Here is a 70410-nt window from a genome sequence, read left to right as displayed (position 1 = left end):
TATTCCCACTTCAGAGAAAACACCTCGCACGTGCACTTCTTTCCATCTTAAGTAGAACTCAGTGCTCCCAGCTGAAATCTACATGGAAATTCTTTTCGGGGGACTGAGCCGCCAGACAGAGGCCTCCGATGCCCGCGGCTGTTTGACGTGTCAGGCGGCGGGACAGGGCGGCCACCTCAGTAATGAACTGCGTCTGCATCCAGAAGAAACCCCCCCGAAGCGTTACCACCTAATCCTCAGCTTCCGCGCCTCCTCTTCCTGCCTGCCCCGCCCCCACCGCGACTTCCTGGCGCCTCCCACCTTCCCACGCACGCCCTCGTCACGGCCACGTGGAAGAGGCCTCGAGGAAACTGTCTCCCTCCAGGTCAGCGTGACCGTGGGCGTCGGAGGGGGCCCCAGCGCGGTCTCTTTCTGCTGCTCTCTCATTGTGCACAATCGGCTCCCGGGGCGGCGGCCCTCCCTCCGCCTCGGTTTTCTCACCTGTGAAACGGACGTGAGGACAGGACGTCAGAGTGGGTACAGCAGCGCGTCCCGGGTGGCAGTACCACGGACAGAGGCCGAGGTGCGGAACGGATGCTTGTCGGGTAATTTCTGGGTTCAGCCTCCTCCACCCTACCCTGGGCTGACGGCTGGGCCACCCAGGGTAGGGTCAGGCTCAGGAGCAGGACTGCCTGGGTTCAAATCCCAGCCCCGCCACTCACCACCAGCTGGTTGGCTTAGGGAAGTCACTTCACATCTTTGTGCCTCGGTTTCCCCATCTGTACAAGGGGCCGTTCGAGGCTGTGCACCCTCGAGGCAGCTCACGCCGTGACTCCCAGCACAGGAAAGGTCAAGCGGGCAGAGAGGCGAGTGTCCAAGTGAGCCCTGGGAGCCGCGGGCATGTGTGGGCAGGTGGGCAGACAGGTGAACGCGGCCTCCCGGGGTCACCGATGCTCAGGAGGGGCGGGGGCCCTGGGCAGCGGCCAGTGGCCAGGACATGCCAGCGCCCGAGCTCCTCCCAGGCTTTGGGTGCCCGGGCGTGCAGTTCCTTTCAGGGCCAGTGGGCAGAGTGAAAGGCCAGTGGGTCCTGTCGGGGCGATTAGGGAGCACGAAACTGAAGGCTTGGCAGCTGGGGATGTGGCCTGGGGACGCTTCTCTGGGCAAACACAGAAGGAAGGTCCTGCCAGCCCCCCTCTCCCCTGCCCGGAGCCAGATTATGTAACGTGTTGATGCCGTGAGTGGCATTCGCCCAGCTCTCTGAGAACTCTGCTCACACTCCCGGAAACGAGTCTCAGGAGCGCGGCCCAGCTGGCCCGCCAGCCCTCGACCCCCGCCCCGCCCAGCACGCACACGCACGCGCACAGGCAGGGGCGCACAGGCATTCCTGCACACACGCACACGCACGCGCACAGGCATGGGCGCACAGGCATGCCCACCCGCACGCACACGCACGCGCACAGGCATGGGCGCACAGGCATGCCTGCACACACGCACACGCACGCGCACAGGCGGGGGCGCACAGGCATGCCCACCCGCACGCACACGCATGCGCACAGGCAGGGGCGCACAGGCATGCCCGCACGCACGCACACCACGCAGGCGTCCCCAAACTACGGCCCGCGGGCCTCATGTAGCCCCTGAGGCCATTTATCCGGCCCCCCGCCGCACTCCCGGAAGGGGCACCTTTTTCATTGGTGGTCAGTGAGAGGAGCACTGTATGTGGCGGCCCTCCAACGGTCTGAAGGACAGTGAACTGGCCCCCTGTGTAAAAAGTTTGGGGACCCCTGGAAGGGACAGGAACTTGGCTTTGGAGTCAGGCACTCAAGACATCTTGACTGAGCACCTGCTTCGTGCCAGGCACTCTTCTAGGTGCTGGGAATACCGCCCCGAGCAGCACGGGCAGACATGACTGTCCCCGGGGGACCTGGCAGCCCGGTGGGCTGGGTGTTGTGGACAGTGAGCAGGACACAGAGAAGGCGCGGGAGGGGGTGGTGTGTGCCCAGGAGGGAGGACACGGAGTAGAGGCAGCCAGGGAGACAAGGGGAGAGGGAGGGAGCTGGAGGCAGTGGTGGTGAGCGCAGAAGCCCAGGGCAGGGGCCGTGATGTGTGGGCTGGAACGGTGGGAGCGAGGCGGGGAGAGGGGGAGAGCCAGGGAGGGGACCCTGTGGCACACTAAGGGCCTGCGTGCTGTATTAGGACTTGTTACGCTCAGTGAGAGGGAGACTTCGCGGACCCGCGCTGTGAGCACATACCGTGGGGCCCGTCTGCACTCGGGGCTGGTGGCCTCGGTGGCCTCGTGCTCTCCAGGCCGGCGCAGGCGTGGTGAGGACAGTGCCGTCCCTTCTCACAGCGCTGCTTCTCCGAAGTGGTCCCCCACCCCCCACCCCCGCCCCGGGGCAGCTGGCCCCTGCTTTTCTGAGCTCCACTCCAGGGAGTTCTCAGAGGGAAGGTGCAGGAGGAGACCCTGGGCAGGAGGGGACAGACTTCCTGCTGTCAGTGCCCAGACAAGACAGGGTCACAGGGCCGGGGATGGGTCAGGAGGGGCCCAGCTGTGCCTGGTGGTCAGAGGTCTGAGCCAGAAGCTGACTGTCCGGGCTGGAAAGACCCTTCAGGGCCAGTCACACCTGTGCCCCTCCAACTTTTAACTGGAGTATTTCTATACCAACAGAAAAATTAAAGGAGTCTTGTGATAACCTCCACCCCTCCCCCCCCCCCCACACAGACACACACATACCCTGCCCCTATGTACTCTCTCTCTCCCAGCCTCTCTCTGGGCAGGGGTGGGAGTTGGGGGAGGGAAGAGAGAGAGAGAGAGAGAGAGAGAGAGAATAGAGATGTTTAGCTATCAGTCCACTTCACCTCTAAATACATACATCAGCTCATACCCTTGTATCACCCCCAAACGAGGGTATTATTCGATTCAACAAAATCCCCAAACACTGAAATAGCCACAGTGTGTGACAGTGTTCTGATCCAATCAGCATATAGCCCGGAACTGGGTCCCCCGGATGTATGATGATGCCCCTTCAGCACTGTCTGATGTTAACCCCCCCATCCTGGACCCACCAAGGATTAGATAGTTCATCCGGTTGGCACATTCCCTTCGTGTCTGATCTGGAGCCCGGAGTGCCCACTGCACCACCCACCCACACAGCCTTTTTTTTTTTTTCCTTTTACAACATTGACATTCTTTTTGGAGACAGCTCAGTTGTCTTGTTGAACGTCCCTCCATCGTTTCCTGGTGGTTGAGTCTGGGAGGGACGTTCTAGGCAATCACACTACCGAGGCGAGGTCGCGCCCGCCGCGGCTGGTGCGTTATGTAAGGAGGGCCTGGTGCCAGCCAGAGTCCTGTCATTACCGGTGCTAAATGTGGGTCATTTCATCAGACCGGTTCCAGCAGCTCTGCCCATTGTGAAGTTAATCTGTGCCCCTGTGAATGACCGTTCATCTGTGGAGTGAACTGTGTATTTGAGACTGTCCCGTGTGAATTCCTGAGCCAATTACCACTCCGCGATTTTAGCGGGTACAGATACCTGTTCCGAATGATTTCACTGGTGGCCGCAAAATGGGGTATTTCCTAATTCCATTATCCTCTCCCCCATCCTTCTGTAAAGAGAAGTTGTCCCCTCCCTCTGTGGCTTCTTTTATTATTATTATTACTATTCAAGATGTGTAAAAATCCATTGTTATTTTTGATGTTCAAATTGTTCCAAGTTTGGCCTATGGGAGTCCCTTCACACGGGCGCTTATGTCCCCCACATTTTGTGTGTGTGTGTGTGTGTGTGACAGAGACAGAGAGAGAGACAGAGAGAGGGACAGATAGAAACAGACAGGCAGGAAGGGAGATAGATGAGGAACATCAATTCTTTGTTGCAGCTCCTTAGCTGTTCATTGATGGCTTTCTCACTTGTGCCTTGACTGGGGCGGGGGGGGGGGCTACAGCAGAGCAAGTGACCCCTTGCTCAAGCCAGCGACCTTGGGCTCAACAGCGACCTTGGGCTTCAAGCCAGTGACCTTTGGGCTCAAGCCAGTGACCATAGGGTCATGTCTATGATCCCACACTCAAGCCAGCGACCCCGCACTCAAGCTAGTGAGGCTGTGCTAAAAGCCAGCGACCTCAAGGTTTTGAACCGGGGTCCTCCACGTCCCATTCCAACCCTCTGCCCGCTGCGCCACCACCTGGTCAGGCCGTCCTCCCCATTTTCAACTTAACAATTGAATTGAAGCACAGAATGAGTCGCACATTTATTTCAGTGTACACTTTAATGATTTGTGACGTCTGCCTACACCCCCGGGACCATCCCTGTATTCAACATGGAGCACCATCCATCACAGGTCCCCTGCTGCGTGTTCTCTCCCGGGTCTCGTGAGCCTCCCGTCCAGCCCCTCCCCATCTCCGGGCCCCCTCCAATCCGAGGGCAGATTCATTTGCATTTCCTCGAGCTTTCTGCAAAATAATAGAGGTGGGCTTTCGTTATGCCTTTCCCTCAGTCCCCTTCCTCTCACTCAGCAGAATTATTTTAGGGATTCGTCCGTGTTCTTGTCCTTTGGGTTGCTGAGTCGCACGTCACTTGCAGGCTGTCTCACAACCTGTTTACCCCCCCGGCTTGATGTGTGGATGGACCCCTGGGTTATTTCCAGTTTAGGGCTCTTACAAGCTTCTGTGAACACTCGTGGACGTCTCTGTAGCCGGATGTCTATTTCCTTTTCTCTCTTGAGTTAGATGCCTAGGAGTGGCGTAGCTACCCTGAGGCCCCAAAGATTTTCTCCTATGTTTTCTTTTTCTTTTTTTCTTTTTTTCGGTATTTTTCTGAAGCTGGAAACGGGGAGAGACCGTCAGACAGACTCCCGCATGCGCCCGACCGGGATCCACCGGCACGCCCACCAGGGGCAACGCTCTTCCCACCAGGGGGCGATGCACTGCCCCTCCAGGGTGTCGCTCTGTCGTGACCAGAGCCACTCCAGCACCTGGGGCAGAGGCCAAGGAGCCATCCCCAGCGCCCGGGCCATCTTTGCTCCAATGGAGCCTTGGCTGCGGGAGGGGAAGAGAGAGACAGAGAGGAAGGAGAGGGGGAGGGGTGGAGAAGCAGATGGGCGCCTCTCCTGTGTGCCCTGGCTGGGAATCGAACCCGGGACTTCTGCACGCCAGGCCGACACTCTACCACTGAGCCAACTGGCCAGGGCCATGTTTTATTCTACAGATTTTATGGTTTTAAGTTGGACACTTAGGCTGACGGTCCATGTTGTAATTTTTGTATCCAGTGTGAGGCAAACATGAGAAGTTTTTTATATTCTTTCGTGTGTTTATCTGGTTGTCCCAGCACCATTTTTCTTTTTCAGTCTGGCCTTCATTCACCGCCCTGTCTTCATACCTTCGTAAAACATCAGTTGTCCAAAGACGTGTGCTCTATCTTCGGAGCCCATGCTCATCTATGGACCCACGTGTCTGTCATTGTGCCTTCCTGTTCTTATGGCTGCAGCTGCATAAAAAATTATTGAAATCAGACACTGTTACTGGGATGCGGAAGGACCCAGGTTTGAGACCCCGAGGTTGCCAGCTTGAGCGCGGGCTCATCTGGTTTGAGCAAAAAGCTCACCAGCTTGGACCCAAGGTCACTGGATAGAGCAAGGGGTTACTCAGTCTGCTGAAGGCCCACGGTCAAGGCACATATGAGAAAGCAATCAGTGAACAACTAAGGTGTCCCAACGAAAAATTGATGATTGATGCTTCTCATCTCTCTCCTTCCTGTCTGCCTGTCCTTATCTATCCCTCTATCTGACTCTCTCTCTGTCCCTGTAAAAAATAAAAAAATTAAAAATAAATTTAAAAAAATCGACTTGTCCATTTCTACAAAAATAAATAAAATAAAAGCCAGCTGTTTTTTTTTTTTGTTTTTTTTTTTAATTAGGTTTGCATTGATTCTATCGGTCAATTTGGGGAGAAGACCATCTGAACAATATTGAGTGTTCTGACCCATGGACAGAGGACCATCAATTCTCATTATTTCCGGTAGTTATGTTCTATGCAGTCTTCATGAGCACCGAATTAACAAACACTGAACCTCTGCTCCGAGGGGGATATAGGGCGAGACTCCCGTACGCCTCCTAGTCACCTTTTCATCCGCTGATCAAGACATAACTTTGTCCCAGGTGTGTTTCGGTTTAAAGCCACCCCGTAGGGTGTCCACTGTTGATTGCCTGGCGTTGAACTCACGGCCAACTCCTGCCTAAACGAAGTCGATCTAGCACCACCGATGTTCTAAGTACAGCACAGCCCTCTTGCACAAAGGGACCCTAGACAGGGCTTTAGCAGTGTGCTTGGGGGCCACTGAAAAGCCACCAACAAAGGGACAAATGCGAGAGATGTGGCAGCACTGAGTGGACGGCGGGAAGGGCGCTCGCTGAGAGGACGAGAGCTGGGACAGGAAGGCAGAGGGTCACCTTGTGTGACCACAGCTGGCCACACATCCGGCTGCTCGATTTTCTTGGCTGCTGCCCTGCGTGCATGCCCGTGAGGGACCGCAACGGCACCGTCGTTATCCATTTGGGGGGGTCACAGACACATTTTTAGCTTGGATGTCAATTGGCCAGTGCGGAATCCACAAATCGTGAGGATCGACCTGTATCTCTTCATTGACTGGGGTGTTTCTCCACTTCTCCTCAGCAACATTTTCTAGTCTTCACTGTACAAGTTTTCCAGAATGTTTGCGAGACCAAGTTGTTGATACTTTTTTGCATGATATTGTCAACGGCATTCTTTCTTCTGTTTCCGTTCCCGATTATCCGTTGCCAGCAGATAGAACAACAGCTGTGTATTGCTGTTGTCTCCGGCAACACGGCTAACCTCAACTCATTCTAGTAGCTTTTCTTCGTAGAAGCTGTTGGGTTTCCTTTGTCGATGATCACGTCCTCTGCCAACGAAGACAGCTTTACTGCTTTTCAATCCCATGCTGCTCATTTCTTCAATTTTACTTTTGTCGGTCTGCGCTGGTTAGAAAGTCCGGTGCGACGCAGAATGACAAGAATGGCCACCTGTCTCGCTCCTGACGTTAAAGGGAAGCAGTGTCTGTCTTTTTACCATTAAGCATGAAGTTAGCTGTAGTTTTATTTTTTTTTCTTCTTCCATAAATGCCCAAGGAAGGACACCTGTGGAAGGCGATCTGAACCCCCTGGAAAAGGGGTAGTTCTGGACAGCAGGGAAGTTTTGTGGTTCAGCCAGGCTGGAGCTGGTCTAGACTCTCTGGACGAGCAGCAGGCGGCCTTCTACAGTGTGTGTGTGTAGGGGCGGCAGGACCTCAGCACACAGCGTCCTGGGCAGTGGGGGACACCGGGCACTGGCAGGGCAGGTGGCCTTCAGACTAGCGGGTCACGTGTGCGCCGGGAGGGGGGCGGGACTCCTGGCTACGTGAGATTCTCTAGGACACGGGCTGCGAAGGGGCTTTAGTTTCAGGAGGGCTGTAGAAATGCCGTCCCTGCAGACGGATGGTGTCCTGTGTCCGTGCGGGCTAGGGTAGGGATCCACCACAAACCCCGCGCCCCAGGCAGGTGACTGCCGGAAGCCTTGACCTCCCGCCGCGCCCCTCCAGAGTCCTCTGCTGAGAGCTTCACGTCGTGTTCACTGAAAAGGAGAAATGCTTGAAGGGATCCTCTTGCTTGTCACAGAGAATGCACAGAAGCAGCCCTGGGGGCAGGTGGGTAGAACCGACCATTTGAACCGCGCTCTCCAGAGCGGGCTGGAGAGGGAGTGTGCGGGTCTCGAGAACCAGGCAGGGATGGGAAGGGAGTCCGAGGGTCAGTCCTGGGAAACAGGTTGAAGGCAGGCTTGGCTCGGGATGTGGGCGGCTGGCCTGGCCCCACAGGCATCCACGGCTAATCGTCCTGTGTTTCCCCGATGACCGCTCGTCTGATGACCCAGGAAAACAGAGGACTGTTTCTCGGCGCTGGAGTTGGGCGGCCTTCTGTCCCAGGTCCCGTCCGCCAGCCTGGCCCAGCTGCCCGTCTAGAATTGAGGGACACTGGTGTCCGCAGGCCGCAGCTCATCGGCAGAGCTGGGACCAGACCCCAGGCCTCTCAGCCCCGTAGCTCCGTTGTGCCCGAGCCGAAGTTCTCAGACACGTCCTCTGCGTGGTCCACCCCTGACGCTGCACCTCTGCCTCATCTCCTTGGGACGGTCAGCTTGTGACCCAGGACTTGGCACACAGCAGGGGCTCGGGAGATATCCCTACGATGAGGGAATCGTGCCTAGATGTATCTCATCTTTGACTCTCCAGTGCCCAGCATAGTAGGTGCTCAGTGAACGCTCAAGACAGGCAGGAAGAAGGCAAAGTCAGTATCAGGGAGTCCCCCTTGGGTCCGTTGACAAGATCAGGGCTATTTTATTTTTTTTCAGTGTTCAAAGCACTTTATTTGTATAAATTCATTCAATCAGACTAATCCTATGTGAGAGCATTTATCATCTTCTCCATCTTAGGGAGGGAGACGACAAAACCCAGAGAGGTTATGCGGATTTTCCAGGGTCACACAGCAAGGGGCAGAACTGGGATTGTAACCCGAGCACGGTATCTCAGACGCCCCTCCATCGCCACAAAATACCTCCTCACCCATCTCGTCTGTATCCCCCGCCATAGAGGGCTGTGACGCAGAGACGGCACTCAGTACCTAGTCATCAAACAAATGACATGCCAGCCGGCAGGAACACAACCCAACAGTCCTCCCAGTTCACAGGTGGCCATTGTCCCGGCTCCGAATAAGGTGCCCTCGGTCCGGTCCCTTCTAATTTGCTTTTCCCTCCCTCCCTCCCTCCCTCCCTCCCTCCCTCCCTCCCTCCCTCCCTTCCTTCCTTTCTTTCTTTCCCAGGCCTGCAGGGCTATTCTTAGTAATGATAACACCTACCCTCTCTTAGAGTACGCCAGAAGCCCACTTGTGGGGCAGAGTGGCTACTTGCCTTACCCAACACCATGTCTCCTCTCGACCTTGGTTAACCCTGCCCGCCCTGTTTCCCAGGCTCCTTGGCATCCAGTTTGGCCGCGTGCTGAGTTCCAGCGAGGAGACGTGAGTGGAAGTGTGGTGCGGATTCAGGGAAGATGCCGGAGGAGGAGGAGGGGGAGGAGGAGGAGAAGGGGGTGGGGAGGAGGAGGAGGAGGAAGAGGAGGAGGAGGAGGGGGAGGAGGGGGAGGAGGAGGAGGAGGGGGGGAGAAGGGGGTGGGGAGGAGGAGGAGGAAGAGGAGGAGGAGGAGGGGGAGGAGGGGGAGGAGGAAGAGGAGGGGGACGAGGAGGGGGAGGAGGAGGAGGAGGAGGAAGAGGAGGAGGAGGGGGGGAGGAGGGGGAGGAAGAGGAGGAGGGGGAGGAGGAGGGGGGGGAGGAGGGGGAGGAGGAAGAGGAGGAGGGTGAGGAGGAGGGGGAGGAGGAGGAGGAGGAGGAGGAGGGGGGAGGGGGAGGAGGAAGAGGAGGAGGAGGAGGAAGAGGAGGAGGGGGAGGGGGAGGGGGAGGAAGAGGAGGAGGGGGAGGGGGAGGGGGAGGGGGGAGGGGGAGGAGGAGGAGGAGGGGGAGGGGGAGGGGGAGGAAGAGGAGGAGGGGGAGGGGGAGGGGGAGGGGGGAGGGGGAGGAGGAGGAGGGAGAGGAGGAGGGGGAGGAAGGGGGAGGAAGGGGGAGGGGGAGGAGGGGGATGCAAGCTCTCTCTCTTCCTCCCCTTCTCTGTTGTTGCCGTCGGGAGGGGAACACGCCTGCGCTCAGGCCACCTGCCCGGACCTTGGAGACGCGAGCTACCTGCTCAAGATGTTGGAGCCGAAGGACGGAAGGAGACGGGACCCCCGATGGCCTCAAGTGACCAGCAGGATAGCCCGGGACTGTCCCCTCTCACTTTCAGGTGAGAGAGAAACCCACTTCTCTTCTGTTTCAGCTGCTGTTCTTCAGAAGTCTCTCGTTTGGGCAGCCAAGGAAGACCTCACTGTCACAGACGCAGGTGCAGTTATGGTCCCCATTTTACGTGTGACAAGGCTGATTCGAACCCAGGCGGCCTCACAGTTGGGCCTGTGGGCAGACCCACTAAACTCCAGGTGCTTCCCAGCAGGCCGCAAGCCACTCCCTGCGCACGGTAAATGCTAGCCAGAGGGCTCGGCCAACGTGGGATCCAGGAATGCCAGGGTTCCGGCAGTGACCTTGGGCAGCTGGCAGGGCAGATGCTCTCTGTGTCCTCACCGCAGCCGAGCTGTCTGGGCCAGGGCCCTCCGGCGTTTTGGTGGGGGGAACCCAGACCGTGGTTATTAAATTCCTCCAGTTCCGATGTGCCCTCAAGGAACTGGTAGACCAAGCGCAAACAATTAGTGGCGGTTTTTGCAGGGGGGGAGGTGATTCCAGCCCCATGTGAAGCAGGACGGGGCAGCTGATGTCCTCTGACGGGGAAGCCGGACCTGCAGGCTGCAGACACGGTCTCCTGTAGCGTCTCTGAAGCACTGGCCACAGAACACCAGTCTCAGGAGACACGGACAGGGAGGGGCTCAATGCAGAAGTACTGGGGATCCAAGAAGCTTGAGAAACGACTCATTCCGGGACATAGCACTTCTTGTGCATGGGGACACTCCTGGACGGAGTGAAATATATACAGCATTCCTTATTCACATTTTGAGTCTTTTTTTTTTTGAGGAGTATCTCAAAGGATGTTTTTCCCCTATCCATAGATACCATGTATGGACAATGTACACATGCCAGCCACTGTGCAATGGTTTATACGTGCACCATCTCGTTAATTCTCAGGGAAACCCACAGAGCGGGCACCGGTATCGTTGCCATGTTACAGGTCGGAAAGCCGAGGCTCGGCGAGCAGCCCGCCAAGGTCACAGGACCGGACGTGGTAAGGCTGCAACCCAAGCCCTTCTGTCCGATTCCAGAATACACCGTACTATTTGCCCCGGGGAGGAAAGAATTGGCCGCCTCTCACAGTGGGCAGAAGGCCACCCTGGGTCTGGATTCCAGTTTCTTTTTGTGTGTGTATGTGACAGAGACAGAGAGAGGGACATGTAGGGACAGACTGGCAGGAAAGGAGAGAGATAAGAAACAAGGGGGCTACAGCAGACCGAGTAACCCCTTGCTCGGAGCCAGCGACCTTGGGTCCAAGCTAGTGAGCCTTGCTCAAACCAGATGAGCCCGCGCTCAAGCCGGTGACCTCGGGGTTTCGAACCTGGGTCCTCCGCATCCCAGTCCGATGCTCTATCCACTGCACCACTGCCTGGTCAGGCTGGATTCCTGTTTCTTTCTTTTTTTAAAAAAAGATTGAGGGGACTAGTTTTATTTTTATTTATTCATTTTAGAGAAGAGAGAAAGAGAGAGAGAAGGGGGAGGAGCAGGAAGCATCAACTCCCATATGTGCCTTGACTGGGCAAGCCCAGGGTTTTGAACCAGCGACCTCATCGTTCCAGGTCGACGCTTGATCCACTGCGCCACCACAGGTCAGGACGAATTCCTGTTTCTTGACTTCTGTTCCAACTGTGTGTTTTGTCTTTTTTTTCATCCTTCCCTGCTCCTGGATTCATGAACCTGTGGTCAGCTGGTGGGTGATGTCCACCCCCAACTCGGCCCTTCCCTTCCCCATGTCCAGCGCTGTGGCCGAGAGCCCCGGGCGGAGGGGAAGCAGGATTCTGGGCCTGGTTCTGGCCTTGTCAGCGACACCCGACAGGGACCTCTCGTTCACCTGGACGGACCCGACACACGACGCAGGGACAAGTCGCTGGACTGGACCCATCCGTGACGGGCCATGCTGTCCACCCAGCCCAGCTCACAGAAGCCAGCCTGGGCTGCTCTGGGTGTGCGCGGTTTTGTCTTTGTTTCTTTTTTAAACCTTCCAGGAAAAGTCACGTTTTGTGACACTTTGGTAGAAACTACACGGAATTCGAACTTCCGTGTCCACAGCTCAAGTTTTACGGGCACAGCGTCACACTCCCTCGTTTCCACACTGTCCGCGGCTGTCTGCGTTGTCACGGCAACGTGGAGGCGCCGGGGGGCGGGTCCTCGGTCCACTGAGCCCGGGAGTATTTACTTTTCGGAACCTCGCGAACGTCTGCGGATCCCTGTTCCGGGTGAGAGAAACCAGAGCCCAGCAGTATCTTCAGCCACATCTGGTGATTCCTTCTCCTGCCTCGCACGGGGTCGATGGGAACAAGAAGGACTGTGGCCAAACCTCAGGAACGGGGGGAGAAGCTGCAGCCCGAGCCAGGAGGGTGGGTTCCTGTCTCAGGGCGGCCCCCGCCCTAGGCTCCTGAGCAAGTTACTTCCACTGCGGCCTCGCTCCCAACTGATGGAACGTCCTTCTGTCCGTCTGCTTAGGATGCACGTACTGAACGCCTACTGTGAGCCACGTCAGACACTGTGCAAAGACAGAGAGATCATTTCGGTACGGACAGTTCGCGGTGGACGGTGGTGGCTGGACTTCGGATTTCTCCGACTGTCCCGTGGTGCAGAAGCAATACCCACGTGACCACGGTCTCCCCACTTTTCAGTACGGTGTTCAGTCAACGGCATGTGACAGTCAACCCTTTATTATATATAAAACAGGCTCTGTGTCAGATGACTTTGCCGAGTGAAGGCTAATAATGTAAGTGTCCTGAGAGCATGCTCAAAGCAGGCTACTCGGCCCGGCAGTGATATTTGGAAGGCATGGTGTATCAAATGTATTCTCAGCGTAAGATATTTTAAACTCGCGGCGAGTAACCGGTGTTGGGATGTAACCCCACGTAAGTCAAGGAGCGTTTACATACACACACTTATATATGTACTATGTAGGTGCATGTACATAAAGCGATCTGATAGTGATGTGCTTTAAAGGAAAAGTGAGGCAAGTTATGTTTGCCAGTGATAGATCTGATAAGGGGGTTCATATCCAAAATTTATAAAACACTACTCAACACTGAGAAAATAAAAAAACAATCCAATTCATAAAAGGCCAGAGGGCCTGAAGAGACACTCTCCAAAGAGGACATACTGATGGCCAATAGACATGAAAAGACGCTCAATGTCACTAATTGTCAGAGAAACACAAGTTAAAGCCGCCATGAGCTATCACCGCACACCTGTCAGAAGGGCTATCACCAACGACTCGACAAGCAAGGAGTGTTGGCGAGGACCTGGCGGAAAAGCCAGCCCCCGTCCGCTGTCGGCGGGCACGTGTGGTGCGGCCAGTGTGGACAGCAGTGGTCTCGGTGCCCCGGGCCCTCCCTTGGGTCCTCAGGGTGGGCTATGATGAGGTGAAGACCCCCACCGCCCCGGGAGGCAGGGAGATGCTGCCCCCTGCACGTGGAAAGGCGAGCGGAGGACCCGGGTGTGTGGCCCGCTGCAGCCTGGAGGGCCCTCACCGCAGGCCGAGGGGCCGCAGCCCAGCCAGGCAGGCAGCGGGCTGGACCGCGTGCGGTTCTCGGGCTCACTGCTTGGCGGCCCCCTCGGTCCGCAGGCCCTGGGGGTCCCTCTCGGGCCCAGCACAGCCGGGCGGGCAGCGGGCTGGACCGCGTGCGGTTCTCGGGCTCACTGCTTGGCTGCCCCCTCGGTCCGCAGGCCCTGGGGGTCCCTCTCGGGCCCAGCAGGCCACGAGGATGCACCTGTCTTTTCCGAGTTCGTCCCCCTCTGAGCCTGGAGCTCCTGCCGGCAGTGTGTCCGGTTCACGAGCATTAGGCGTGGCTGGGCGTGTGGATTCACCCACCCACGAAGCCAGAGGCTGGGGGCCAGTGGGCGGGTGGGAGCAGGTCAGGAGGCGGTCAGTGAGGGAGGGCCTGGCTGTCTACCTTCTCCTTGCAGTGGAATGGACGCTGGGCTGCTGCAGGCACGCCAGGTCCTCCCCCTGGGGCCTGGGGCCCACGCCTCACGCCTGTCTCATGTGTGGAGAGTCGGCGCTCAGTGGACCGTATTACACGAAAGCACTCCTGGTTTATCGCCCACGCCCCAAACCAACACAGAGCTCCTCGGAGCCCCTTCATTGCAGAACCCTGTCCTACTGAACCCCACCCTTCTGAACCCCATGGTGCCTGGGACAGGGAGGGCAATGCCCACCTTGTATTTTTTGCATGGAAATCTTCAATCCTTCCAACCATCCAACCAAGTGGAAATATTTACTGCTTTGCAGATGAGAAAAATGAAGTCGGAAAGGGGGTGTATGTGCCTCCAGGTCCCTGAGCCGGTGAGCAGCGGCGCCCGCCTGTCTCTCTGAGCTCCGCCGGGCACCCACCACTGGTGGGATCAGGGGCTGAAGCAAGCAGCCAGGGCACCCATTTGTTACTCTCCCATCACCTGCTATCAGTAGCACGATGGCGCGTGAACATCCATAACGGCCACCGCCACCAGAACGGCTATAAACAAGGGCGAGGCTGGGGAGGAAGCTAACCCTCCCGTGTTCCTCCTGGGAATATAAAATGGTGCAGGCTCTTTGGAAAACAACTGGGAAGTCCCTCAAAAAGTTATAGTTACCATAGGACCCAGCAAACTCTGCTGCTAGATGTATCAAGTGCCACCACCAGATGTATCAAGTGCCTGAAACAGATACAAACGAACCTTAAATATAAAGGGCACTTGAAACAATGTGAGTCATAGGTCTCTGCAAAAGCTTGTCTAGGAACGTTTATAGCAGCATTATTCATAAGAGCCCCAATGGGGGAGGGGACCCAGATGTCCATCAACTGATGAGCGGTAAGGTGCTACTCCGCGGGTGGGAACTGATTTAACACTGTGAAGGGGAGGAAGTCGGACGCACAAGGCCACACACTATCCGACTCCCTTCAAATGAAATGCCCAGAATAGGCGAATCCAGAGACAGGAAGGGGGCCTAGGGGTTGCCAGGGGCTGGGCATGCATGTTCGGGAGGGGACGAGATGTGACCGTGACCGCTGGTGGGTGCGAGTTTCTTTCTGAAGTGATAAAAATGGAATTAGAGGGTGGTGGGTGGTCAAGCGGCCACCCTTTTCCAGGCTCCAGGCTGCTGCCCGGCTGCGCACAGAGTGAGCGCCCTTCGCAGGGAGCGTCAGCCCCAGCGGCCGCTGGGCACCCGAGCCTGGGCCTGGCGTCGGCCGGGCCGGGTCACTCCCAGATGAGGCAGGACGCCGGCTTATCTTCTCCTCTGACACACATTCCCCGTCCTGACTCTGCTCGCCTGCAGTTTTGATTCCGGGGTTCACCAGGTTCCTGGCCCAGTGGTGGCCCCCCGGCTCCCCCAAACATCAACCCCGACGGGATGGACGAGCCTTCCCGAGGCCGCGGGGGTCAGGAGTGGGGCTCGCCCGGGGAACCCCAAACCTGTCTGGGGAAAAGAGAACTAGAGGTTGTTTGCTGAGCCGACCACATGCAGGGCCACCCCTAGGCTCTGAGGGGAGCTGTCATCTCCTGGTGCACGAGGGAGGGGTGTGCAGAGTGGCCACGTCCCTGTTCTCCCCAGAGCACCGACCACGCGCCCAGGGGTCTGGGTTTCTCTGGGCTCGTTTTCTCGTGGGCAGAGGGGCTCACGCGGGCTGGCCGTGTCAGAGGGGCCTGGCTTTGAGTCAGTCAGTCCTCCTTCCTCCGCAGACGTGGCTTTGGTGGGCCGTGTCTGCTTCACCCCCAGACCCACCACCGTGGCCTCGCTTGACCGGTGCCGCCTCAGCCCACAGAGCTGCTCCGCCCTGGCCCTGCTCCCCCCACCCTCGCCGCGTGACCTGAAGACCCTGGTTACCGCCACATTCACGACTCCTGGGGCCGAGCTTGCAGAAGCCGAGCGCTGGGGCCCCAAAGGGCGTCTGAGAGGTCAGCAGCCTCAGAGGTACCGGACACCTGCGGGGGCTGGGGCTCCCACTGCCCCACGCACAGGCTCCGCCCACTGAGCACCTGCTCCCAGGTGTGGGGTGGGAAGACCAGTGGGAGGGCACTGCTCACGTGCTGGGACCAGGACAGGGAGCTGTCACACGGGCTGGCTCCTCCTCCCTCCCAGACACAAAACCACAAACACGCAATTTTCAAATCACATATGGCTTCTCTGACCCCGTAAAATAACTTTATTCACACAAACGTCCCTTAATTTACAAAGCCGCGGTCATTCATACACATTAGGGGATCCACAGTGTTCAAGGAACTTAAATATAATGTATCATACCAACCCAAGTAAACCAAGTACAAAAAATACTCATATAAAGTTGTTCACACGTAGGTCCTAGATTACCAGCTTCTGTGCAAAAAAGAAAATAAAGGAAAATAGATTTATTAATTAGTATCTGAAACAAACTGTCTGGGATACAACCTCCTGCACAGGGAAAGGGCCCTCGCGGCTGTCACTCCCTGTGCCCCGGGCACACAGGGGCCTCTGATGAAGCCTGCCTCTGGGGCGTCCGGTATGCCCTGCAGCATGAGGGGCTCCTGGCAGCAGCCCTGGATGCTCACATTAGCCAACCCCACGGGACCCCTTCTGATTCTGCTCTTGAGGGCACCTCTCCGCGCTCAGGCGGGCAGGGCAGAGGTGGGTCTGTGGCCGAGCCGTGTGGGGAGGGCGGCCCGGCAGGGTCTCTGGGCCTGGAGAACTGAGCAGCTTGAACCTGGCCGTATTCGGCGCTATTCCTAGGAGCCTCCAGCAGCTGTCCGTCTGGGGCACCAGACAGCCCTAGGAAGGGAGGTGGAGCCACGTGGGCATCACCCAGGAGCCCCACTTCGAGTCAGAGCCACCTGTGCCCCTGATGTGTGTGGGGGGGCGCCAGCAGGACTGGGGTTGGGAGGCACACTTGGGAGGGCGGGGCTAGAAGCCCAGGTGACATGGAGCACGGCGAGGGCAGTTAGGGTCCCCTTCTCAGGGGATGAAAGCCCGACTCCGGCCTCCCCGAGCTTCAGAAGATACACCAAAGCCGAAACCCAGACATCCACCCACCCTCCTCTCAGGTAGGTGGCCAGCGGCAGTCCCACACGGCAACCCTCTTCCTTTATCTGAGAAAAAGACTCAAGCGAAAAAAATAAATCTTATTGCTCCAAACACTGGTTCTCTAGGAAGCAACTGATATGTTGAGGAGCTGAGAATCTTGGAGGAAGGTAGTGAGAGGGGGGAATGTCCAGGGGCCAGAAGGCTGGGGGGAGGTGGCGAGTGGTCTGAGCACCGCAGGACCAGGAGCAGAGGGGTGCAGGGAGCGTCCCTCGCTCTGGGGCCACCGCTGGCGGCGCCGTCCAGGAGGCCGGGCCCTGTCCCGAGTCAATCTCCACCTAGTGCTGGGCAGGTCTCTCCTCTGGCTGTAAACAAGGTATTTCTCAAGTAAACATAACACACTCCCTCGGAAAGGCGGCCGCGAGGGGCACACCACCTCCGGGCGGGAGGCAGGGGTCCCACCCTCCTGTCCCAATGCCTCTGGGAAGAGAGGAGGCCGAGGCCTGCGACCTCAGCCCGTGCGCAGGAGGGGTCTGATGGAGCGCGTCTCGTCTCGTCTCGCAGGAACAGACCTGCGGCACCTCCTGGCTAGAGGTAAGAAAGAGGCAGGGACTCGCTGGGCAGCGAGAGGCCGAGTGCACCTGTCTGGAGCAGTTTCCCGTCCTCGGCTGAAGGAGCTAGGGCACCTGGGGGGGATGGGGGAGGCCTGGCTGCAGCCCTCTGGAAGCAATGCGGGGGCCTGGGAGGGTAACGCTCCCCGCGCGGCCCTCTGTGAACGGGAGTGAGTCTAAGAGACAGATGGACAGGAAGGAGGAGGAAGCAACGTGCGCCCGGGAGCCAGGCTCTGGCCGGGAAGGCAGTGGGATAAGGCACTATGTATGATCTGTCTTGCTGATTCCGCTCGCGCAGGGAAAGCAGGCTCAGACCCGGAGGCTGAGGCCAGGCCCTCCCTCCAGCAGGCCCTCCCTCCCACAGAGGGGAGAAGAGAACAGAACGACTGCTATTTCAGGGTCGGGAAACATCTAGAACTTAGAGAAACTGAACAAACCGGTGGTGCTGTGGTGATGAACATCGGAGCTGCTGCGGCTGGGCCCGGGGGCGGGAAGAGGCGGGGACCCGGACCGCGGTGGGAACATGAGACCAAGGGCCTAGAAAGACGACAGGGGCTCCTCGGGCCCCACCCAGGCTGGTCCGGGACGCGCAGAGCCCGCGCTCACACAGGGGGCTGCCTGGGTGCTTCAGGTCCACAGGATGGAGCGGGTGGCGGTGGGAGGAGGCGGAGCAACAGGCACTTGGGACTAACGATGACATTCGGGGCGAGGGAAGGGGGTCCCACCACCATGCCAGGGTGGGCTGGGAGTCCCACCAGGTAATGGGGCGTGGAAGCTGGCTACTCCCACGGTGCCCACCGAAAGGTCACATCCTGTGACCTAGAGGGGACCCTCTAGTGCCAGGAAAAATAACAAAGGGGGAGCGCTGCAGCTCCAGGGCCCCAGGCAGACGGCCAAGGGCCTGGGGAGGGCAGGAGCAAGAAGCAAAAGGGGATGACCACGGGCCGGAGCCCCACGCTGGACTTCCACGCATGAGCGCAGTGGGAGCCGGGTGCTGAGCTCGGGACTGGTTCCCCCCTTTGCTTGTGTACAGAGACACGGCCCCAGGGCAGGGCAGCGTGTGTGCCGCCAGGGGATGCCAGGACCCCAGCCGCAGCGGCAGCTGCAGGGACAGCCAGCGGTTCACCGGAGACGGAAGGAGACAAAAGACAGGTGATCAAAAAGGAGTTCAGCCAAGGAGGGGAAGGAAGGGCCTGGTCACCACCTGCAGTCCCGCTGGCCTTGCTCACCACAGCCCACCACCCGCCCAGGCGGAAGCACCCCGGCATCCGAGGGGCGTGAGAAAAGGCAGGAGGTGGTCAGTGACGCTGCTGTGTTTGGGCTGGCGCCGCACGAGCCTCTCCGGATGTGCGGAGCCTCGGGACCGGGGCTGCTGCTGAGAGAGCGCACAATGCCCTCCTTGGTCACCCATGGACGTAACCGCCTTCCCTATGGCCCCTACGCTGGTTTAGAGAAAACCAAAACCAAACCCAAACCCCTCTCCGCCCAGCTGTCACAGCGAGAACGGCCTCTGAAGTACCGAGGCAGCTCACGTGGGGAGCTCTCAGGGGTGAGCCCACACCCCGGGCACCGGGGGTCCGCCTGGCCACCTCCCACCTCTCGGCAGCTCACGTGGGGAGCTCTCGGGGGTGAGCCCACACCCCGGGCACCAGGGGTCCGCCTGGCCACCTCCCTCCTCTCAGCAGCTCACGTGGGGAGCTCTCGGGGGTGAGCCCACACACCGGGCACCGGGGGTCCGCCTGGCCACCTCCCTCCTCTCAGCAGCTCACGTGGGGAGCTCTCGGGGGTGAGCCCACACCCCGGGCACCGGGGGTCCGCCTGGCCACCTCCCACCTCTCGGCAGCTCACGTGGGGAGCTCTCGGGGGTGAGCCCACACCCCGGGCACCGGGGGTCCGCCCGGCCACCTCCCTCCTCTCAGCAGCTCACGTGGGGAGCTCTCGGGGGTGAGCCCACACCCCGGGCACCGGGGGTCCGCCTGGCCACCTCCCTCCTCTCGGCAGCTCACGTGGGGAGCTCTCGGGGGTGAGCCCACACACCGGGCACTGGGGGTCTGCCCAGCCACCTCCCTCCTCTCGGCAGCCCCGTCCTTCCCCATCAGACACGTCTACGCAGGAAGTGGGCACCTGAGAGCGTGTCCCCAGAGAGTGAGACAGTGCTGGATAACGTCACCGTCAGTGGTGCCAGGGGACCTGGTGCACGGGGCACACTCTTCCCTGCAGTGACAGTGACAGGCCGTCCAGGGCACCCTGCTCGCGTGGCAATGGTCACAAGTGGACCTCGGGGGTCTCAGGCAGTCTCCACGACAGCCTGGATGTCCGGTGGGCACAGGTGGTGCTGCAGGAGCCGGCAGGTGATGGGTGCAGAGGCCACAGGGGTGGCAGACGCCTGCTGAGGACCCCGCAGCGTCCCAGGCGGAGGTTTGGCACGAGGTTTTCTCCAGGGACCTTCCTCCGGGAGGAAGACCACTCACAGAAAGGCAGGCCTGTAGCGCTGGGGTGGGCTGACTGCTCGACCACCAGGGAGTGGGAGACGGTCCCCTTCTGTCCCATTCCCCGTGCCCCCGCCACTGCCCTGCCCTGGGAGACCCCAGTTAAAGGGCAGCTGAGTCACGGATTTCCACCACTGATAAGTCCTGTGTGGCCTGGGCTGCCTCCAGCTGAACGAGAACATGCCCACAGTTTAGCACTTCTTTCTCGAGCTCCCCTGGCCAAAGCCGGGCCATCTTCTTCCAGGTGGTTCTTTGTCCGAGGCGCAGGGGCCAGCCAGGAGAGAGCCCACTGGAGTCCGGCAGTTCCTGCACCTGCTGGAAATGTGGCCCCGAGGACTCCTCCGTCCTCCCGCCTCCGCGGGCAGGTGGGCCTCCTCGGTGGAAGTGAGGTGCTAATATGCAGAACTGAGAAATGGGTCAAGAAGACAGACAGGGAAAAGAACAGACAAAAACAAAATTGCTCCCTATCTGCTTATAAAAATTGAAAACAAAATTTATACATAGGCTTTGTCCATATTAATTTTTTTAAAAGAAATTGGTGCCTGTCCACACAAAGCTTCTGCTCTTTTGAAGTCTTAAACCATTTAAATTAAAAAAGAAATAAAAAAAAAAGACTAAAATAAAATATAGGCAGAACTGAAGGAGGGAAAATCCAAACGAAAGCTTCACATTGCTGGACACCTAGCAGTCGGGAGGTCGCCGCCGGCCAGGCCACCGCCTGTGCCCTCTGCCGTGCTCTGCGAGAGACTTGAGACTGTGGGTCCCGAGGATCAACCTGGAAGACAGAAGGCAGGGTGAGTGGACATGGGGTGGGTGGGCTGGGGGAGGGGCGGCCAAGCTCCAGTCCCCCCACCAGGTGCCAGCACCCAGGGCGGGGCTCCCTAAGTAATTCATCTGAAGTCCGTTTGGCTTCACTGTTCGCACCTCGCTGCAGACACACCTGCGGACTCCCCAGATGAGAGAACTGGGGTGCAGGTGAGGTAATGTGCCCAAGGTCACACGGACTGCGGCGCAGACCCTGGCTGGGGACCAGGGGTACAGACCCCATCAGGAATGCTGGGCCCCCCTCTCTAGTGGCTTCTCGTACGGTTAACAGTGACCCCACGCCTGCCCCACGTTACCTGCCGCCTGCGGTCCAACAACACTGGCAGGGCCTCGGTCCTGGGAAGGTGCCTGCCAGTCCTCACGAGAGGCAGCGGGCTACAGGGACAGCCAGCAGTTTACTTCCTGCCAGCCGGTTTCCTCCTGAGAAGTGGGGGGCTCTATTTTGAGGTTTGAGGGGAATAACTAGAAGGTCCCTGGCCCACAGCAGGGCAGACACATGTGATGAGCGCCCACCCCACCCCCACCCCCATCATCCCCACCAGAAATTCTGGGTCTATCGGGATTCTCGCAGGCCGCGACCCTGGGCCTTTAACCACCAGCGCCGCCGCACGCAGTGGGGTGGGGTGCCCCGAAAAAGGACGCCCGCTGCAGAAGGTGGACAGCCTCCAGAGAGCCGTCCGCCAGTGTGTTCTCAGAGCTCCACATCTGCTGAGACCTGCAGACCTTAAACTCCACCTCTGGAAATGAAGCTTAACCCAATAATCCTAAATAAGAGAAGGACTTTATGAACAAAGGCGCTCACTGAAGCACTGTCAAATTATGAGGCAACAACCCACAAATCCCAAATAGGAGAGTTAAGCACGTGACCCACCCACTCGGCGACAGTCACAGAGGAACGGGAAGGCCGGGCGGCACACGAGCACCGCGGCGGAGGGGCACGTCCCCAGGTGACAGGGGACAGCAGGACCGCGGCGGAGGGGCACTTCCCCGGGTGACGGGACAGCAGGACCGCGACTGTGAGACACAGAACCTCCGAGCGCAGGAAACCACAGCGCGGCGCTCGCCCTGCCCCCAACGTGGCACTCACCCCGCCCCCACGTGCCCTCCGCGTGGCCAGCGCCAAGCACAGCGTGCCGTCACGCTCGACTCTGTAATGGGAGTAAGTGCCCCGCAATCAGCAAGAGCTAGAGCCGGTGGCTCCAGCAGAAAGGTCCCAGGAGCAACGAGCGGCCCATGGCACCAGGTTTGGGTCTCTTCTGGAAGCTTCCACATACACTGGAGACACACGGAGCTCCCCACACCTGTCTGACCTCTGAGAGGCGAGCCTGTGCCTCCCTCCTGTGCTGCACAGGCGAGGTGGCCCAGCATCTGGGGGGACAGCGGGGTTGGCTGATGACGGCATGGGGAAGGTGTCTGATCTGGAAGGAAACACGGCATTTCTCGGGCTGAGCCTCTCCCTCTGCTGCTCCTGTGCGCTGCCTGCTAAGTCCTTTCAACAGAAACCCAACGGTGGGCCTGCATCTCAGTTTCCGACGTGTGACACTGAAACAACCGTGCACACGTCCCACGATGCCTCCAGCCTTCACCCTGCCTTCCATAGACAAAGCAGAGCTTTCAGGAGCCGGGGGAGGACCTCACCATCCGGGGCACGCCAAGTCCTCTTGAAATACGGCCAGAAACCCCTGGTAAACGGCATGGTCATGTGTGGTCCGCTAGGATGACCTCTGGGACCAGTCAGGGCCTTTTCAGGCTTTCACCCCCCGCCCCCGCCCCACCAGGAGGAACCAGGCTAGAACAAGGAACGTCCTCCACGGGACGGCCACGGGCAGTGTGGAGAGCAGAGCCGGGGAGGGACGTGAGGAGTGGCACTCAAGGAGGGGCTGGGCTGGGGGCCACGCGCTCACGAGGCGGGAAGATCATCTGCTTGTCACACTCACAGACAAAGCACGGTATCAGCTCAACAGTAGCACTGCCAGGCGGGTGGCCAGGAACTCACCCCCACCTGACTCCTCCCCCCAGTCCTGCGTGGGGACAGGACTGCTGAGCTAACTACGTGTTTGATAGGCCAGGTACCAGTACCACGCGAGGCTGGCCATGCACTGCCTCCTCTGTGCCAACACAGGGCGGCGCGGGCACGCCCTCCAACTGCAGATGAGCCGCCCACGCGCCCCATTCGGTTCGGCTCCAGCGTTACCACGCCGGGGAGCGTGGTGCAGAGGCGACCTCCGGGTCATGGGGGCAGGCCTCCCCTTCTAAACAGGATTAGCTTCGGAGGGAGTCACTCTTCACTTGTTTAATACACCAAACGGAGCAGCTGGCCTTGCAGACGCAGTTAGCACTGTGCCAGCCCTCGGGGGCTCGGCGCCTGGCCTGCTGTCGCCTCCGATCTGTCAGAGGGAGGGCGGCCCCGCTTCCTCGCGCCATCCCTCTCGGGCTCCGCAGCAACCGTGGGCGGGAACAGGCGAACCCGGGACAGCTGTGGCCCAAGCGCCCCGCAGTCTACAGGGGTCCTGCTGTTGGTAAAAACGGGGGTAGGTGACAAGTAGGGGACGGTGCTTTCTGCCTCCGAGGCTACAGAAGCTCAGAGGTGATCAAAGCGCACCCACCCACCAGGGGCTCCCCGCAGCCGCACGCCGGCATGCCGGGGGTAGTGTAGTCTCTGAGCCCGACCAGGAGACCCAAAACCACCTGGTGAGGTAGGAGCGGGTCCCACACTGGGGGTAAGGGGCGCCTCTCAGAGCGCGTGTCACAGAACCGCAGGAGCTCCGGAGGAGCGGGAGGACCTAAAATCCACACCCTGGTTCCACCAATCGCCCTCTGACCTTCGCCAAGTCAAGGCCCTCCAAGCCTGTTTTCTCAACCTGAGATACGGAAGCGTCTACCGCGCAGGGTGTGAAGTCCAGCAACAGGGTCTGTGGAAGGCCGTGAGGCACAGGCTGCACTTAACAGGTGCGATGGCAGCTTCAGGTCACAACCAAAACCACCAAAACTCACGACTGGCACTGACTCAGGCCCAGTCCCAAACCAGACGGCGTGGCCACAAGCACGTCCAGATGGCAGCCTTTCCGCTTCGGGCCTCGGCAACTGCTGGTCCGGTTGCGCACCCCACCCGCCCCAGCCCCAGACCTGTCCCTCCACTGTCCCCGCAGGTGGCATGCAGCCTCTGAGGTGCCCTGCACACCCCTCCTCCCAGGAAGCAGTCCAGATGGGCAGCTTCCAGGGACCGGCACGGCGTGACCGCAGCCCCCCACCGGCCATGCTGTGGACGTCACCCACACCATAACCTCAAGGCTCCTCCAGGACGGACGGGGACAGACTCCTGCCCAGGAGCTCGGACGCTGGAGCTGGACAGAGACACGGGGGGGGGGGCACGTGGCACTGAGATCACTGTGCGAACTGCGCGGAGTCACTCGGGCACAACAGGATTTCAGGATAAAAGCATGGCTGTAACCATCCCTGCTTCTGCGTGAGTTCCCACAGAACGTCCCCGCCAGCCCCAGGCAGAGGGCTGCTCCAGCAGCCGGGGGGGTGGGGGGGGTGGGCACCGGGACCAGGGTCTCACCTGTGTTAACTCCCCCCAGCTACACCTGCCACCACTCCAGTCCCTGCCCCTGCACCTTGGAGCGGCTGGGAGAAGCGGGGTCCACAGGGGTGAGGGCTTGCCTGCCACCCCACAAGAAGCTCCGGTCCCTCTCCAGCCTAGTCACCACTCGTGCCTCCCGCCCCTGTGAACAGGACCACCCTCCAGAGGGAGACCATGAGGACAGGACCACCCTCCAGAGGGAGACCATGAGGACTAGGATGGCCCACTGTCTGCAGAGGCTACCTGCCTCGTCTGGGAGGAGCCCGCAACACGGGTGTGGCGGCTGGGGCTGGCCCGGCTTCAGAGCGCGGCCCTGGTCCAGTCTGCCCGGAGGTGAAGGACAAGGGCAGGCTGGACCGGAACACGTGGGTTTGGCCTCAGCTCTGTGGGCCTGCCCAGACCTCAGAGACCCGCGTGGCGGCCTCGTGCCAGGCCCAGCCGCCTGCGGAGGGTGTGTGGGGGTGCCCCACAACTCTCCTTAGCTGACAAGTGGCTCGAGAGGTGGTAGAGGCCTGGCTAGGGAGCGGTCAGGGATGGCAGACTCCACTACTCCGCATGCACAATCCACGGACTGTGGAGACCGTGGCGGCGAGGGCAGGCGGCCCTGAGGGACGGAGCTCCAGCCCTCAGCAACCAGGGTCCACCCTGCGCCTAAGAGGCCACCCTTCCCATCTTCCACCTCCTCTTCGCCTATGCGGGCGAGCCGAGGAAGCAGCCCTCAGAAAGGCGGAGGGTCGCCCGGCTGTGACCCCACAAATACAGGGGCAGAACCTGCTGCTGGGAGACAGCAAAGGGAAGTGCCAGAGGCGCACGGAGGGTCCTGCCCAGCTGTGACCCCACAAATACAGGGGCAGAAGGGGACTGCCGGGCAGCAACCTGCTGCTGGGAGACAGCAGAGGGAAGTGCCAGAGGCGCACGGAGGGTCCTGCCCAGCTGTGACCCCACAAATACAGGGGCAGAAGGGGACTGCCGGGCAGCAACCTGCTGCTGGGAGACAGCAGAGGGAAGTGCCAGAGGCGCACGGAGGGTCCTGCCCGGTGGCCACGGGGTGGGAAATCGGGCTCCCGGGCCCGTCGAGCCCTCTCTGTCTGGGACATCACCTCTTGCCAATGAGGGGCTCAGGACCAGGGCCGCGCAGGCCTGCCAGCCCCCTGCAGGAGTGTGCAGACCGCAGCCTGGAGTCATGGGCGGGTTTCCGAGAGAAGAGCCCGGCGCCCAGGCTCTGAGAAGGGTCCAGACAGGACAACTGAGGAGGAAGAGCAGGTTCGTGGCCCCTTATCTGATCAGGAAAACCTCCAATCGGAGAGCAGGGCGGGAGGGCGGCGTCCCCCTCCGGGACGCCCGCAGCCTGACCAGCGCCACCGAGAGCAGGCGGGCTCCATGCCGGGCCAGCGGAGCCCGATCCTTGTCCCACAGCGAGGACACCGCTCCTGTGGAGGCGCCGGCCGGCCCAGGGGACACGCAGGGCTGAGAGCCGTGCAAGTGGACGTCGGTGCTCTCCTGAGTGCGCCCGAAGTGTGGACACGGCCATGGACACTCCATGCGCCGAAGGGGGCAGCCGTGGTGGAAGCTTAGACACAGAGACTTGGTCACGCTATGGCCGTGACCATGCTGTCACCGCTGCTGACTTGCTTAATATTATTTTAAACTTCTCAATTCCTTGGAGTGTGCTACCAAAATGCCAGAACTGAAGTTTGCCAACTGCCCAAACTGTCACAGGGCCGGACCTCAGACCCCGAGCTGTGGTGGTCTCTCTGGGGACCAGCCATGAGCAGGATACCCCCCAAGTCCTCACGCCTATTTAAAGACTATTTAAACCTGGTCTTTCTGGCCTTGGAAGTCACACGTGGAAGCCATTAGGGCACTGGTGCCGCTGACTTCCCCTTCGTGCCTTGGCTGGTAGACAGGTACCCGGTGGGACTCACTCAAAACAAACTAGAGAAACAGCCTCACAATTAGCAGCAGCTACGGGGAGACCTCAACGAATTCCCTTCCTGGACTACGGAGTGTGGGGATGAAATGAAAGCTGTCACAAGTGGTCCCCAAAGAGCTCAGGTCCAGCTGCGGCTGATGTAATGAGCAGGGAATGGGCGAGGGGGACCCCAGGCTCCCGGGGCTCCCTCCTGTGGGCCCTTTGCCAGGAGGAAGACATCTACAGGGAAGAGGTCACTCCGCCATGTGGGCACAGGACAGTCTGTGGTTACAAACACTCAGCCACAATCATGCCAGAGTGGTCCAGGCAGAAAGACCATATGGACTTCTGGCTCCAGGGACCAGCCCGAGCCCCGTGTGGACAGAACTCACCGGGCGTGCACCAAGGGGCGTGGCCCCACCGGGACAAGACGGGCTCCGCAGACTGTTGAAGAGAACTGAGGTGAAGACGGTGATTAGCCTAGGAGAATGTGGCAAAGACAGACGGGATGAGGCCAGCAGAGAGAGAGAGAGAGGGAGAGAGAGGGAGAGAGAGGGAACCACCACCAGCGAGCTCTCAGACCTGCCAGGGACGGCAGCGGGCCTCTACTTCCTGCGTGCGGTCTCCTCAGCGCGTACAGTGAGCTCAGGTGCTAAATGAGGACCGTTGAATGCAGGGGTCCCCAAACTATGGGCTTGTGGGGCCGCATGCGGCCCCCTGAGGCCATTTATCCGGCCCCCACCGCACTTCCAGAAGGGGCACCTCTTTCATTGGTGGTCAGTGAGAGGAGCATAGTTCCCATTGAAATACTGGTCAGTTTGTTGATTTAAATTTACTTGTTATTTTAAATATTGTATTTGTTCCCATTTTGTTTTTTTACTTTAAAATAAGATATGTGCAGTGTGCATAGGGATTTGTTCATAGTTTTTTTTTATAGTCTGGCCCTCCAACAGTCTAAGGGACAGTGAACTGGCCCCCTGTGAAAAAAGTTTGGGGACCTCTGGTTTAATGGGTGAGGCAACGGGCCACCCCTGACGTCAGGCGACTTGTCCAGAGTTGTCCAGCTGGTAAGTGGCACAGCTGTGATTTACAGCTATATGGAAGCCACATGCTCGGGGGACGCCTGTGCCAACTCCTGAGACCGGTGTCACTTAGCGTCAGGTGCAGCATCTCATCTCCCCGCCCGCGCCCCCAGGGGGCTGACAATTCTCCCCTCACTGGGACCCACCCAACTGTGAAAAATAGAGCTTTACCCACCCCTCCCCCATCCCCACTGTTTACAGGGTGCAGGTCAACCCCCTTAGGCTGACACTCAAGGCTCTTGGCAACTTAGGGTCATTGTGCTCTCCTGCTGTGGCCTCGGTGGGAACCAACCCCAAGGCCCCCCTCCCTCCTGAGCTCCTGGGAGTGCCGAGTCAGTGCTGCGTCACCACAGACTGGCTCCTGTGACCTATCTACAAAAGCTCCCGGGAAAGACCGTGGCACCGGGGAGCTTCCAGCCATATCAGCAGGGGGCAATCACTTCCTTGGGAGTGGAGTGGGGGTGGGTGGGGAGGGCACTGTACCCGGGACACACATGAGGCCTCAGCAAGGTGACGGACAGGGAGAGGGTGAAGTCTGGCAAACACCAGGGGCCCAGCCTCTTCCGGTGAGAGGTGTCCGTCCCTCCCCACCCCATGTGCCTTATGCTGGTGAAGACTCCAGGCCACACAGGCTCAGTCTCAGGAAACAGACTGAGAGGACCCCAGACACCAGCGAGCTGCAGAAACTTCCAGAAGCACTTACTTGCCAAACCAGACCAGAAAGGACCTAGGCTCTCCCGGTCCCAGGTGGGTGGGGCCGGCCTCCACCCTGTGCTCTGTGCATAAGTCACACCAAGCGTGAGGGGTCAGCAAACTCATGAGTCAGCAGAGCCAAATATCAACAGAACAACGACTGAAATCTCTTTTGAGAGCTAAGTTTTTTAAACTTAAACTGTATAGGCAGGTACATTCCTTATCGAGGTAGTGCCCGCACGTGGTATTTTGTGGAAGAGCCACACTCAAGGGGCCAAAGAGCCATGTGTGGCTGAGCCACACTCTGCCGACCAGGGGTCTAGATGAAGGGCTGACTGATGCCCCTGCCCCACTAGCCGCCGTCCAGTTCGGGCCGCGGGGCCACCCCTGCTCCATCAGCTGCTGTCCAGTTCGGGCCACGGGGCCACCCCTGCCCCACTAGCTGCCGTCCAGTTCGGGCCGCGGGGCCACCCCTGCTCCAGTAGCTGCCGTCAAGTTCAGTCCGCGGGGCCACCCCTGCCCCACTAGCTGCCGTCTAGTTCGGGCCGCGGGCCACCCCTGCTCCAGTAGCTGCCGTCCAGTTCGGGCCGCGGGGCCACCCCTGCTCCACTAGCCGCCGTCCAGTTCGGGCCGCGGGGCCACCCCTGCTCCACTAGCCGCCGTCCAGTTCGGGCCGCGGGGCCACCCCTGCTCCAGTAGCTGCCGTCAAGTTCAGTCCGCGGGGCCACCCCTGCCCCACTAGCCACCGTCCAGTTCGGGCCGCGGGGCCACCCCTGCTCCACTAGCCGCCGTCCAGTTCGGGCCGCGGGGCCACCCCTGCTCCACTAGCCGCCGTCCAGTTCGGGCCGCGGGGCCACCCCTGCCCCACTAGCTGCCGTCTAGTTCGGGCCGCGGGCCACTCCTGCTCCACTAACTGCCGTCCAGTTCAGGCCGTGGGGCCACCCCTGCTCCATCAGCTGCCGTCCAGTTCAGGCCACGGGGCCGCCCCTGCCTGGTACTTGTACTTACAAATAGGAAGGATCAGAGGTCAGCGGTCCCCACCTCCTTTCCTTAATCTGAAATAGAAAATACTTCCCAATTTACAAAATAATGTGGCTCTCAAATTCAATTTTATAACCAGCAATTATGGTCCTGATTCCTGATGCTGATATAACTTAGAAAGCGGCTCTCTGCAGACCCACAAGCCTGTCCACCCTTCAGCTCTAAGAAGCGAAAGCAGATACCCAAACAACAAAATGCTGTTCTTGAGACATAATTACAGCATATGCAAATGAAGACACAGAAGAGCCAGACACGGCGGTCTCCTAACACGAGGCTGATTACAGGGGAGAACAAACCATGGACAGCCAGCCATCAGGAGGCAGTGAACGCAGCCTGGACGCAGCCTGGGCCTCGGGAGGGCGCTCCGTGCCCGGGGAGGCACCGGGGTCAGCCCCACACTCGGGACTCAACAGCCCTCCGGGAAGACCCAGACGATAGCCCACAGCTGACCACCTTCCCGTCCGGAGGAGAGGGGTTTACACGCACATGCCCAGGACACACCTGTGTATTCCTTACTCTCTTCCAGACCCTCCCTCCTGCGGTTCTCTATAACTTGAGTGGCTCTGTCCCAATGCCCGGCGGCTCTGGTCAGATAATGGGGTTACTCTTGGTCACCCCTTCCTTAACCTCCCTGATACAGCCCACTGGTGAGCCCTTCAGAACCCTCTGAAACACACCTTGAGTTCACCTGGCCTCCTCTGTCGGCTGAGCCACCCACCCCGCCCTGGGAGGATGCAGGGCTCCTGTTTGCCTCTCCAAAGCCCCTGGCCACAGCGCTGGGGTGCCCTTCACACAGGGGCCCTGACGGGCCGAAGCCGCTGTTCTGTGGGTCATCGGGGTCCCCAGAGGTCGGCGTGAGCGGGTTCCTGTCTGCCCTGCTCGGCCAGGTCCTGCCCCTCTGCTGGCAGAGGCCTCATTCTTCAGGTCTTAGCCACAGTGTCACCTACCCAGAAAGACTTCTCTGACCGTCTCGGGCAGGTCCCTGTTTTCTATTTCCTTCATCCGTGCACACCTGAAATTGTGTCTGTAGCTTTCCTGGATGACACGTGAACTGAGGTATAAATGCCTCAGGGACAGGGGACCAGGTCTGGTGCTCCACCGAGGTGCTGGCAGGACCCACCATAGTGCCTACAACACACAGTCACCCCGGAACCAGCAGCAGGCCCCTCCGGGGGGGTGTTCATCGGCGGGGGACGGCTGGAGAGCACATGAACCACACCCGTTCTCGGCCACGTGGAGCTCTGCTGGCTGCAAGGCCACGGACGGGCATGAAAGGAGAGCAGGACTCGGCACGGATGCCCACGGCATGCCCGGGCTAGCTTCCCATCCACTTCCCATGAGCCCTTCAGGAAAATCCTACCGACAAGCGCTAGCAACCCCCGGGTGGACGAGGACTCCCAGGCTGGGAGAGTGAGGCCAGGGGTCACCTCAGCCCACGCCCACGCCAGCCCGTGGCAGGTGCTCAGCACACGGCTGTGACTGGACAGGTGGAATCTTCCCTTCGGGCTCAGAGCCCCGCTTGGGGCTCCACGTGGAGACCAGGGCCTTGTCTGTGCACCCCACTGCTCCCCACGCCCCGCTGCCTCGCAAACTCCCCTTTCTTTAAGTGTAACCCCCCATCCTACCGCAGGGCCTCCCGGGACCCACTGTGCCTGACGGCACTCGCCGAGAGCACCCCCAGATGTGCCCTGTTACTAGGGCTCAGATGTCTGCTGCACCCGGGCCGGGAAGTCCAAGAGAAGGCCTCTGGACCTCACGTCACCCCCACTCCGGGAGGACCCAGGCAGGAGCCCGGAGTCCCCATGTGGAGCGGGGGTGGGGAGTCGGGAGGAGGGGCCGAGGGGTCCTCCAGGGCCTCTGGTTTTCCGGATGAGGAGCCCCGGCCTGCAGGAGCGACACGCCCGGAGTCCCAGGGCTGGCTTAGTTGCAGAAGACAGGGCCAGCTTCGTAACCTGGCAGGCCCTCCCAGCTCTTAGGCCTGGATCCAAGCTGTTTGGATCTTTTTGAGGGCAAAGGGGGAAGAGACGAGGCAGCTGGCTCGTGTCTTACAGCTGATTACGTGGCAGAGGGTGCTCGGCCAGTTTCAGACGAGAGCAGCGAGAGCAGCGGCGTCCCCAGGGGCTGCTGAGCACCGTCCCGCTGACACCCCGGGGTCTGCGGAGGGGCCGGACACGGGCATCTCTAACAATTCCCTGGGATGCTGCCAGTCTGGGGCCACACTGTGAGAGCCACTGTGCTAAGGTCTGTCACCGCCCTGTGTGCGTGCGCTGAGGGGCAGCAGGGGGTGAGGAGGGGGAGGGAGGGCTGGTCCCAGCTCACAGGACACCTGCTCACGGCCCCCTCGCTTCCGTCCACTGCTAACGTGGGAGCGGCCTTTCTGACCGTGGTCACTGGACCCAGACTGGACCCAGGCCATATGACCGGCTGTCGACCCTGAACTCACACAGCTGGGCCTGGTGTGGCACCTCGGTTATGCCCAAACTCAATAAGACCCTGTGAGTAGGTGGAAAGCGGGCGTTCCAGGGACAGCTGAGCCCCTGCTGTGGGACTCCGGAAGCCCCGGGCTGAAGGGCCCGCCCCCCAGAGGCTCCGTGCTCTGGACCCGGGAGGAAGAACTCGGGACAATGTCAGCGGTGACACCTGGACTTCAGTTTAGGCAACTAGAGCAAACTCCCAAGTAACTTTGTTTTCTAAAGGTAAACGTCACCCTGCTGTGTGTCTGGGGTGTGGTTCAGTCACTCACTCCCACTGCCCCTGCAAACAGAGGGCTCCTTCCAGACATTCATCTACTCCAAGCAGGCCATCGGGTTACTAACAACAAAACGAGCCTTCCCCGGGATGCCCAGCCCCCCCGTGTTTGGTGCCAGCTGGGCCGTGCCGGGAAGGCTCACGCGTCCTGCCCACATCTGTGAGCACCACGCCTCCGGTCCGCGGGCCGCCCTGGCTGAGCCTTCTGGGAGGACATGTCTTAGACATGTCTGAGGAAAGGCAGAGACGGAGACCAGAGGGTGTTGCACACGACATTTTAGGGTTTCCTTTATGCAAAAGGATGGACGTAAATGCAGAATGAGTCAACGGCTCGCATCACGTGATGCTGCCACCGGAACAGACGGCCGAGACTGCAACCCAGCAACCCAACACGGTCCAGAGAAGCCGACCCGCCCGCCGGCTTGCCACGCCTCTCCATCCTGAAAAATCAGGTCACCATTCGCAAGATGACCTGCCTGGGCCCACGTCCAGCTCCTCCGTGCCGCAGGGACACAGCACCACCGCGTCCCTCCCCGTGCCCGGTGGCACGTCTAGGTGGCTCTAATCCACCCCTCCCGAGTCCCCAGACATCGCTTTCTTTTACAAAGAAACAAAACAGAATTCTGACCTGTGTGCGATGCGGGCTGAGTTACAGCTTTCCCCTGGCACCTCTAACAGAAAGTGAAATTCCTCTTAAGTTGGGAAATTCATTGCTGTATTTTATGGTATTGATTTATTTTAAACCCGGCTGGCGGTTTTAAGGCTTGCCAGGCCTCTGAACCCTGGAATCGCGGCAGGAGGTCTCGGCTCCCCGATTCTGTAGCAGCACTGAGGGCTCGCCCGGGGAAAGAGAGGGCCGCCCTCCTTCATCAGCACGGAGCCTCGGGAGCCCCCCCAGCCCCTCCCTCCCCTGCGTGCGCCCCCCAGCCCCTCCCCTCCCCTGCGTGCGCCCCCCCAGCCTCTCCCCTCCCCTGCGTGCGCCCCCCAGCCCCTCCCCTCCCCTGCGTGCGCCCCCCCAGCCCCTCCCCTCCCCTGCGTGCGCCCCCCCAGCCTCTCCCCTCCCCTGCGTGCGCCCCCCCCCAGCCCCTCCCCTCCCCTGCGTGCGCCCCCCCAGCCCCTCCCCTCCATGCGCCCCCCCAGCTCCTCCCCTCCCCTGCTCCTCCCCACCCCTGCGTGCGCCCTGGCCGTGGCTGCATCGCTGGCTGAGAATGTCTCTAGAACAGTGCCCTCTCCCCTTGCCAGCCTTGTCCTGACAAACCCCAAGATGTGGCCTCTTCACTCATCACCTGGCCGACAGGCACCTCTATACCTACATACTTTCAAGAACCAGCCCAGGACACCACGTTCTCCAGAAAGCATTCTGTCCACTCTTTCCAAGTCACGCCTACCACCGCACTGCCCCTGTCTCATCCCCACTGCTGCGCCCGTCCCCGCGGGGGCAGCACGAGCTTCTACAGCACCCACACTCCACCGGGCGCTGCCCGCTCACCAGGTGGGCCTCGGCCCAGGGCCTTCCCGCACAGGGCTGCAGGCAGCCACACCAAGGACAGGCAGAAATGATGCAGTCAGTCCCTTGCTCTAGTCAAGGTTCAATAAATGAGCAACAGGGCCACCTGTGTGATGCTGTTTGGAGGGGAACTCAGTCTGCCTCGAAAAACAGAGAAACCCATCAGAAGCTGCTGTTCAAGAGGCCGGAAGGGGCAGCACGGGCCCCGGAATGTTCAGTCAGGAACCCTGTTTCACATCCCGACTCAGTCACAGGAGAGTGGTTCTCAGCTCTCCCACCTGCAGATCCAGGCGGTAACAGGAAACAGCCTGCAGATGCCGTTAGGATAGTAACATACTACAGTACTTAACTCAGGACTGGAGATAAAAGGGCAGCCCTCTGCCCTGCACTCGTCAGGGGCCCTCCGAGCAGGCTTTTGTAACCAGGAACTGTTGCCGCTGCTGGGTTCTCTGTGCACCCGGTGAGAGGACAGGGACCCGAGGCCCCAGCGTCAGGCAGCTGTGCTCACAGCAGGGAGGTGCAGGAGCAGTTCCGAGCTGCCCAGAGGGACGCTGTCTGGGCTGGGAGGAGCCACGGATGCCAAGGAGAACAGGAGCAGCGAAGCCTGTGGCAGGCCTGTCCCTCGCGGATGCTTTGATGTCCTGTAGAGCTTCAAGGGACAGAGCATCCCTGGAGGCCACGTTACATAACCCACGGCTCAGCCGCCTCGCTGACATGGATGCCGCAGGAGCAGGGACCAGAGCGCTCGGGGCTGGCGGACCTCACAAACAGCAGCCTTCCCCACCAGGGTCTCCCAGGAAACGCCGAGACAGGCCAGGCCCCAGAGGACGTCCTGCATGCTGGTCCCTAGGGCCACCAGGCCACCCAGCGAAGGCTAAGCTTAACACCTCGGGGGACAGAGACGCCAACGACCTGGCGCCCCTCGTTCCCTGCGCCCCTCACGCGCACACAGCTCCGTGGGGTCTGGGGAGAAAGGCGGAGGCAGGGCTGGACTTCTACTTTACAGACAGGGACCCAAGAGGCTCCGAGGCCCCGGGTCTGCTTGGACCAAAGACCTTGACAAGGACTCGCCAGCCCACACACTCCTCCCAACGACCTCTGCACTTTAACTAAAACCCCCACTCTCTAGGAATCTAATCATCCACTTTGGGTCACTGGCCTCTCCCTCCTCCCACCCTCCCTTTGCTCAAGGCTCCACCAGAGACAGTGGGACAAGCCTCAGGGGCGAAGAATCAAACCTCTAGCTCTGGTCCCTGCGGTAGTTTCGCCTCTCCCATGAAGCCTTCCTTGCTTGCTTACACATCCCTTCGGGCTTCCTGCCTAGCTGTTTACCAGCACTGAGCGTCTCAGAGAACAACGCCCTCCAAGCTGGAAGCTACTGCACCAGGGCCCCCACCTCCACCCCGCCCCCACACCCAGGAGGACCCATCTACCCCCTGCACAGCTGTTTGTTGAATTCAGCTATAAAAGCATTGCGTTTACAGGTGATTCAATGAGGTAACACACCCTACGGGGTCAAGCCAACCATGGCTGTACTGCCTATTAGCTCTGTGACCTTCAGGAAGTTACTTACTGATGTTAACGAGATAAGGGTCATAAAGCACTTTGCCCAGGGATGACCTACAAGTAACACCATCTCTGGTCAACGCAGCACTGTGCCCCCTTTGGCCGAACCCCTCAGCCTCCATACTCGGGAGGCAGGGCGGCCACGGGGGCTGCAGCCCCAAAGCTACCCGGGCCACCTCCCCCAGGGAGGGCAGTCCTGATGGCTGGGCCAGCAAGTCACTCTCAACAGAAGAGACCTGTGGACAGATCTCGTCCTGGGCTCCCCATTTCTCACCTAAAACCACGTTTTTAAGTTACCCTCTGTGACTGTGCTCTGGAGACTTCGCTGTCTGAAATGAGCCACGTCAGCTGAGCCCCTTCTCACTGAGCTTTTACTGTCACTTCTGATGAACCTGCCACTCTGGAACGTGACTCAGCTTGGGATATAATTCCAGCCGAGAGGAAGCAAGTGCCCCGATCGGCTCCCACAGCTTCAGTGTGAGCTAGCATGCTGCTGCGGTCAGACGAGTGGACGTCTGTGAGTCCAGAAGACCACCGGGGCCCAACAAGAGGTGTGACGACCCCCACATTCAAAAACAGAAAGCCTCAGCTCTTGCAAAACAGAAGCAAAATCGGAAACCAGTCACGGGGCCGACCCAGACCCCCGCTTGCTACCCCAGGCCAGGGTAAATACAGCACTCGCCACTTCAACACGAGCCTGGCCTGACTGCTCTCTCCGAGGGGAGCAGCGACAGGTCAGAGGGAGCGAAGACTCTTCCCTGTGGCCTCTCAGACCACACCCACACGACTGCCTCAGCAGGCTGGTGCTGTCTGCTCCAAAGAACCGTCACGCGCAGCCCTGGCTCCCAAAGGCCTTAGTAACCGAGGTCTGTGTATCAGACAGTGAGCCGGCCAGAAGGCAGTCCCTCAGCCCCAGAACCCCCTCCCTGGTGACATGTGGGCGCTGGCACCTGGGACATCAGTCTGGCTGGCCGCCCATGTTGGGTCAGGCTTGTGGCCGGCTGGCAGCAACCATTACGAAGGAATTAAGCATCTTTAAAAAAAATGACAAATAAGAGAAAGATAGAATTCATCACTGAGTGACCTTTAAAAATAGATAATTGTCCTCAAACAAGCCATTGGACAGAGTTGTCCTGGGGACAGCTCTGTTTGGGAAAAAACCATTTGGTAAGCACCAGAAGCAAGACCCCCACGGAAGACCCCCACTTTCAGGAAAAAGCAGGAGACAAGACTTCCACCCCGAGTCAGAAGTGCGCATCTAAAATCCTCCCCTCTACCATTTCATCTAGACCGGGGTTGTCAACCTTTTTATACCTACCGCCCACTTTTTGTATCTGTTAGTAGTAACATTTTCTAACCGCCCACTGGTTCCACAGTCATGGTGATTTATAAAGTAGGGAAGTAACTTTACTTTATAAAATTTATAAAGCAGAGTTACAGCATGTTAGAGCATATACTAATTAATTACTTACCAAGTACTTTATGTCAGATTTTCGCCAAGTTTGGTAGAATAAATCTTTATAAAACAACTTACTCTAGTTAAATCTATCTTTTTATTTATACTTTGGTTGCTCCACTACCGCCCACCATGAAAGCTGGAACACCCTCTAGGGGGTGGCAGGGACCGGGCTGACCACCACTAGGGGGCGGCAGGGACCGGGCTGACCACCACTAGGGGGCGGCAGGGACCGGGCTGACCACCACTAGGGGGCGGCAGGGACCGGGCTGACCACCACTAGGGGGCGGCAGGGACCGGGCTGACCACCACTAGGGGGCGGCAGGGACTGGGTTGACCCCTAGTCTAGACCGTTCTTACAGGGCGCTTTCACAACCTCTTGTGCACCCCAACAACCTCAATGAGACAAACACGATCCGCTTTATTTCATAGATGATAAAAGCCAGAGAGGTAAAACAACCGCCTGAAGCCACACAGCCAGCGAACCACAGACACCAGGACTCGGTCCCAGCGAGGCCACCAGGCAGCACTCCTTTCCGAAGGATCCCGTCTTTCCAGCCCAAAGCGCACTGCCTTTCACTGTTAGAAAACTGAAACCCTGACTTAAACGTTACTCTGAAACCTACAACCCCAGTTATGGAGGCCTCTCTTCATGGGGCCGGCATGGGGGCCACGTGTGTCTCCTGCGTGCAGCCAGAGTCACAGCCGTGACAACAGGTCTAACAGAAAGGCCGGCCAGGAGCCAGGACTCCATCCTCTTCATGCAGTATCGGGGCTGATTCTGTCCCAGACCAGCACCGGCCCGCAGACTGGCGGCTGTAAACCACTGATCTATATGACCACTGTTCTCCCGATACCCAAATCGGTGGAGTCCCTCAAATGCGCTAGGCTCCCTCTGGCTCCGGTCCTTGCAGAGTCTGGGTCTTTACCCGGACTGCTGCCTCGGTGGCCCCAGGTCCCTGCTCTCGCCTCTGAGCACCATCCTGAAAGGTCAATGTTCCTTAACACCTCTTCTTTGTTGCAAAGCAGCTGTGATAAATATGAATGTTTCTCTCCTCCATCAAGCTGCAGAATTCATGAGGATGGGGCCAGTTTCCAGTGCTGCTTACCACCGCTGCCCCAGAGCCTGGTACGATACTTGAGGAGGAAAAGCCCACGATAAATGTGGGCAGTAACTTAAATAAGCAAAACTTCCAGGTAAGAACACTCCCTCACACACTGTTTAGTGCCTAGAAATGGAGAAACCCTCTGATATCTACAGTAGAAGGGTGACATTATGGCGGACATGATGAATGTCAGTTATGGAAAGCCACACTTCCACAGCACGGCACCAGGTGAGATGCTCAGGCTGGTGTGGCGTCAGAGAGCAGGGACACGCCTGCACCCAGCCAGGCAGAACCGCACGTGCAAACAGGAGGGACGCAGTTAGGGACTGAGTTCATCCTCCGAAAAAAACCGCCCAAACCTTTTTCTTCTGTGCACATTTTCTGCTGTAAGCATTTATTAATTGATAAGGAAAAATATTTCTAGAAAACTCAGCCGACTCAGCTCAAACGCCACCCCCATTCAGAACACCCCTGCAGATGTTCGGCTCACACCTAGAGAATCCCCGTGGCTCCTCCTCAGACTTGGGGCGTCTCGGATAACAAGCACTCAGATCTCCACCCTGCCTCCCCTGAGACTGCACAGGGCCCACCCCGGGGCCCCGGGCGGACGCCGGTCCAGGAAGACAGCATGCACGACAAGAAGAGTACACTCACCTAGTTTAAAAACACCCAAGATGCTTTGCCCTGAATTTTAAGCAGCACATGTGACCTGGTCCATTCTGGTTTCAAGTTCAAAGGCATCGGGCCGGTCCTGCGGGTTAGCAGCTAACATGTCCTTCAGGAGCTGCTTGACCCCCTCAGACATGGAAGTCCTGCGCTTCTGGGGGATGAGCAGCTCCATCTTTGGGTTCTCTAGCAGCGCCTCTCCCACGGGGACAATCTCGGTCCCCTGCTTGATATAGGTCCCCAGGAGCTCCTTCTTGGTCTCAGAGTCAATGAAAGTGATTCTTTCTATCATTGCCCAGATGATAATGCCCAGGGCAAAGATGTCGGCCTTGGCCGTGTAGTGTCCCTCCCAGACCTCGGGGGCCATGTAGAAGTCTGAGCCGCAGGCCGAGGACAGCCAGTACTTATTCACGTTCACATTTTTGCTGTCTTGACTGCCCTCTTTGCCTCGGGGCGCCAGCCCAGCGCAGACCTTGCTCAGTCCAAAGTCCGCCACCTTGAGGACGGGGGCGCCAGAGCGCTCCGTGATAAGGATGTTGTCTGGCTTGAGGTCCCTGTGCACGATGTGGTTTTTGTGCAGGAAGGCAATGGCGCTCGTGAGCTGGAGCATGAAGCTTTTGTTGGTGGCTGGGTCTGGCCTCCGGGACAGGACGTACTGATTCAGGTCTCCACCTTCACAGAACTCCATGACAAACCAGAGGTAACAGGGCTCCTCAGCATAACCCAGGATCCTTTCTCCTAAATCAAAGGAAGACCGGAGAGAGCTTGAGTGAGCGCGCGGGCACATGCACACCACCGTGGGCTACCAGAATGCGGGCTACTCGGGGTGCGAGTGGCTGGGGACCATCGCTCCCATCCAAGGGGAGCTCTACACTGGCCGGCCAGCTCCACTCACACCGGGTGAGTCACAGCTAAGGAGACACAGCCAACACAAGCGGTGGGGACCGGCACCGAGCACCTGGACTGGGATGCAGGGCGCCTGGGTGGCAGCTCAGGGTTATGCTGACTGGTGAACAGCCAGCCAGGAGGCAACCTGGCTCACCCTTCCCAGTTTCTGCTTCTACTTCTTCCTGTCAGTGTCATGTGTAACAACTTACAGAGTGCCTGCACTGGCCCTTGGCCTTCAGATGAGTATTTGCCACTACCTACAGAGGCAGGAGCCAGTGGCCCCATCGGATAAAATAAAGAACTGGAGGCTCACAGAGACTTCAAGAGTGAAGGCTCAACTCAGACTGCAAAACCACTGTGTTCCATTATTCCGTCTCCAAATGGGCAGAACCACAGCACCCACACCCCCTGGGCTGGAAGACCGCCACATGCCTGGGACTCCAGCCAGGCAGACGACCTCTCCTCCCTCCTTCCTGACCTGTGTGCCGACTCCTGTCTCTGCACCTAGAACGTGGCCTGGAGGGGCGCTCCGGTCACCAGTTCTCTGCTCGCCCGCCGGCCGCACACCCGGCACAGGGAGCACACGGCACTCCCCGTCGCCACAAAGCTCATTCTCAGGGGGACAACAGGCACCTAAAAAGCAACCACCGTAAGCTGTGCGCCGAGGCCATTTCATGAACAGTGAGAGGTGGCAGGAGCTCCCAGATCTAACGAGACCAGAGGGACAGGACTCAAGTTACCCCGAAAGGACAGGGCAGGCAGTCGATCGGCAAGAAGGGAACTCTAGGCTGAGACGGAACCGCTCAGCGGGACGAAGAACAAACGGACGAGAGGTGTGTAAGCGGGCAGTCTGGCGGGGACAGCGCGTCCGAAGCAGATGGACAGGTGGAATCAAGTTGTGTGGCCTGAAACCCCAGGTCTGTCTTTGCTTTTGAACTTCAGAAGCACCAGGGCAGCTGGGGACCTGGCATCTCCACGCACACCCCAATATTCTTTATGAAATAACGCACAGCACACCGTGGCCTTACTGGATGACCACCAGTACTGAGAGCGAAGCCTCAGTGGACAGCTGTCTTACTTAGCTGACGAGGCCGGCCTGTCCTAGGAGACCACGTGAACCGTTCATGACCAAGCCAGGGCCTAAGGCCAAGTCCTCTGAACCCCATTTCAGCGTCTCGAGTCTACCGAAAGTCGAGGGCTGCCCCCCTCGCAGAGCCTCCCGAGGGTTCCCTCATCACCGACCACTTAGTCTCTGTTATCAGGGCACTGTGGTCCGGGACGCCCTCCTCCCCACCCAGCCCACCGAGACGCCCAAGGCCCACGGTCTGCCGCAGGCAGTGCGTTGGGAGTTCCAGGCTAAGGCAGTAAGACCGACAGGCAGAAGCACTCAGGTTTCTGACCATGACCTGACAGGCGTCATTTCCCCTGTAATTGTACAATTTGTTTGTTTATATTACTCACAATCAAAGTGATACAGGTAGAACCAGTTTAGAGCAGATGGGCTTTTGGGTTTTTTTTCTAAGTCCGCTGTTTCCCATCTCACGACTGTCTGTCTAGGTCACGGCTCTCCCGGGCCGAGGCCCTCCTTCTAGAGACACCAGCAGATGAGGTGGTGATTGGAATTCTGAATCGATGAAGACGCATAAACAGAAGGACAAGAAATGTCTGCTGGCAGTGGAGCCAGAAAGGAAACGATTAAAAAGCCATCCAATCCCTTCTCCAAAGGCCACATCAGAAAACAGTGCAACTTTTTCACTGAGGCAGTGGGGAAACAGAGGGTGGGAGGGACGGTTATTTTATATACAGAGTTGGGAACTATGGCAACCAAAGTGGAAGGAAAACAAGTCTGCAAAACAGACTACAGTGTAAGTCCAGGTGGTGAGAACCCTGGGGAAGAGATGGGGTAAGGGTGCCCCGAGTCGGCGCATGGGTGGGGTGGAGGGGACCCCGGCGGGTAGGCGGAGAGCTTGCTCCGGGGAAGGGGCCTGGCTCAGAGGTGCTGGGGGAGGGGCGAGCACTGGGGAGGAGCCAATCTCAGGAGCACACACAGCCTCCATGGGCATGGCAGATGGCGAATGGGGCCACCGCCAGTTGTCCTAGCGACAGAGAGCCCTTCTCCGCGGAGGCGCGGTTCCCCAGAAGCTGCTGCACGTTTTAGGCAGAAGCCCCCGCCCACCCAACACAGGAGCGGCAGGCTGGAGTTCCCACCGCTCCCCGCAGGCAGGCTGGCCGGGCCGCTGCGTCACCTCAGCGCAATGGCAGAGGGATGGGGCCCTTGATGCAGCCATTGCTCTAGAGCCGCAGGCCGAGCTGACGTCAGGGGACGAGCACAGACCAGGCGCAAGGAAGTCCCACGGGTTCACTGGATCCTCAGGTCAAAGGAAAACAAGGGGAGACTGAGGCAGGACGGCCAGACGCTGGGCAAGTCCCTGAGCCTCAGTCTTGTCATCCAGCAGACGAGGATGACGCCTGCTCCACAGAGAACTGTGAGTTAGGTCACAGGCCTGAAATAGGTCTGGCAAGTGTGAGGTCCTCTGAGAGCATCACATCCTGACTGTCACCAACATCATTATCCCTCCTGGACCCCAGCCTAGTCCTAGGAAGTGACCGATTTCAGTGACGCCAGTGGTGGAGGCCATGTGTCAGACAAAAGATGAACCTGGTCGGAAAACGGAAGTGATGATCACACGTCCCAGTTCTCAGGCTGCAACAGCCAAACTCCATGGCGTGCCCGCCTACGGACACGCGCCTGACGCCCAGGCGATCCCGCTGCTGAGCAGCCCAGGCCTAATCTCATCCTTTACCTGGGGACTGTGAAAGGGAAAACAGGCAGAAACTTCAGAGATTACCAGACGCTGGTTCTGAAATGACACTGAGCCCTGGAGATCCAGAATGCCACTGGGGTTTGCTGGGCGGAGTGGGGCTCACGGAGCCTCAGCACTGCCCCCCACTGCAGTGGGCCCCGGGGCCCGGGCCGGCCTACGGGGACTCCCCAGTTTCAGGATGCATCATGGGAACAGAGATACACAGCAACTAGTAGAACTCCCAGATGACATTTACAGTTCTTGAATAGGAAAGAAAACTTTACTTAAGTTTTGTAATTCCCTTGTTTAGTATAATCTGATGGTTCTGCTCTGTAAGACTGATGAGAGTTAAAACGTGAGCTTCCCGGCGGGAGAAGCAGTGGGAGTGTTATTCAGAGGTGGTGAGGATTCGAGGGAAATGAACCTTTGGGAGCGCACCAGGTCCCAGGTGCCATTTTAAAGGCCATTCATTGTGTGACACTGCTTTGGAGGCGAGGGCAGGGGGAGAAGGGCGAGCGGCTGGCTGCAGACCACAGCCCAGAGTGGCACCGCAGGGCGTGGCCTCCACAGCCACTCTCCCTCCCGGGTCACGGGGGCTTTGACGAAAGAGGCAGACCCACCACCAGGAGGGTTCCGACCTCCTCCCCCAAGTCCAACGGACAGGAGACCGTGCAGCCAGCTCTGTACCCCCAGACCCACCCTGTGCCACCGTGCAGCCAGCTCTGTACCCCCAGACCCACCCTGTGCCACCCTTCACGGGGACAGAGAACAGGGCGGGGCCGGAATCAAGCAGGTGTCTCCCAGAAATGAGATCTCATCACTCAGAGGAAGAGGAAGCGTTGGAATCTGTCTCCCAAAAACGCGGCCTCCTCTGCCCAGAACCTTGACGCCGGCACGCTCAGCGTTAGAGGAAGTCGGTATGGACCGTATGGAAAGGCAGCAGCACCTCGAAAGGGACACAAAATAGCCAGGATTTCACAAACCAGCCCATTCCGAGTCCCAAGCCTCCTCCGCCAGTTCATTACCCGGCTCTCATCAATTCACCGAAACCTCCACAGAACGTTGCTCGGCAGACACCGGAGCGCCCGGAGTTAAGAAGTGGTCCCCACTTTCTAGAGGGTCCTGGTGGGTCAAGAAGACTGGCCGCAGCGCTGGGAACACCCAGGGTGCCGTTCGGCCCGAGCAACAGGAAGAGGCGGGGAGGGAGGCGGGGAGGGAGGAGCGGGGGAGGCCGAGAAGCCCCGCCCACGCGATCCACGAGCTGCCTCCCAGGATGGACGGCACAGCGCACAGCGGCCGGGCGTGGACAGCGGAGGACCCGACCGACCTGGAGCTGTCACCGGGGACGCAGCAGCCGGTGTCCGGCCATGAGACACGCTCTCTGGCGGACAAAGGGACTTGAGGTTTGACTGTAAGACACGGGAAGTAACTACAAGTTCTTGATCTAGTCTAGAAAGACGTCCTGCTTATTGAATCTAAGAAGTCATCCATTTTTAAGACAGGCCACATAAGTAAGATCTGCAGGCTGCTGTCACCGCCATGGTGTGCCATCGACTACGCACAGTTCCGACTTCAGGGAAGTTAGTGTGTGAAGGAGCATGCCTAGAATGGATGAAACAAGGTCCCTCTGGAGGCACCAGGAGTTGAGGATGGGAGACTGACCAATGAGAGGCCAAGAGACTCATCAGGAGGTTTGAAAAGCCAGAGGGGGGGTGAGAAGGGGTTTGAAAGAAAGAGGTTTTAAAGGTTTAGAATCAACAGCACTTAGAGCAGGGGTCCCCAAACTTTTTACACAGGGGGCCAGTTCACTGTCTCTCAAACCATTGGAGGGCCAGACTATAAAGAAAATCTATGAACAAATCCCTATGCACACTGCACATATCTTATTTTAAAGTAAAAAAACAAAACGAGAACAAATATAACATTTAAAATAAAGAACAAGTAAATTTAAATCAACAAACTGACCAGTATTTCAATGGGAACTATGCTCCTCTCACTGACCACCAATGAAAGAAGTACCCCTTCCGGAAGTGCGGTGGGGGCCAGATAAATGGCCTCAGGGGGCCGCATGTGGCCCGCGGGCTGTAGTTTGGGGACCCCTGACTTAGAGCTTACCACACGTTAGGAGTGATGGACAGGAGAATGCAGAGTCCCCCAGTCAATCCTGTCTACTTACTCCAGACTCCTCTCCTCTTAGATGACAATAATACCCCTTTCGCAGGTGAGGAAACTGAGCCTCGGAAGACTGACGAGCTTGCCTGGGGCCCCGCAGCCAGTCTGGGGCAGGCCCTGGAGTCTCTGCAGCCGGGATCCCCGACCGACACCCCACGATGGCCTCGTAACGCCAGCAGCAGAATCTGACACTACACATTTCACTCCCACTCTGACCTGCACCCAAGGGAGTCAGTGTCCACCCAGCCCCCTCCTGCCCCTGGCACTGACCGCCAACCCACAGACACTGGGCCCCTTTCCAGTGGAGGGCTATCATCGACTCCAGCATGCTGAGACGCTGGTGAGCAGTTATCACCAATCTGAGAGACGCTCAATCCATGTGACAAAAACCCACTCAAGCAATTTATTCCAAGAGTACCAAAAAGCCAAAAAACAACAAAAACTGCAGCTATCACCAATAGCAACAAAAAAAAAGGCACAGTGTGCACCCAAACCAGCCAGAACCAGCGCTCCACACGGCACAGGGAAAGTGAAGAGTGTAAACAAACTTAAAAATAAAGAAATCAATAAAACGAAGAGCTGGAAACCACTGTCCAAGAGCAGCCACCAGTTAACTCTGGGATTACTATTTGGCTGGATGCTCTAAAAGGCCCTGGGATACTTCACCAAAATTTACTTGAATAAAAAACCATGTCATAAGCAAGTTTAATGTGAAAAACAAACAAACATGAAAGTTATCACGTTGAAGAAAAAGGGCTGGAAAGGGAACTGGGAAGATGCAGCTGACGTGGGCGAGAGCCACCTGGGCTGACTAGTTACGGGCTGGACACGTGTGTCTGGAAGAAGCGGCCCAGCTGAAGGTCGGCTGAGAAGCTGCTGCAGACGGGACCCACTCAGGACACCTCCCACGGAGGGAGCCCAGACCAGCCTCGGTCCCAGCGCACTGACCTTGGGCTGTCCCTGTAAGTCTGGGGCCAGAGGCAACACTGGCCGGTGTGTTCAAAGTACTTCCCAAGATTAGTCCAATGTCATCGGGCCCCAGAAAACAGACCCCTCGGGCGGCTGCCAGGGCGATAAACAGTGTCCTGCCGATGCCAAGGGGCAGCTCTGCCCCCGCAGGCCTAGCAGAAGGACAAGGCGACAGCAGGCCGGGGGTCAACGCGGTGGCCCTCTCCCACCCCCAGGGCTCCGTGACCCTGGCAGACGGCTTCAGAGCCCACGAGCTGCTTCCCTTTCCACACACGGGGAGCAGACAGCCGCCTCGGCCACCGCCACGAGGCTCGGGGGCCACACGCAGAGCCTCCCGCACAGAGCCGGGCACCACCGCAGCCACGGCCGAGTGCTAACCAGGGCACTAGTCTGGACACCACTGGCAGCTGTCCGGTGTGGTCCTGAGACGGCCTGTCCAGAACGAGGACACCGGGAAGCCCGTCCGGATGGACGTGAGAGTCTGACGCTTCACGGCAGTGGCACCAGCAGGTGCTCGACCCCGACGGGTCTTCCTTTTCTCAGCTGTGAGACCAGGTCACAAAGCGCCGGCTTAACACGGAGAGGATTGCAGGAGAGCACACATCTGAAAATGTGATGAGAGGCTAGCTGTCAATCCTTGGACATTGCAGAGATCGTGTCAAAAATGCAGCTTCCACCAGCCGAGCAGAGCGGCCGTCACCCACGGCGGCAGGGGACACTTCTCCCTCCGTCAGCAACGGTCTTCCTCCTCGCCAGGCAGCCTCTGACTGACCTCACAGCCCACCCTTCCCTCCCCTACAGGAAGTCCAGGCTCTGCTGCTGGCCCCCAGCACGCCTCTCACAGGCTGCAGCGGAGTCGCAGCTGGGGGCCATGCCCGGCTCCTCCCATGGACATGGACGGGGTGGCCAGTCTCTGGGCTCCGCAGGGCACTGCACACCCAGCACTCAGTAACTGGTGGAAAGAATCAAGGTGAGAACTCTGAGCTGGAGAGGCCTAAGAGGCCAAGTTCCAGACCAGGGAATGCAGAACACGGAAATTAAAGACACCCAGAACTCGAGAGTCGCCAACCTAAGGCCAAACCGGAGCCGAGGTTGAAAACAGCCTGAAGTTCTATGCGGAAGCTGAGCTCTCTGAGAGTTGACACAGTATTAAAAGCCCTACTCAACGCAGCTCCAATTAAGTAAGGGCTGTTTCCATCTCCTGGGGCTGGGAGCTAAGTCCCCCGTGCGCGGGAGGAAGGCAGCTGTCTGGAAGCAGGAGAGAAGTCTGTGTGGTTGTCCCCAGACACTTGAGCGTAGACCAGAAAGGAGGTAAAGGGTGCTGGCAGCCACACTGCCACAAGGCACCAAGAGAAACCAGCAGAGTCACTGACGCTGATTAATGTATAATTAAAAATAAATGGTAGCCGTTAGTTGTTGTGTAAAACATAATCATGCTTATTTAACAACCCGGGAAAACAGAACCACCCAGAACGCGAACCACCAGTCCCAAGTGCAGCACGGCCAGCGAGGAATGCGGACCGGTCCAGAACGCCTGGGCTGGTCAGCTGTTTTACCTGGGCAATTCCACTAACCTCAGGGCCTCCCCTGCCTCATCTGTAAAGCAGGGATAATTATAATATGGACTTCCAACGGTTTTGAGGACTGAACGAGCCACTTAAGAGGTGTAAAACCTTCAGAATAGACCTGGCACACCACAATCAGCACGTTTGAGCTCTTGTCTGTGGGGTGAAACTGGGAGCAAGCCCAGGCCTGACTTCAGGTCAACACCGGTGTTCTATACTGTGTCCTGTATTCCCAAGGCCGCTACCGTCACCTTTTATCTACGTAACTGTCAGAACAGCCAAAGATCACCATTCAGTTCCCTGCCTCTCCCCAGGTAGCTCATCTCTGTATAACTGAGGCCCCTGGCAGCAGTAGAGAACTCGGAGCTGCTTTCTAGGGCCTGGGCAGGGCTGGCCTGGTGCTGAGCCTGAGGCGCCCCTGCGCACTCCACAGGCTGGGGGCAGTTTGCCGGCCCACCACCAATCCCCTGCTGAGGCCGCGGTCCTCCTCCCCGGCGACTCCTGCAGCTGAGCTACTCCTGCAGCTGAGCTACTCCTGCAGCTGAGCTACTCCTGCAGCTGAGCTACTCCTGCAGCTGAGCGAGGCCTCCCTTCCCTGCTGCCCCTGCAGCCGCAGTCCTCCTCCCCGGCGACTCCTGCAGCTGAGCTACTCCCGCAACTGAGCTACTCCTGCAGCTGAGCGAGGCCTCCCTTCCCTGCTGCCCCTGCAGCCGCAGTCCTCCTCCCCGGCGACTCCTGCAGCTGAGCGAGGCCTCCCTTCCCTGCTGCCCTGCGGGCATGCACACGGCCGCCTCCGCTGTTTCCCAGGCTACCCATCACTGCATGACCTTGCTCTGTGGTCACCTGGGCAGGTCTGCTGCCCAAATGAGGAAACTTCGCAGAGCCTCTTGGAATACATGCCTGGGTCACGGTCATTACAGGCACTGGTGCAGATGCAACCCCCAAGGGCCAAGATTCCCACCCAGGTCAGCCTCCTAATGGCACCTTGAGAACAGCAAACATCAAAAAATCAGTAAAGCCTGACCAGGTGGTGGCACAGTGGATAGAGCGTCAGACTGGGATGCAGAGGACCCAGGTTCGAGACCCCCAAGGTCGCCAGCTTGAGCGCGGGCTCATCTGGTTTGAGCAAAGCTCACCAGCTTGAGCCTAAGGTCACTGGCTTGATCAAGGGGTTACTGGTCTGCTGAAGGCCCGCGGTCAAGGCACATATGAGAAAGCAATCAATGAACAACTAAGGTGTTGCAACACGCAATGAAAAACTAATGATTGATGCTTCTCATCTCTCTCTATTCCTGTCTGTCTGTCCCTGTCTATCCCTCTCTTTGACTCACTCTCGTCTCTGTAAAAAACAAAACAAAAAACACAAACATAATAAAGATACTTAAAAAAAAATCAGTAAAGCAGAGCCAGTGTTTATCAAGTTCAGATAAGCTAGGTTCCAGCTTTCTAATTTGGTTTCAGGAGCCTTGAGAGTGGTCCTGCATTTTTTTTGCCCCTAAAATCAGTGTGCTTCAGAGCAGCAGAACCCCTGCGTCTGACAGCGAGCTCGGGCTAGCCTGCTCTCCTGAGTGGCGGTAATCCTGAACGTAGCTTAAGGCACTTTTAGAACAGGGTCCTTTAGCAATGAACACAAGGAGATGAAAACGAACTGTGGAAGTCTTTACTTTTTGTGAAAAGTATTTAAAAGATAAATAACGACACCAACTCATCAACCAAATTATTTACAGGCTGCTAATGTGGCTTTAAAACTCCTGGGAGGCCGGTCTGAATGCCGGCACTGGGCGAGCACTGGGGCCAGTCCTTTGGGGCACGTCCTGTGCCTTTTATGGGCTTTGGTTCCTCCCCTGTGAAACACAAGGCCAGCTCAGACATCTAAGCCTGCTACTGATTCTGAAGCTCCTGCTGTCACCTAACGCTCTGGGTAGGGTTTGTCTGGTGCATGTTGAGAGAGAAAGAAAGGACAGAGACAGAAGCCTATAAAACAAAGTTGGAGAATACCAAGAACTGCATTAAGAGGCTTCCCTTTCCTCTTGGCTATGGGATTACTAATCTGTCAAATAACTCATTAAGACTCTAGAAATGCCTTCTGAGTATTCACCAGAGGGTTCATACCGATGGGGGAAGCACTACTCTCTATTTGGCCCAGCTGTGAAACCCACCTTCCTCCGTGCTCCAAGGATCACCTGGTTGGTCCTCCGCCCCCTTCTTTCAAGCCCACTTTCCTTGCCAACTTCTGACTAACTTCTGATTCTCATCCCTGTTGACTTGGTACAGAGACCTTTTAGTAAGCCAACTTGCTTTTTTCTCCTGTGAACTTGATTAGTATTTAAGTCCTCAAACTTTTCAAGTGAGTTCCTTTGGGCAAATCTAGACCACTGATTAACCACAGCGAAGGAGAAGACAGTCTGGGGATGTAGGGAAGGGCCTGTCCGATGCAGGTGGGCTGAGGCACACCCCGCTCTGTGGCCCCACACTGGACTGCGCCTCACAGCCGTTCTGGAAGAGGTGGCTGCCGTGGACTGTCCACTGAAGGACAGAGCCGAACCACATTATCTCCAAGACTCCTTCCAGCTCTGACATTTCTGCGTGATGTCAGTATGCTGTCAAAGCGGCAGATTACAACTACTAAACTTGAGAGGCTTAGAGCCAGGAGAAGGGAGTTATTTGGGTCTTTGTTCTCCACTTTAAAAGCAAACAATTGTCCTTCACTTTAATATTAACACCAAAGACAGCAACAACACCCCAAATGCTTGCTGCTGCTCCCCACATTAGCGCCTGACATGTCAGTTACTAGTGTCACAAGCGGAGGCTACTCTTGAGCGTTTTATCTCAGAGCCCAGAACATGACATGACCCATAATAGAGGCTCAAATATATGTAAGACCCAAACTACTGAACGGGACATATTAAGTATGTCATCTCAAGCAAAATATTTCATTTCTCCAGGCCTGTTTTAGTTCACAGAGGAAGGAAGAAAATACCAGCATTCCTGTCCACTTGGTGTTTCTGACCCCACAGGAAATAGGATGTGCTCCATGGGCAAACAAGTTTGGGATCAATCTATAGGATCTCAAAGTCAGGCAGAAGCTCTACACGAAATGCCTTATCCAACCCCACCCCAAATCCTACCCCCGTCCTTAAAGGCCAGCTCTAGTTTGCCCTGGTGTAGGCAGGGCACCATGCCCACTGGAAAGGGTCTCTAGGTTTGAATCAAGACAGATCTGGGTGCACAACCCCTGACCTCTAACAAAAAGTGAAGAAACAGGAGCATAATGTGACTTCCTTTACACGCCGATTAACCTTCACCAACTATGTTTGCTCGTGTCTGATCCTGAATTTCTTCATTTCCCCACTTACAGAAAGAGGGGACGGACTTTCAGAATTATGGCCCAGAGTCCCTTCTGGAAGACATCTAGGACATAGTTGGGACCCACACTGGTAACCTCTCCCCCTGAGGAAGTCCCCTCAGACCCTTCTGGCCCTCTCCTCTCTGAACAAATCCATGGCTTCCTCTGGCATAAACAAGATCTATGAGCATTGAGGACTTAGGATGGACACACTGCCCAACTGTAGGGAAAACTTGGCAAAGTAGAGGACTCGTCTTCCTAAGGACAGCCAAGCCCCCCTGCCTTCCTGAGTCCTGTCTTTCCTATAAGTAAAAGCACTTATAGAAAATGCGAGCCTCAAAGAGTTAAGAAGTACATGAAGAATGTAAAGTGGACAAAAAAAAAAAAAAGTTAGATATTATTATGTAACAGTGCTGGGCCCATCTGTGAGGCTATCATTCTAAAGACCCTGGAGGACTTAGCCAGAAAACAGTTTGTGTGTCCCTCCCAGGACGAGGGGCTGGTGGTCTCAAAGGAAAAGGCAGACAGACTAGGAAGAGTCTGGGGGGGGGGGGGGAAGCTGGGGGAGGGGACTGTGCGGGTGTCTGGAACCAGGCAGGGAGGGGTCCCCCCAGGTTCAGCGAAGTTTTCTTTTCTGTTTGCTTTGGGAGGGAAAGGGAAGAGGCCTTCCAGAGCGCGGTGGAGGGGGTGTGGGGGGCTTCTGCAGTTCTTCCACCAACTCTGAACCCAACCCTCCTCCACACCTCGACCCATCTTACAAAAACTACACGTTTCATAATAATGGCTCACCCGTGGTCCTGAGCACTTCAAGACAATAGTCAGAACTTAAGCGAGCGCTTGTCATGAAAATAGTAGCTAATGACTGTGCAGGGGGGGTGGGGGTGGGGGCACACGACTCATCCCAGTATCCCAGACGCTCAGGCCCCAGAGAGGAGGGTGTGTCTGGGCCCGAGCGGGGGTCCGAGCCCGGACCGGCCGCAGCTCCTACCTTTGAGCGAGGTCTCCACCAGGCGCAGGTAGAGCTGCGAGTTCTTGTTGCCGTGGCTCATGCGCTGGGCCAGCCCGTTGCGCTGCAGGACACACTCCTCGAACTGCACCACGTTCTGGTGGCGCCGCTTGAGGCTGGTCAGAGCCCAGAATTCCGCCAGCGCCAGCTCCACGTTTTCCGGGGCGTCGCAACGGATCTTCTTGACCGCCACCCGGGCCCCGCTGCGCCCGGCCACTGCCTCGTACACCACGCCGTAGCTGCCGCGCCCGATCTCGGCCAACAGGCTGTAGCGCGGCCGCTCGGACCCGCCGCCGCCGCCGCCCTCCGGCCGCCGCCGCCGCGCCAGGTAGGCCTCGCCGGGGGCCTCGGCCGCCACGGGATCCATGGCCTGGGCCGCAGCCGCCGGCCTCAGCTTCGCGCTGGGCGCCCGCAGTACTGGGCTTCGCCTTTTCCGCTCCGGGCTTTGTGTACCTCGGCGGGCGCCGTCCTCCTTCCCCGTTTCCATGGCTTCGGGCGGCGGGGGGAGCAGCAACGGCGCTGCCCAGGCCCCCTCTGCCTCATCCCTCCGTCCGGCCCCGGGACGCGGAGGAGCGGGAGCTTGGATTGCGACCTGTGGGTGAAAGAAGCGATTAAACGAGCAGGCCCAGGTGGCGGGGGAGGCAAGGAGCGCAGGCCACAGCGCGCCCCACCTCCTCCTTCTTCTCCTCCTCCTCCAGTCCCGGCCGCCGCGGCCCCTTTAAGACGGAAGCCACCGCCGCCGATAGAACCAAGGAGGGGCGGGGTCAGCGGGAAGGACGAAACCACATGCTGCGGCTTCGAGGGGAGCCGCAAAGAAAAAGCAACCGTCTCCCTCCTTCTCCGTCCATCTATCGTGTAGGAGTAGGAAAAACAACAACTACCAGTCTTTGCGATGCACTAAAACTGCTTTCAGAAACAATTCGGCCTATGGCGCTTTTCCTTCCCGCCCGCCTCCCAGTGGTACCCCCCCTCCCGGCGTCCCGCCTAGTGTCCTCCAACGAGTCAACCGTCCATTGAATGAAGCTCGAGCGGAGCCCAGCGGGCCGGCCCAAGTCCCCGAGGGCGGCGGGTGGAAGGGGGCTGGCTGGAAAGTTCGGCGTCCCCGCGCGCGCCAGACGCGGAGCTCAGCTGCCCTTCCCAGCCCTTCCCAAGGGCCCGAGGCGGCGGGCGAGCAGCTCCAGCTCCGGCGCTGACTTTTCCTCCGCAGATCGCAGCCTTACCTGGCCCAGACCCCTCCACTTCCGGGCGGCCGGTTTCCCCCGTGGAGCCCCGGGCTGGGGATGGTCCGCTCCCGGCCAAGGCTGCCTTCGGTCCCCAGCAGCGCGAGAGGCAGCGGCCCGCGCTCGGCGTGCGCCGGAACCTGCTGCTGCTGCTGCTGCTGCTGCGGCTGCTGCACTGGGGGGAGCAGCGGCGCGCGCGGGGCAGAACCCGGCGTCGGGGCTCCCGCTGCTCTCCACGTGTTCGCGCCATCTGACCCTTTGAAAGAACCTTTTTATATAAGGCGCTCTGCCCGCGGGCGGGGGCTCCTGGTGGCCCATTCCCCGGAGGCGGGTCGCGCGCGCGCGCGCGCGTGCACCACCAAGCCGCCGGGGTTCTGCCCAGGTCGACGGAGCAGCCGCAGCCGCCGCCGCGGGGCCCAATCACAGGCGAGAACAACCAACCTACAAAAAAGTAGGCGCCAAATTCCCGCGGCCGCAGCAGCCTTGGATACACCGCACCCTCCTCTCTCCTCGCGGGGTGCTGCGTGAGGTCGAACCTGCACGCCGTAGGCGCCTAGTAAATACCGATTGGTTGACCGGATTGGTCGGTTTGATTGATTTATAGCTCCTGCCTGGGAACCGCCGGGATTAGGTTGGAATCGACAGCCTGCCTCCAGTTAGCCCACCCCCCCCCCTTGATCTTGAGTAAATCCTTTCGCAGATCCGAGCCTCATTTTCCTCTCCTGCAAAATAGATAGACTGAGCCTTACCTCCCAGGGTTGCATGGATTTTTGAGTTTTTTGTTTACTGCTACTGTATACCCCTATGCCCAATATTTGTTAGCTGAATCTACAGATCACTAATTAAATCCCTATAATGTGCTGGGCACCATTTAAGTCGTTGGGGAAAGAGCAGCGAACAACAGTTTCTGCCTTAGTTGAGATTCTGTGCGACGGGAGACGACAGATCATGTAGGTCACCTTGGGCAAGTTCATCAGCTTTCTGGTGTCTGCATTCCTCATTAGTAAAATGAGAAGAACAGTAGTTGCAGGATTCACTGAGGTTATACAATTAAAGCACCTCAGACAAGGACGGGCCTTGCACACAATAAATGTTAGGTATCATTAAAAACATTGGATAGCCCTGGCCACGTGCTCAGTTGGTTAGAGCATCCTCCAGATATGCCGTGGTTGCCGGTTCTGTCCAGGTTCAGGACACATACAAGAATCAACCAATGAACGCATGAATAAGTCGAACAGCAAACTGATCTCTCTCTCTCTCTCTCTCTCTCTCTCTCTCTCCATATATATATTATAAATAAATATATTTATAATATATAGATAGCTGGCAAATCAATAAATAAGAATTAAACACAGGATAACTTGTGACAGGTATGATGGAGAAAAGGAATGAGCTAAAGCATGCCCGGGGGTTGGGGACAGGCCACTTCTGATAAAGTTAAAGGCTGTATTTTTATATGTAAAATTTCAAGGGTATGTATACATTGCAAGAATAGTAAAGACTTCTCATATATTTTTAAACCAGAATAGCAAATTGTTATATTTTGATGCATTTTCATTACCATTTTTTCTCTTGTGTACTGTGTGTGTGTGTGTGTGTGTGTAAACCATGAATTTTGTTTATTCCTAAATCATTTTAGAATAAGGTTCAGACTTCACGTCCCTTTATCACCATATACTCTGTGTGTATTTCCTGGGAGCAAGGATATTCTCGGGCATGATCTCAGAACAATGATCAATATTGGGGATTTATCAGGATATGATTCTTTTATTTAATACATCTTCTATATTTACATTTTTTTTAATTGTCCCAATAATGTCCTTTAGGGTGTTCCCTAGGATCCAATTCAGGATCACTTGTTACATTTAGCTGTCATGTTTCTTTCGTTCCTTTAAAGTGGAAAGGTAATTAGAAGTCAGAGTGGTGACGCTCTCTTCCCACCCCCATACTTCAGGGGGTGAAAACAGCCTGGGGGGGGTCCCAGAAGAAAAAGCAGGGACTCCGGCCTGGGAGGGAAAGGTTGGGTGGCAGGGAGGACTGTGGAAGGATGGGAACTGGGAGAGGGAGCCGAAACTGCCCTAACAGGCAGAGGAAAAGAGCAGCGGGAAATGAGAGGGCAGAGCTGGGGGCTGGAGGTGGCCTGGGACTCGGGCAGAGAGTCATGGGAAAGGGCCTTTGTGGTGGGCGGGGAGCTGGAGGGGGAAGGGGTTAAGGGAGGGGAAGCAGACAGGGGTCTAGGAGGGGGACTTCAGAGGGCCGTGGACAGAAGCTTGGGGGCCGTCTTTAAGAAGAAGCGAGCTCGTCGCGCTGCCCAGCACCACGCGCGCAGCTGACAACAACTAAACGGGAGAGACGGTTTGTCCCCGTTTTACGAATGGCAAGATTGAGCCTCAGAAACGGTGACATCACAAGCGAGTGGAATGGCTGGGATTTGAACCCCGGTAGCCTTAGGTTTCTGTAGCTAAGTTCTTCACCATTACAGTGCTGTTCTCAAGTGTGCATGACCGGAGGGCTAAAGCCCAGATTGCTTGGCCCCGCCCCCCACAGTGGCTAATCAGTAAGTCTGGGGTGGAGCTTGATAACTCGCCTTTCTAACAAGGTCCCAGATGATGCTGATGTTGATGTTGCTGGCCCGGCCGGGGACCGCACTTTGACAATATCACATTACACTCCACTGCCCCTAGGGTGAGCGCAGAGCCGAGGTGGTCGCAGAGGACTGGAGTCCCGGCAGGGAATTTAGGGAGACAGTGGAGCTGTTCCGCAAAAAAACTAAGCGAATAAGATGCGAGGTGATTCTTAAAGGCGAGAAAACAACAATAATTTATAAGAAAAACATTGCAACATCATAAACTACAACGCTCAGCTGGAAATAATATTCCATTGTCATTACAATGTAAAAACAACACATCGCTCTAACTAGAAATTATAATTATTTGGGGAAAATTTGAGAGGGTGTGTGTGTGTGTATGTGGGTGTGTGTAGAGAATCCAATAGACAAAAACTAAATTCTTCTATAGCTATAAGTTAATAGAAAAGGTCTAAAATTAGAATATCTTAAGAGGACAACGTCAGGATTGAAGAGGTAACCACAGAATTAGGTATTGCTTCATGGGATGGGACTTAGGGGGTGAGACAAAGGGTTTTGTTATAAGCCTTGTAATATTTGATTGGAAGTAAGTAGTAGCTAATCTCAAACATCATGTATATTTATTCCTAGATTTAAAATTAAAATTAAAATTAAAAAGTGGGCGTGGACTTTAACCGCCACTGAAGCCGCCTGTCCGCTGGGTGGCGCTGTTCAGCTTCTGGCCATGACGTTCACCTGTTGTCCTTGATTGCCTAAAAGCACGTGGAGGGTTGCAAGCAGTCAGTGCCCAAATCACACCCTGGGGACCCTGTACTAGCGACATTGCACCCAAAAAGTCTCAACTGAGAGGGCCCTTTGTCTGTCAAACGAGAGGTCCGAGTCACAGAATGCAAAGACGGAAGCAAAGACAGCCCCCTTGTTTCCAATTTCACAGGATCTTCCTACCAGCCACTGAAAAGGCTTAGAAACCCCCGACATCTCTCCCTTTCTCATCTGGAAACATGAAAATGACTTGGCAGGCTCGCTTTGCAGCAGAAAATTGTTTGCTAACTTCTTAGCAGTTGTTTATGATTTCCAGAAAGATAAAGGGCGACAATAAAAAAAAAGACGCAGGGCAAAAAAGTCTTTAATTTCGTAACCACTGAGACATTCAGAATAAATGTACTGGGGAATCCGGTTGAAACGTCCACAGCCCTGAGGCAGCCACCCACACTCGTTGATCAAAGTGGGAAGCGACTGAACAGCCTTTTAGGAAAGGCAATTCGATCATTCATTGTTTACTCATATATTTTGAAATGAACACACTTTGGCCCAGCAACTCCATTTCTAGGATTTATCCTATAGAACGGCGATTTTCAACCAATTTTTTTTTTTTGTCGTGGCACAAATAAAACTAATTGCGGAGGGAGAAGAGGCCAGTGCCCCTGACTCAATGCAAGCTTTTTCATCGCACGATACACATTGACTAATTACTAAGGGAGAAGAGGTCAGTGCCCCTTGTTTCTTTTAGTAATTAGTTGATGTGTGCCATGAGAGAGAAAAAAAATAAAAAGGCTGAAAATCGTTGCTATAGAATCCTTACCCAAGTTTGGGGCAACAGATGTGCCACAGGGGTTTGGGTGGTCATTTGTAATAGTCACATATGAGGAACACTCAAATTCCAGAGGCAAGGGATTAGTTACATGCCGCCACACATCTGAATGAATTACAGGAAAGAAGGAATTAGTTCTGTATGGAGGACCGCAGAACAAATAGTCACTGTATAGCCTTACACACACACACGCACGCACACACACATGTGCACACACATGGAAACTAGGATCTGTAGTGTGACCTCATATTTTGTTTAACGATGGAGACGTAATTGCTAACCTCACTTGGGTTGTGTCTCTATATTCGCAGCTGCCCTAAGTGCTCTATCTAGACTAAACTTACTATCCCAATAAGCCTGTGGGGTGGGTTTTATTATCATCTCCATTTTCCGTAGAAATGGAGGCACACACAGGACAGATTATGTGACTTTTCTTAAATCCATGCCACTAAGGAGTTGGCCTTGGTTTCAAACCCAGGCATGTCCGATTCCAGAGCTTGTGACCTTACCCCCCAGCGTGTGATCCATCCTCTGTACTTAGGTATTTGTGTTTGCTCATGCACACAGAAAGGAAACATTGGGATAAATAATACTCCCGGTGACAAGCAAAGAATTCTCTAAGGATGATTCACTACCCACAGTTTTGTAGGATTTAAACTTTTTTCTGTATGCCTTTTTGGTATTCATTTTAAATACATCGTTGCAGATATGAAAAAACAACAACAACAACAACAATAAAATTCAGTTAAGAGGAGGCAGACCGCCTTCTGTTGCTCACTGGCTGAACGGGCGTGACTAAGCCCCTACGGATTGCCAAAATGGATTAAAACAAGGGCGTGCCAGGGAGGGGCTTATGTTCTAGCGAGGACACAGAGAAAGACGTACCCAGCCCACGGTCTTTCCTGGCTCTAGTGCACGGAGATTTTACTTCAAATTTTGGTGGGCCAGTGAGAATTTAGGCTGCACCATATATCTCAACGCTCCGAGTGTTGCCTCTCTCGGCTAATGGGAACCAGGTGCTGTGCTGGGCCCTGAGCATTACACACTGCCTTTCTTTTTATAGTCTTTAAAAAAAAAACAACACTTTTTTTTTTTTTTTTTTTTTTGGTATTTCTCTGAAGCTGGAAACGGGGAGAGACAGTCAGACAGACTCCCGCATGCTCCCGACCGGGATCCACCCACCACGCCCACCAGGGGGCGTCGCTCTTCCGCGACCAGAGCCACTCTAGCGCCTGGGGCAGAGGCCAAGGAGCCATCCCCAGCGCCCGGGCCATCTTTGCTCCAATGGACCCTCGGCTGCGGGAGGGGCAGAGAGAGACAGAGAGGAAGGAGAGGGGGAGGGGTGGAAAAGCTTCTCCTGTGTGCCCTGGCCGGGAATCGAATCCGGGACTTCCGCACGCCAGGCCAACGCTCTACCACTGAGCCAACCGGCCAGGGCCTCACCTTTTTTAATTGATTGATTTTAGAGAGAGAGGAAAGGAGAGAGAGAGAGAAACATCAATTTGTTGTTCCACTTATTTATGCATTCATTGGTTGGTCCTTATATGTGCCCTGATCGGAAATCAAACCGGCAAACCTTGACGCTCTAACCAACTGAGCTACCCAGCCAGCGCTATATATTGCATTTCTTTCTCTATTAAACTTATTATTGCATCCACCAACATGGACTGAGGATTAGGCCTGTGTGTGAGTGGGGGATCCTGGGATGACTAAGACAAGTTCCCTGCTGACAAAGTCTAATATTGTGGGGAAAGCTGCCGTGTTTATACATAGTAACAGTTTCCCCCACCTGTTGGTGAGAGGGAAATGATAATAACCATCACTGAAAAGCATTGACCGGGCACTGGTTCATCCACTTCTTACATATACTGAGTTACTGAATTCTCAACCCTGGGATATACTATTATTTCCTCTTGCAGATGAGGAAACCAAGGTGCAGAGCGGTTAGGCAACTTGCCCACCCAAGGTCACACAGCGAGGAAGTAGAAGATCAGGGAATCTCAACCCAGGTCAGTGCTTAGTAGAGCACAACTGAAGAGACGAGCTTGTGGTAGGACAATCATAATAAGAGAACTATAACAGTGCCTGTCACACTCGCACAGAACGTGGCGAGTTTTAAGCACTTGCCCAGGCGTGTCTCGATACCAGGTGGTCTAACGTAGAGAGTGACCCTCCCGCTGTCCACAGTGAGAAGATTGCCCAAAGGAAAATATTTGCAGGGCCAGCGTGAATGTCCATACACATTTTTTTTTTGTATTTTTCTGAAGTTGGAAACGGGGAGGCAGTCAGACAGACTCCCGCATGCGCCCGACCGGGATCCACCCGGTATGCCCACCAGGGAGCAATGCTCTGTCCATCTGGGGCGTTGCTCTGTTGCAACCAGGGCCATTGTAGTGCCTGAGGCAGAGGCCATAGAGGCACTCCCAGCGTCCGGGCCAACTTTGCTCCAGTGGAGCCTTGGCTTCGGGAGGGGAAGAGAGAGACAGAGAGGAAGGAGAGGGGGAGGGGTGGAGAAGCAGATGGGCGCTTCTCCTGTGTGCCCTGGCTGGGAATCGAACCCGGGACTTCTGCACGCCAGGCTGACGCTCTACCACTGAGCCAACTGGCCAGGGCCTCCATACACATTCTTAAGGCCACAGATGAAACACTTAAATGTCGATGTGGAATATTTAATTTGTTATTTTAGGTATGCACACACTTTTCAAGATGACGAAGGCATTATTTAAGTAATAGACTTAAAAAATATATCATATATTAATAGATCATACATTCCTTTTGGAATACTGGGTTTTATTTTTCCCACGCTTGCATTTTATAAAATACCATTTTATTCTATTTCTTGTGGTGCACCGTTGGTCTCAGCATTTTTATCATTGTTAGGGACGGTGTCTGCGTCACCCTTCTCCCCTCCTGGATGACACAAATTTCACTTCTATCTAACCTGTTTGTGATCCATCACCTTTTGAGCCTTTATACGATGCTGGCACTGAAATATTTTATCCTGCAGTCCCAGTTCATGCAGTTTTAGGACAGTGCTGTTTTTCTTTTTGTCTTACTGATTTATATTTGTGATCACAACATCTTAACATTATTTAGGACATCGCTTTTAAAAGTCTTCTTTATAAGGCTTGCGTCTTTAGAAGGTATGAGGTCAACCCTCAGTATTAGGACTATGTCTGTGTCAAAAATTGTTTGCCTTCTTTTTTTAAAAAACCATTTCATTCAGATGACTTTTTTCTTTTAAGATTTTATTTATTGATTCTGAGAGAGAGAGAGAGAGAGAGAGAGAGAGAGAGAGAGAGAGAGGCTGAGGAGCAGGAAGCATCAACTCATAGTTGCTTCTTTTTTTTTTTTTTTTTTGTATTTTTCTGAAGCTGGAAAAGGGGAGAGACAGTCAGACAGACTCCCGCATGCACCCTACCGGGATCCACCCAGTACGCCCACCGGGGGCGATGCTCTGCCCCTCCAGGGTGTCACTCTGCCGAGACCAGAGCCACTCTAGCGTCTGGGGCAGAGGCCAAGGAGCCATCCCCAGCACCTGGGCCATCTTTGCTTCAATGGAGCCTTGGCTGCGGGAGGGGAAGAGAGAGACAGAGAGGAAGGAGGGGGGGGGGTGGGGGGTGGAGAAGCAAATGGGCGCTTCTCCTATGTGCCCTGGCTGGGAATCGAACCCGGGTCCCCCCGCACGCCAGGCTGACGCTCTACCGCTGAGCCAACCGGCCAGGGCCCATAGTTGCTTCTTATATGTGCCTCGACCGAGCAAGCCTGGGGTTTCGAAGCAGCGACCTCAGCGTTCCAGGTGGAGACTTTATCCACTGCGCCCACCACAGGTCAGGCAGGTGACTTCTATTAACTTGGTCTTCCACAAACAAGACCTGGTTGTTTAAAATAAAGTAATTGAGAGAGCTAGGGCATAAGAAAGTTTCTGTGAGCTTTCCTAAGAACTTCAAGGTCAGGCAGCCCTCCCTTTTTTATCCGAGGGAAGCTCTCTGGGGAGAAATGCCCTGTCTTATGTCCAGGTATAGACGGTATGTTCACCTCACCCTGTACACGCGGCAGACTTGGGGTACAGGTCCGTGTGGTGGGCGCTACCCTCACTTCACACACGGGGAGGGAGAGGGGACGTGCTCAAGGTGTCCGGCGAGGGGCAGGTCTGGAATACCACTTGAATCTAAGTCTCTCTGCTCCTGTCCCCCCCCCCCCCATCCTTGCCCTCCCACCCCCTTAAAGCGCTGGGGAGGTTTCTAAACCACCTTCCTCATTGAGACTGCGGGCCCTGGTGAGAACGCCCGCCCGGGCTGACAGAACGCTAATCCTAACTTATTAGTCCTTGATTGCCCGACGCACGTAGGGCCGTGTGCAATATTTCATAAAGAGAATGACAAAGCAATGTGCAAATAGAGAAGCCGGGTGCTTCATTTTTAATTTCTGGGCTTTAGTTTCAAATCCACTGCAAAACAGGCCGGTTGTTGACGCTCAAGCTGCTCTTTGGGTCCTGAAGGGGCGTGTCTGCTTACAGTGAGAAGCAGCCCTTCCCGTGTAGGAGGCCCGCGGAGGAGCCAGGTGCCGAGGAGCCAGGTGCCCCTGTCCTGCTCTGCCCTGGGGCGGGCGGGGTCCCTGCCCGGGGCGTGCTGCAGCTGGCTCCTCCTGGCGGGCTCCTGAGAGCGCCTGCCGTGCCCCTCTCTGTGGCTCTGCTCAGGGACATCGTCCTTGCCAGCCTGCGGCCAGCCCTGGGGGGAGTACTGGAACACTAGAAATCGGCCAACCCCGCAAATCGAGGCTCCTTCCCTCCCCTTCCCCCTCTGCCCTTCCCCCGCATGACTTAACCTCCCCGTGTCTGGTGAATAGTCAGAGGACCTCCTCTCTAGCTACTCTAAACCAGTGGTTCTCAACCTTTCTAATGCCGTGACCCCGCAATACAGTTCCTCATGTTGCGGTGACCCCAAACCAAAAAATAATTTTGGTGGCTACTTCATAACTGTAATGTATGCGTTATGTATTTTCCGATGGCTTTAGGCGACCCCTGTGTTTTGGTCGTTCGACCCCTGCCAGGGTCGCAACCCACAGGTTGAGAACCACTGCTCTAAACATTTAGGGAGGTTAAAGCACATGGAGCCCACGGCTCTGCTTCCGTGCTTACTTGTTTAAATACGTAACGCACAGGCAGGGTTGAAAAAAAAATCAGTCGGCCTGACCAGTGGAGGCGCAGTGGATAGAGCGTCGACCTGGAATGCTGAGGTCACCGGTTTAAAGCAGTGGCCTTGCCTGGTCAAGTCACATATGGGTGTTGAGACTTCCTGCTCTTTACCCCTTCTCTCTTTCTAAAAAAAAAAAAGGAATAAAATCTAAAAAAAAAGAAAAAGAAAAATCAATCAAACAAAATGAATCAATAATAAAAAAAGGTTACAGTGAGATGCAAGTTTCCTTCTCCGTTCCAATTTCTATCTTAAAAGGCCGCCTGGTCCCCTGGCTCCTCCGGAGATGTGTTCTGCATAGGTAAGCATACATCCCGCACACACGTGCACACATATGTATCAACAGCAGCCTGTGCCCGCCATGGCCACCTCATCCTGTGTGTCGGAGACGTGTTCTGCATAGGTAAGCATACATCCGGCACACACATGCACACGTATGTATCAACAGCAGCCTGTGCCCGCCGTGGCCACCTCGCCCTGTGTGTCGGAGACCTGTTCTGCATAGGTAAGCATACATCCCGCACACACGTGCACACATATGTATCAACAGCAGCCTGTGCCCGCCGTGGCCACCTCGCCCTGTGTGTCAGAGATGTGTTCTGCATAGGTAAGCATACATCCTGCACACACATGCACACATATGTATCAACAGCAGCCTGTGCCCGCCGTGGCCACATCGCCCTGTGTGTCGGAGACGTGTTCTGCATAGGTAAGCATACATGCCGGCACACACATGCACACATATGTATCAACAGCAGCCTGTGCCCGCCGTGGCCACCTCGCCCTGTGTGTCAGAGATGTGTTCTGCATAGGTAAGCATACATCCCGCACACACATGCACACATATGTATCAACAGCAGCCTGTGCCCGCCGTGGCCACCGCGTCCTGTGTGTCGGAGACGTGTTCTGCATAGGTAAGCATACATCCCGCACACACGTGCACACATATGTATCAACAGCAGCCTGTGCCCGCCGTGGCCACCTCGCCCTGTGTGTCAGGGACGTGTTCTGCATAGGTAAGCATACATCCCGCACACACACACACACGTATGTATCAACAGCAGCCTGTGCCCGCCGTGGCCACCGCGTCCTGTGTGTCAGGGACGTGTTCTGCATAGGTAAGCATACATCCCGCACACACACGCACACATATGTATCAATAGCAGCCTGTGCCCGCCGTGGCCACCTCGCCCTGTGTGTCAGATACGTGTTCTGCATAGGTAAGCATACATGCCGGCTCACACATGCACACGTATGTATCAACAGCAGCCTGTGCCCGCCGTGGCCACCGCGTCCTGTGTGTCAGGGACGTGTTCTGCATAGGTAAGCATACATGCCGGCACACACATGCACACGTATGTATCAACAGCAGCCTGTGCCCGCCATGGCCACCGTGTCCTGTGTGTCGGAGACGTGTTCTGCATAGGTAAGAGTACATGCTGGCACACACATGCACACATATATATCAACAGCAGCCTGTGCCCGCCGTGGCCACCGCGTCCTGTGTGTCGGAGACGTGTTCTGCATAGGTAAGCATACATACCGCACACACATGCACACGTATGTATCAACAGCAGCCTGTGCCCGCCGTGGCCACCTCGCCCTGTGTGTCGGAGACGTGTTCTGCATAGGTAAGTATACATGCCGGCACACACACGCACACGTATGTATCAACAGCAGCCTGTGCCCGCCGTGGCCACCGTGTCCTGTGTATTGGAGACGTGTTCTGCATAGGTAAGCATACATGCTGGCACACACACGCACACATATGTATCAACAGCAGCCTGTGCCCGCCGTGGCCACCGCGTCCTGTGTGTCGGAGACGTGTTCTGCATAGGTAAGCATACATGCCGCACACACGTGCACACATATGTATCAACAGCAGCCTGTGCCCGCCGTGGCCACCGCGTCCTGTGTGTCGGAGACGTGTTCTGCATAGGTAAGTATACATGCCGCACACACACGCACACATATGTATCAACAGCAGCCTGTGCCCGCCGTGGCCACCGCGTCCTGTGTGTCGGAGACATGTTCTGCATAGGTAAGCATACATCCCGCACACACACACACACGTATGTATCAACAGCAGCCTGTGCCCACCGTGGCCACCTCGCCCTGTGTGTCAGAGACGTGTTCTGCATAGGTAAGCATACATGCCGGCACACACATGCACATGTATGTATCAACAGCAGCCTGTGCCCGCCGTGGCCACCGCGTCCTGTGTGTCGGAGACGTGTTCTGCATAGGTAAGCGTACATGCCGCACACACATGCACACGTATGTATCAACAGCAGCCTGTGCCCGCCGTGGCCACCGCGTCCTGTGTGTCAGGGACGTGTTCTGCATAGGTAAGCATACATCCCGCACACACACGCACACATATGTATCAATAGCAGCCTGTGCCCGCCGTGGCCACCTCGCCCTGTGTGTCAGATACGTGTTCTGCATAGGTAAGCATACATGCCGGCACACACATGCACACATATGTATCAACAGCAGCCTACCCCAGCCATGGCCACTGCGTCCTTTGTGTCGGAGACGTGTTCTGCATAGGTAAGCATACATCCCGCACACACACGCACACATATGTATCAACAGCAGCCTGTGCCCGCCGTGGCCACCGCGTCCTGTGTGTCGGAGACGTGTTCTGCATAGGTAAGCATACATCCCGCACACACATGCACACGTATGTATCAACAGCAGCCTGTGCCCGCCGTGGCCACCGCGTCCTGTGTGTCGGAGATGCAGAGGTGCAGACATCCAGCCACGTCTTCCTGTCTCGCGGTCGTTGCTCTAAACGGGCTCCTGAAGAGCTAACTTGTTCTTTTTAAGGACCACCCATAATTTCGTTTCTGGGATGCGACCGGCTGTCTGGGGGTGACGTGGAGGCTGTTTCCCATCTCTCGCCGTCACACGCAACGGGCACCGAAGAGCCCGCCCGTCGCACACGGAGCTGTGGGGGTGTCTGTCGGCTCAGTGCCCGGGTGTGGAGCCACTAGGCCCAAGGGCAATGGGCATTTTCACTTCTGGTTTGATTGTCAAGCTGCCTCCCGGGGTTGTGCCGATTTTCTCTCCAACCCGTGGCATAGGTGAGCCACGAGTCCCTGCGACCTCCGGACGCTTGTCCAACTGTTAGATCTGTGTCCTCTGAGGGTCCTGGGCTCCCACATAGACAGAAGGTCTCGTTATCATTATCGGTGGAGAAACTCGGGCGCAGGGAGGAAGGGGGCTTGCCCACACCGCCCCCACCCAGGCTTCTGCCCCCGGAGCACAGAGCTGATGGGTCCAGGCCAAGGCCGATGGGTCCAGGCCGAGGCCGACACCAACAGCCCTCCCTGGCGGTAGGAGGTGGCGGGCGACCCTCGAACCCTCTGCCCCAAAGGCTCTTTATTGTCCCTGGTTTATTCTTGACTAGAATTCCTCAGGAACATTCAAGAAGGTGAGAGGCTCCTGGGTGCCCGGGAACACGCTTCGGGACGGCTTGTTCCTGACCACAGAACACAATCCACTTTCTGAAACAAAGACCTCGTCACCTGGCTCTTTCTTTAAAACGTTCTGTGGCTCCATGTTTCTGAACGGCCGGGGACGCACACCCTGGGGCCCCTCTGCAGACCCACTGAGCTCCGGAGGCGGGGCTCAGGAGCAGGCTTGGCAGGCCCTGCCCTCGGGTGACTCCCATGTGAGCCCAACTCCAAGGACCACTGACTTCCAGAACGAAGTGGCCCTTCCCCCCTGTGGCCCCCTTCCCTTCCCCACTCTCTTTCCTCTCCCCTCCCACAACCTCTAAACATACCTAGCTACTCCCTTCTTCTCAAACCTCCCTCCGCTTCCTCACCTCTGTGCTTGGGGCAGACACTTAAGAGTTCCCTCCCCATTTCTTAACAGAGCAACAGAAACCCCAGTATTAAAGTCACCTTTCCCAGCCTCCTTTGCAACTACGTCCCATCCGATGGGATGTGAGCAGAAGTCAGGTGTGCGGCCTCTGAACAGGCCCTCTGCAAGGGGGGGGGGGATGCCTTCTCCCCTGCACGCCCACTTCCACAGGCTGGAATGCAGACAGTGGTTTCGGACCACGCGAACAGGTGTGGGCGGGGCCCCAGGTATGCCGGAGCAGGAGGACCAAAGGGCTCTGGGTCCCTGACACTGTGCAGCTGCCATAGGACCCTTAGGCCACTTAGATCTAGACTGTGGTGACAGAAAGAAAGAAGCCTCCGTTTTATTCAGCCCACCGTTACTTGTTGCCGTGTGAATGCAGTCGACTCTCTAGCTCTCCGGACGCAATAATGTCTGCTGCGCGGTTCCTCCACCTGCCTGGCGATGGCCTTCTCCTCCATCCCAGGGACAGACGTCACAGTCACCTGCTCGCCCCCATCTGAGGGGAGGTGACCTCTCTCGCCAGGCGCTCCCGTCACTTTGGAGTCCTGGTCGCGGCCAGCGCGGAGTCCTCCCCACCCCAAGCGCGGGAGCCCCGTGAGCCAGGGGCCAGGCTTTGTCACCTCAGAGCGCCCACGGGTCCGGCTCGGTGTCTGACGCAGAGTCAATACTTACATTTTTCAGTGGCAATTGGAAGTCAGCCTGGGTGTGTTTCGATGCTCCCCGCTAAACCGTGCTTTGATGAATACCTCGCATGAGAACGGAGGACCAATTTGTAATCTGGAGCGGTGGCTAGAGACACTCTCTTCTTCTCCCCAGAGCGGCTCTGGGGTCCAGTGGGCCGAGACTGGCCACTGAGGGGTGCTTCGGGGGTGACCGAGGGAGTTAGAAGTACGGGGGGTGGCGGTAAAGAGGAGAGAAGAATTTATTCCATCACCGCACAGCCCACTAAAGCCCCTTTCTCCCCCCCCGTGCTTGGCTTGGATGGGGTGGAGAACTTGCGAGAAATTATGACACAGCGAGACCTTTCTCAAAAGGCCGCCTGGTCATTGCAGGTCCGTGTTTCATGCCCCGGGAGCCTCCTGGTTGCTCAGAACAATGTTTGTTCCGTGGTACCAAGCTATACTGGAACACTCTGACCTTTATTCTGACTCAGAACGAAAAGTCGAATGCAATGTACTGTCAACTGGATTGGCAATCTCTCCCTCCCTCCCTCCCTCCCTCCCTCTCTCTCTCTCTCTCTCTCTCTCTCAGCTAACAAGTTGTTAATATTCCATCGGCTCACCAAACATTAACTGGGCGTCTGCTTTGCGCCAGGCACTGTCCACCGCGCTTGGAACCCAAAGATGAGAAAAAGTGCCATCCCTGTCCTCACTCGATAAGCACAGGAGCGGAAGTGGGAACAGTGATCACGACAGAGCAGGAGTTTCCAAACGCCTGGCGGGGGGGCAGGGGTGTCCCCTCCGAGAGCCTGTGAGAACAATACTAAGACATCGCCTGCCTTTTGCATTCCCAACTTCTTCTCATGTTTGTACTGTGTGGATTTCCCAGGGGCAGCGTGACCTGTGACAGCACCACATCCTAGAACGTAGAAGCAGACCTGAGAAGCCAGACGGCTAAAGAGGTTTGTAAATTCGCAAAACATGTGTCACCCTTCCCACCATTTTTTTTTTTTTTTTGGAAAATGTACTTATTTTCCATACCATGCTTTGTGTCTATTAACACATCACGGGTTGGCTATCATTTTAAAGATAAGTACACACATGCTTTTAAATGACCTCCTTTTGATTTCTAACATAGTAACTGCCGACTGATATTAAACACCAACAAAATTTCCTTGCAGTCCTCAGTACTGTTTCTTTTTTTTTAAAACCTTTTCATTTTGAGATCACAGTAGGCTGACACGCAGTTGTAAGAAACACTGCAGAGAACACCCGTGTACCCTTCACCCAGTTTCTCCCCCACGGGCACCATCTTGCGTAACTTGAGCACAATATCACAGCCAGGAAATCGGCAGTGAAACAGGTCACCCGTCTTAGCCAGATGTCACCAGTTTTACATGCACTTCTGTGTGTGTGTGTGTGTGTCTGTGTGTAATTCTGTGAACCTTGATCATTTGTGTAGATTCGTGTGACTGCCACCAAGGGCCGGCGATGGGACAGTCCCGTCACAAGGACCCCCCCCCCCCCCCGTGCCCTGGAGTGGCCCCAGGCACCTGCTCTCCTGTCGTCTCCCCAGCCCCCACTCTCCTCCCTCTAGAATTGTGCTGCTTCAAGAATATGATGTAAATGGTGAATAGTCCGTTAGGTAACCTTTCAAGATCAGCTTTGTCCACTCAGCCTTAATCCTTTGAGATCCATCCAAACTGGCGTGTGTATCAGCAACACATGCCCGGCTGTGGCCGAGCGGCGTTCCACGGGACAGACACGCCACGTTTGGCTTAATTGTTCTCCTGTGGAAGGACATTGGGACCGTTCCTGGTTTCTGACCATTATGAGTAAAGTTACTATGAACATTCACGTACAGGCGGCTTCTGAGGTGAACATATGTTTTCGTTTCTCTGGGTTGAAGGCTCCCAAGTACAGTTGCTGAGCAGGGCGGTAAGCACATGTTAAATGTGGTCAGAAGTCGCCCTACCTCTTCCCCGCGTGGCTGTACCATGTTACCTCCCTGCCCGCAATGTTTGAGTGGCCTACTGTCTCCTCATCCTTACCCACATCTGGTGTTCTCACTATTTTTGAAAAAAAATTTTTTTAATTTTATTTTTAGGCGTTCTAATAGTTGTAGGGATAGCTCACTGTGATGTTAATTGGCATTTCCTGACGGCTAATGATGTTAAAAATAGTTGCATCTGTTCACTTGCCAGCTGTCTTTTGTCCACTTTCTAATTAGATTGTTGGTTTTCGCTCCTGAGTGTTGAAGAGTCTTTCGTGTGTTCTGGATCCCAGACCTCTGTTGGATCAGTGGTTTGCCATGAAGATTAATTTTAAAAGAAGGGAAGTGTGGAGAATGGAGAGCAGGACCGAAGGAGTCAGGCAGACCTAGGTTGAAATTCTCCTTCAATAGGTAGGTCACTTACCTTTCCTAAGCCTCGGTTTTTCTTATCTGTAAAATGGGGGAAAAAATTCTTTCTTTTCAAGGAAACTGTGTGAGGATTAAAGGGGCCATGTACGGTACCTGACACACGGTAGGCACTCAGTGGATTACCTTCTCTCCCCCTTTCCCGATTTCCTGGGTCCTTCCTTCGTGTTACAAAGCTAGACCCATCCTTTGATGTTTATTTGATTCCCCCCCACACACACACACAACATTGCTCTAGAGGCACGGTTCTCAGACTTGACGTATCCACCGCCACAGAGCAGATACTCGGTATTTAGTCGCGGAGGGCTTCGTCGTAAAACACAGGTTGCGGAACTGTCGATCTAGCAGGGCTGGGAGTCGGACCCAAGAATTTGTGTTTGTAATGAATTTCCAGGTGACACCGATGCTCCTGGTCTGCAGGCCCCATTCAGAGAACCGCTGTTTGTAGCCATTTCCAATAACTGTCTCGATAGATCGTGAAGAGGAAATAAAAACACAACTCATTTTCCACCTGTAATAGATTTCCAAGGAAATGGCTTGCTGCGTTTGTTTTTTCAGAAGTCACAGAAAACTCAATGGGGAGACTTCTGGTTTTAAGAATGGCTGGGTTTTGTTTTGTGCTCTTAATTATAGTAAAACACACACACACACACACACACACACACCCCGAACGTGAAATTCACCATCTGAACCGCTTGTAAGTGTAGACAGTTCAGTGGAGGTAAGTGTATTCAAGGATGGCTGAGTTTTTGTTCCCATCCTGGTCTCCTCTCTTCACACCCTCCCCAGACAACAAGGAGATTGTGGAAAACGCCCCATCCATCTTTGATGAAACCAGGGGACACAGCTCTCAGCCTGAAACAATAAGTGAAGACAGGCACTGGGCTGGGGAATGACAGAGGACTTAGCAGAATCCCGGCAGGCGGGCCAACTCCCTGACCACGGGGGGAGGAGCATCTGTGGAGGAGCACCCAGCTCACCCCCGAAGCCCGGACGGCTCAGGAATGGGCAGAAGCAGGTGTTTCCTCCCTGGCCACGGGGGGAGGAGCATCTGTGGAGGAGCACCCAGCTCACCCCCGAAGCCCGGACGGCTCAGGAATGGGCAGAAGCAGGTGTTTCCTCCCTGACCACGGGGGGGCATCTGTGGAGGAGCACCCAGCTCACCCCGGAAGCCTGGACAGCTCAGGAATGGGCAGAAGCAGGTGTTTCCTCCCTGACCACGGGGGGAGGAGCATCTGTGGAGGAGCACCCAGCTCACCCCGGAAGCCCGGACGGCTCAGGAATGGGCAGAAGCAGGTGTTTCAGGAGGCGGAGGTAAAACGGGGCGCCCCAACCAGAGCACTGACTGAGGTCTTTGTCGTGGAGAACTTTGACCCCATGGCTGCCGGGCATTTCTCTCCTCCAGGGGTGTTAATCTTTGGAGAATTTGAACCAGAGAGAGTCCATATTTAGTGATCACAGTCCCAGCTCATGGGGAAAAGTGGGGGTGTGGTAGGGGGCTGACCTAGACACAGAGGTCTCCTAAAAAGCTGCTTCCCAAATGATGACCACCCCCCACCCCCCCACCCCCCAGCCTGACCTCCAGAACAGTTACACCTAGGCTCATCAAGCAACCTTCTCCCCACCCCCGGCAGGGGTGTGGGGCTAGCTTCTTTTTATGAAGAAACGCAGCTGCCCCACAGAAAAGACCCACGATCTTGACATTGGGGGCTTCTCGTGGAGTCAGCTGCCCTGCGGTGAAAACACCGCGGTTGTCAACCCGGCCCCCTGCGCGCGCAGCAGACGGTCAGCTTGGACTCGCCTCGCTTTGAAAGAAGAAGCATTAGTCCCTCGAGGTAAGTTTCCCATCCGAATGAGAGAGACCAGAGCAAATACATCATATCGCAGCGGCCACGCTTTGCTGCGACTGCTGCTTCGGGCTTCTGCGAAGGAGAGGTTGACGATGTCAGGGATCCGTCACCCGCACTCCGGACGGCAGGTGCTGGTTCCCGTGTATGTGCGTG

The 70410-nt window shown here is 56.6% G+C and overlaps 1 protein-coding gene across 1 annotated transcript; it reads right to left on the bottom strand.

The window, feature by feature from the left end:
* Window positions 1-18910: 18910 nt before the first annotated feature.
* On the bottom strand, window positions 18911-52894 carry STK35 (serine/threonine kinase 35). Its single transcript, XM_066236193.1, has 4 exons — window positions 52081-52894; window positions 50843-51452; window positions 38099-38848; window positions 18911-20700 (listed from the first exon to the last, which is right to left on the bottom strand). The coding sequence occupies exons 1-3, from the start codon at window positions 52396-52398 to the stop codon at window positions 38136-38138; spliced, it is 1641 nt and encodes a 546-aa protein (XP_066092290.1). The 5' UTR covers window positions 52399-52894; the 3' UTR covers window positions 18911-20700; window positions 38099-38135.
* Window positions 52895-70410: the final 17516 nt, after the last annotated feature.

This window comes from Saccopteryx bilineata, chromosome 6 (assembly GCF_036850765.1).
Source record: "Saccopteryx bilineata isolate mSacBil1 chromosome 6, mSacBil1_pri_phased_curated, whole genome shotgun sequence".
NCBI classification, from domain to species: Eukaryota; Metazoa; Chordata; class Mammalia; order Chiroptera; family Emballonuridae; genus Saccopteryx; species Saccopteryx bilineata.
Note: the sequence above shows the minus strand (reverse complement) of the source record. Positions and strands in the feature narration are given on the sequence as shown.

What these genes read in the sequence shown, in the direction of transcription:
- STK35 (XM_066236193.1), bottom strand. Translation starts at nt 52,398, where the DNA reads ATGGGCCACCAGGAGCCCCCGCCCGCGGGCAGAGCGCCTTATATAAAA. An exon ending in AGTGGAGGGGTCTGGGCCAG is followed by an intron (nt 51,453 to 52,080) that starts GTAAGGCTGCGA and finishes TTTCACCCACAG; the next exon opens with GTCGCAATCCAAGCTCCCGC. An exon ending in GGTGGAGACCTCGCTCAAAG is followed by an intron (nt 38,849 to 50,842) that starts GTAGGAGCTGCG and finishes CCTTTGATTTAG; the next exon opens with GAGAAAGGATCCTGGGTTAT.